The sequence below is a fragment of the Astatotilapia calliptera genome, chromosome 14 (genome assembly GCF_964374335.1).
Source record: "Astatotilapia calliptera chromosome 14, fAstCal68.1, whole genome shotgun sequence".
NCBI lineage: Eukaryota > Metazoa > Chordata > Actinopteri > Cichliformes > Cichlidae > Astatotilapia > Astatotilapia calliptera.
The window spans coordinates 16,975,001-17,036,668 of NC_137435.1; the positions used below are offsets into that span (position 1 = coordinate 16,975,001).

Sequence of the window (61,668 nt, forward strand, 5' to 3'; positions counted from 1 at the left end):
CTCTATCATGTCAAAGAGAGCTGAGGCACCCTGAGGGGGAGGAAGAGGGAGAGAATAGGAGAAACATTAACCAACAGATTAAAATCTAACAACTTAAAGAACTCTCACAGTTGGTCCATAGTGTTACAACGCTGGAAGAGATGTTGTAATGCAGCTTGGAGCAGTTGTAGTTGCCAGGGTAACAATCCCTCAAGGCAGGTGAGAAGTGCTGAGGTGTTTCCAAAGGGCCTCAGGTGTATGTAGAGATACTACAGCTCGAAGGACAAGTTCATATGCTTGTGCAACTGTTTACTGTTGTAAAGCAAAATATTACGATTCAGTAGTATTCAGAATACCTGAGAACTGACTCTTTTTTTCAGATTAGGGCTCCAACGTGTAGTAAAAGAACCACTAAGTCTGAGTCCCATTAAAATGCACTAAAATGATACACTGCGAAACGAGAGCCACTGGACCACTGATTTTGCACTTAAAACCATCTGACAGCTTGCAGAGTTCACAATGATTGGATCTGTCAGACAAGGTTCAGTCCACAAATTCTGACAACTTGCAATTCACCTATGCATGGTACAATCAATGTTCCCTCTAATGTTTCATGTGTCTGAGCGAACACGCAAACTCCCTGAGCGGACCCTTGGACCACTGTGAGCAACAGTAGACGTGTGCACTGTGGTCACGCCAGCACTGAATCCATCCAAGTTACATGGTTAATTAAAATAATCAAATTACAGCATTTACATTTATCTTGTTCATGACCTGTGTAGTATGTTAACACTACTGGAAGTAAAAATAACTTTACACAACAATATATATATATATATATATATATATATATATATATATATACATATATATATATATATATATATATATATATATATATGTATGTATTTGTGTACTGTATGTATATATATAATTTATTTGTTTAATAATTTATTTATTTATCTATTTATTTTTTAGTGGCTGAAACAGGCTTCCATATTCCATGTTGCTTCTCTATCGTTTGCTAATTCCTTAAGATATTAAAACCACAAATGAGAGTCATGTGGCTTGCTTAAAATTTCTTTACTCAGTGTTTCAGTGTTTATACAGTCTCTGTCAGTGTTGTGTTTCTGAGGTAACAAGCAATAGCATTCATATCAAGGTGTTCAAGGGTCCCTTTGCTTTGGTTACTCAATAACAACATGTGCTGGCTTGCTGTGGAAAGGAGGCCTACAGTCGACTCAGTGAAATATGCTGTGACTCACATGTTAAAGTTAAACCTGTTATCAGCAAGACCAAGGGTTGTGGCATAAGTAGGTGGAGCTGGACATTTAAAAAAGCTGATAGGAAAAAGGAACCGTTTTGATGAAAATGAATACACTTTATACATGTATAGAAGTATACATAATAAACAATATTCAATAAACAGATAAAAGGCATTTCCTGTAAAACAACCATTACACATTACAAGAATCGGCTGTTATTCTTGAAATCTACTAACAAATGCATTACAGCAGGCAAAATCAAGCAGGGACATAAAGTTACCCAGCTAACAGAATTATCAAGTTTTATACTCGGACAATATGAAAAACTGTTTGACAGATGTATTTCTTTTTGTATCAATAAGTCTCAGATGTGCAAAGTCACTTTAAATTAAGATAAAAAGGAATTTTAAAGAGCACAGAATCAAAAATGAGTGCTCTAAAGTCTCTAACTTAATAATCCCAATGAATTGCATTCTTTGAAATTTAAGAGCGAGTGTCTTTATTACTTTTCCCACGGAGTTCAGTTCTGCTGCAACAAAAATGGCATATTACCAATCAAAACATCTCAGTCATGTTCTGAAGGTCACCATTTATAATCTTATATAAGTACTAAACATCAGGGTTTTCAAATTTCATACAACTATTGTTCTGCCTTGAATTTAGTGCCCCCTACTGGGCCTTGTAAATTGTTGTTAATATGACATGCACTTTGACCCAGAACAGGAAGTCAGTCATGTTAGTTGGGATAAGCAGATTCACATGTGCTGAAGTGTTCCTGTAGTTATCCGCTGCAATCCTCTTTCTTGTTTATGCCTTCGAGAGCAAGTAAGCACTTGTTGACTTAAGAGTATAGACCCACATTTTAGTAACATTTTGTCAGACCTCCTGCTGACCAAAGGGTCGTAAACGCAGGAAGCTTACATCAAAAGAAACAGATCTTCCAGATAGGATGTATCTGCAATAAAACATTACAGCCCCCCACCAGAACCTCGAGAATCTGGGGGGAAGGACAGTGGAATTTCTTTCATCAGAGTTAAAACACTGTACAAATGGTAAACATAAAAATGACAAACATTTAACAATTTAACTCTAACATTCCCTCCTGTTATGTTATTTTTATGCTCCAAATTATTTCTATGTAGTATATTCTCAGCCATGCACCTCTTGCTTAACATTTTCAGCGCAGGCGTCATTTATACACAGGCTTCTGTCATGTCAGTAATTTCAGTCAATTCATATTGTTATAAAAGTACATAATTAACAAATTTATTATTATTAACCTTTATTTTACCAGGAAAAGTCCCATTGAGATTCAAAACCTCTTTTTCAAGGGAGTCCTGGCCAAGAGGCGACAACATGTTAAAATTACAAAGTTACATACATTTTATAAGTAACAATTACATTTTATAAACATTTTTCTCTGGCTCTCTCAATTTGGACTTAAAAGCATTTAATGAAATAAGATCTGCTATCTTCCAGTCTTTTTGCATCATGTTCCATGTAAAAGGGGCAGCATAAGTAAAAGCCCTCTTTCCCAGTTCAGTTCTGGCAAATGGAACATTGAGCAGAAAAAGATCGCTTGAACGCAGGCTATAAGAAACAGTACTCCTCCATGTGAGCAGATCGCAAATATAGGTGGGCATTTGTCCAAGCAGGGCCTTGTAAATAAAGATGCACCAGTGATCAGACCTCCTGGAGGACAACGAAGGCCATCCCACTCGAGCATACAGATCACAACAATGGGTCAAAGCCCTACAGTTTGTAATAAACCGTAAAGAGGCATGATATACTGAGTCAATCTTATGAAGACACTGGGCGGAAGCATTCATGTACAGCAGATCACCATAATCTAAAACAGATAAAAATGTGGCATTTACAAGACGCTTTTTTGTCTCAAAAGAAAAGAAAAATTTGTTTCGAAAGAAAAATCCTAATTTTAGTTTGAGTTTTGTCACAAGATTGTCTATGTGAGATTTAAAGGTCAGAGAATCATCAATTAAAAAGCCAAGATATTTATACGTATGCACCACTTCTATGAGGTTTCCCTCAAGAGTGGACACCAAAGGGACAGTTTGAGGAAATCTCTTCATGTTTGAAAACAACATTAGCTTTGTCTTTTCAGCATTAAGAACCGATTTCAGCTCCAGAAGTGTGTGCTGAACCACATCAAAAGCTTTCTGCAAAGATTCTATTGCCTTTTCAAGGTTTGAGCCAAAGGAATAAATAACTGTGTCATCAGCATAAAAATGCATACTAGCATTTGACACATTTTGTCCCAAATCATTTATATACATGATGAACAACAGAGGTCCTAAAATTGAACCCTGTGGCACCCCAGTGTGAATATTCAAAAGTTCTGAGCACAGCTTTTCACATTTAATGCATTGAGTCCTGTCACTCAAATAGTTAGTGAACCAGGAGATAGCATGTCTAGACAGTCCCAAAGAAAGAAGCCTATGCTTCATAATGGCGTGATCCACAGTGTTGAAAGCTTTTGACAAGTATGTCATTTATCACTTTTGTGGCAGCCGTAACAGCACTATGCTGTTTTCTAAACCCAGATTGCATTTTTGAGAGAACTTCATTAGAGTACAAGAACTCTTTTAATTGCTCACTGACGAGAGACTCAAGGACTTTTGCCAAGACACACAAGTTTGATATTGGCCTGTAATTAGTCAGAATGGCCGGGTCGCCTCCTTTTAATATTGGCGTAACAAAAGCAGACTTCCAAACAAGTATTTCTTTATTTTGGATTGAAAGATTAAAAAGGATCGTAAGAGGTTGTGCAATGTAATGCTGCTATTTTCAGAAAATAGGGCTCTATTAAGTCTGGCCCTGGGGGTTTCCTATGATCTAAGGCTTTAACCAGGTCTTCCCATTAACACCTGACCTGTCCAGAGGTTCAGTCAATGAGCTCGTCAATATATATCACAATGTCACCAGGAGACCGAGGCCCTGTACAGGCTCTGGGTAAATGCATTGAGGAAATTAATGACTGGTTGTGCCACAATTTTCTCCAGCTAAACAAAAACAAAACTGAAGTAATAGTCTTTGGTGCCAAAGAAAAACGATTACAGGTCACCAGAGAACTTCCATCTATACACCTAAAAACCACAAACCAGGCGAGAAATTTGGGTGTAGTGATGGATGCAGACCTAAACTTAGAAAAACACATTAAAACAATAACAAAATCACACTGTTAAAAAAAACATCCTAAAACAACGGTAATATTCCGGCAGCTGGGGCGCCAAAATACGACCGTAAAATAACAGAAAATAACTGTCCCATAAAAATACGGTTATTTCCAGTAATGAAAATACAATTAGTTGGGCTAATTTGACATGGGATCTCGCCTTTTTCAAGTGCCGCTAAACATTAAATTAGGAACATGTTAATGTGATTAAACAATGAAATCATCTATAAATAGGAAAAAAAAACATCTTACAAAAACGGTAATATTCCGGCAGCTGGGGCGCCAAAATACGACCGTAAAATAACAGAAAATAACTGTCCCATAAAAATACGGTTATTTTCAGTAATGAAAATAGAGTTTGTTGCGCTAATTTGACATGGGATTCTGCCTTTTCCAAGTGCTTTTAGACATTAAATTAGGAAAATTTTTACGTGATCAAACAATGAAATTACCTATAAACAAGGTCACTGAATGTGGAAATATGAATCATAATACGTAAATGTACAGAAATATACAGTTAACAGTTGGTTTAAATAATAATTGATTGCATGCCCTGGGACAGACTGACAGAGGCAAGGCTTCCATATCGCACCATCGGCCATCACTAGTAGGCGGTAGGTGAAGAGTCTTGACCACGGACACAACGACGGAGAGTGTCCGAGCCGGGGCGCGAACCGGCAATCTTCTGATCACAAGGCAAACTGCCAACTCTTGAGCCACGATGGCCCTAACTAGCAATGATAATAATACTTATGTGATGTAACACAAGCTTAAATGGGATCATGTTATATACTTTTCCATAGCATTACATTTGAATTCAACAGTTCAATCTTTCAAATAATGGACAGATATTTGTGAAATCATGATATATTTGTGAATGTATTTTAACAATCTAAATATGCATATGTACAGACAGATACATTTAATAATCATGAAAATTATGTTGTATTACATTACAGTGATTTAACGTTAATTTACATTCAAAATGTGAAGTCAAAGTCTATTTACGTAACTTTAATGATATTCTAGAAGAACAGAACATTACTGTAAAATGCACAGTAAAATACCTTCATATTAGGGTTTTTCCTACTGTCGCAGCCATACCCGCAAGCTTGTTGTTGTTAGTTCACATTCATTGGCCGATGCTTAGCATCATGTTATTTATATTAATTGCAATTCCTACCTCTTCATTTCTTTTTCAAAATATATAATTAGCACAGCGTGTCCGTGCAATGTCTTACATTGTGGCATGCAGAGAAATCTTAACAAAGAAGCTCACAGAGAGAGATTGAGCTTGTTATTTAACCCCAAGCTGGTAGGGGGAGCTCTTTATTAAAACACTTGCGGGTGCTACAATGTGCCTCAAGGTTCAACAACAGCACAATAGAAGTCACTCATGGTACAGCACTCTCTCTACAAAACAACAACTGTCAGTGACTCTGCACCACGGCGTAAACACAACATTCAAGATAACAGTTAAAAGTAACGTAACCATAAACAATAGAACAAGAACATCTAAACAGCAGCACATGTCCCAAGGCATGATGGGAGACATTTCTGGATGTATTTTTACAATCTAAATATGCATATGTACAAAAAATATATTTAAAAAACAAGTAAATTGTGTTTTATTACATTTACAGTGATGTTATGTTATTTTACATTTGACGTGTCAGATCACAGTGTTACTTATGTAAATGTAATGATATTCTAGAAAAAGAGTACACAACTGTAAAATACACAGTAAAATAATTTGACATGACTATTTTTTGGAACAGTGCAGCTTACTATCACATCAAGAATATTTCAAGAATAAAAGATCTGATGTCTCAACAGGACCTGGAAAAACTAGTCCATGCATTCATCTTTAGTAGGCTTGATTACTGTAACAGCATCTTTGCAGGTCTACCTAAAAAGTCAGTCAGACAACTACAGCTCATTCAGAACTCTGCTGCTCGAGTCCTCACTAAGACCAAAAAAGTGGACCACATCAGTCCAGCTCTGAGGTCTTTACACTGGTTGCCTGTCCGCCAGAGGATAGACTTTAAAGTTTTGATGCTGGTCTATAAAGCTCTGAATGGTTTAGGACCAAAATACATCAATGACCTCCTGACCCGGTATGAACCTTCCAGATCCCTCAGGTCATCTGGATCCGGTCTTTTATCAGTTCCCAGAGTCAGAACCAGACACGGAGAAGCTGCATTCAGCTTTTATGGTCCATATATCTGGAACAAACTCCCAGAAAGCCTCAGATCAGCTGAAACAGTCAGTTTATTTAAATCCAGGTTGAAGACTCACCTATTCTCAGCTGCATTTGAATAAAGCACCAAATCCACTTTTAAGCTTAAATTTCAAAACTTATATTTTAACTACTGATTTTATCTACTGTTCTGATTTTATCTACTGTTTTTTTGTTTTTTGTTTTTTTTTAATCAATTTTAAATCATGCTTTTTATTTGTTTTTGTTTTTTAATGTCTCTGTAAAGCACTTTGAATCATCTTGTTGTTGAATTGTGCTATATAAATAAACTTGCCTTGCCTTGTTAATGTTAATTCTGCTATAGGCTCCTTGTATGTTCAAAACGATTACTTGATTCATCAAATGACTCTTCTTTTGCAGAAAATGGATCAGTTGAGCATCACCTACACTAAGAGACAGTATTAAAGACATTATCAGAGGATAAAATATATGTAATTAATACAAAAAAACCAGCATAACACAGCAGTGGTGCTGCAAATAAAATGAGAAAGTCGGTCCATTTCTCCAAAAATGATCACTAATCATCTAGAAAAACTTTTTTTTCAGATTATAGGGTCCGGCATTAATAAGACTAATGTATTTTGTAAGCTAAAAAGTATATCTTTATAAGAATACAAAGCAATTAGACACGGTGGTGTCTTGAGCTCTGTTGGACAATGTTACATTCAGGGGCTGGACAAGTTCAGTGGGCTGACACACTTGTGGACTGAGAGATCAATATAATTTCTTGGTCGAAATGGTTATGGTTATTGCGCACCTACTCTACAAGCACTAATACCAACGTAATAGTTCATGTACGTGTTTTGACTACTCACAGTAAGTCGGGTCTTGACTGGAACAATTTTTGTCCCATGAATTCTGTGGCTCCATCCAGTAGTGGAAATAGAAATTTAAAAAAATGTAACCATAGAAAAAACAAACAAACAAACAAAAAGCAGAAGTATGGCAATATCCAGTCAGTTCACTGAGCAGCTTAAATAATAGGAAAGGAACTGGTCTGACAACTTCCTACAAATTTCACACAAGCTGAACCCAAGACCCAAAGAACTGACAACAGACACATTTCCACAATCACTGCAATGATTGAAATGAAAAACAAACAAACAAAAGCATTCTCATCCCTATGGTAACAGGACTTACCATAAATAGGACATTAAAAAAACAAAAACAAGGAACAAAACCATAACTGATTAAAAAAGAAAGTATTTCAAGTACAGATAGGGGCTGCAGTGACTCAACACTTCGCTGTTTTAACACATGTTTTTTGGGGGTTTTTTTTTTACGTAATTTCTCCTGAATGTTGTAATTTTGGTCTTCTTGGTGGCTGGCTGATGGGACAATAGCACTGTATAACACCACTGTGAGGCTCTGCCTCACATTCTACTTTTAAATACTGTAGGAACCACAAGTAAGCTCACAGTCTAAGAGTAAAGTGCTCTAATGGGATGATAAGATACTATAAGGTCAGCAAGATAAGATAGGGCCTTATTATTTAAATCTGATGAGAAAAAAAACAAAAAAAAACAACAAAAAAAACAAACAAACAAAAAAAAAATCTGATGAGAAAATGTGATGAGAAGGATTTTAAATTTGATTCTGGATTTAATAGGAAGCTAATGAAGAGAACAAAATAAAAGAGAGTTATGCTCATTCTAGTCCCTGTCAGTACTCTTGCTGCAGCATTTTGGATAAACTGAAGGCTGTTGAACAGTAACTCAAAGAGAAGAAAATCAAGTGGAGGCCTGGGGCATCTCCTGCACTGCGAAACCCAGACAGTCTAACCGAAGATCCCAATTCCATTCCTGAATGAACTTGTGTTATTCAGCCCCTCCACCAGCCTGTCAACTTGATGGTGGTAGATGCTGGTCCGAATAGATTTTGTTTCCATTTACGCAACATCTCTAAAATTAGAAATATCCTGTCTCAGAGTGACGCTGAAAAACTAGTTCATGCATTTATTACTTCCAGGCTGGACAACTGCAATTCATTATTATCAGGATGTCCTAACAACCCCCTGAAAATCCTTCAGTTAATCCAAAATGCTGCAGCAAGACTGACAGGGACTAGAAAGAGAGAGCATATTTCTCCTGTTTTGGCTTCCCTTCACTGGCTTCCTGTTAAATCCAGAATTGAATTCAAAATCCTGCTCCTCACATACAAGGTCTTAAATAATCAGGTCCCATCTTATCTTAATGACCTTGTAGTACCATATCACCCTATTAGAGCACTTTGCTCTCGCTCTGCAGGCTTACTTGTTGTTCCTAGAGTATTTAAAAGTAGAATGGGAGGGAGAGCCTTCAGTTTTCAGGCCCCTCTTCTGTGGAACCAGCTTCCAGTTTGGATTCGGGAAACAGACACTATCTCTACTTTTAAGATTAGGCTTAAAACTTTCCTTTTTGCTAAAGCATATAGTTAGGACTGGACCAGGTGACCCCGAATCCTCTCTTAGTTATGCTACAGTAGACGTAGGTTGCTGGGGATTCCGATGATGCATTGATATTTTCCATTCCAGTCAACTTTCTGACTCACTATGTGTTAATAGACCTCTCTGCATTGAATCATATCTGTTATCAGGGGCGATTCTAGGATCAGAGCTTTGGGGGTGCTGACCACCGAGAAAGCTGACCAGCCAGGCAAGAAACTTTACTCGTCAAGATGAGACTTCTTCCCTGTCTCTGTCACTCCCTGCATTCCTAAATGCCTCCAGTTGTCCCGAGTTCCCTCTGACTGTCTCCTTGGTACATTTAAGGTTCAAGGTTCAAGGTTCTTTATTTGTCACATGCATAGTTATACAAGTGTAACACACAGTGAAATGTAGCCTGACACGCTCCTCGACATGTGCAAAAATGGGGGGGGGGGGGGGTGTAGAGGAAGAATCAGAATCAGAATCAGAATACTTTATTCATCCCGAGGGAAATTAGGGGTTACAGCAGGCGGCACGCTAATGGCGCATGCACACTCACAAAGGAACCTTCTGACCAACTTTACACAAACATCACATTGGGCAGACATGTCAGAAGGTAGGCTGATAGGAAAAAAACAACGAAAATACACTACATGAGGTAAGAGGAGGAGAAAAAAAAACTCCACTCAGACTGAGCTCCTAGTGGGAGAACAGTTTGATAAAAGAAAAAACACCTCAGCACAAAAGCACATGACTATCAATACACCATAGAAACACGAGACAAGCAACAGGGGCGGGTATAGGGTAAGAGAGAGCCGGCGTAGACAGCGCATCCGGTCCTGCAGCATCTGTGCTGGTCCAGTTGACTGCTATCTTCCCCGGTAGGGCACAAGCATCGAAGGCGTTGGAAAGGGAGGGGGATGAGTGAGTGCGTATCAGTGTAAGTGTGTGTGTGTGCGTGTCCATAGTTTAGGTGAGACAGTGTCCTTCGGCCTATCAGGCTAAGTAAACAGTCCTCCAGCCAATCCAGGTGTCCTTCATGGGGCGGGAAGAATAGTCATCACACAGTCGTTATCAGGGAGTTGTTTTGGTGGGCTCCAGCCTTGGGCCTGCAGCTGGGGCCGTGGTGTCCAAATGTTGAATATTGTTGATTTCTCCTTTGTGAGCAGCTCGAATTCTAGCACTCCGAGGCTGGTCTCTCGATCTCCCGTTGAAGAGCTGCGAGCCTCCCCATGATGGTATCAAACTTCTGTTCCGTGGTGTTGTCAGTCTTTTGATTCTGAGACCTCACAACTGCAGTGATCCGTTCCGCGATGTTTTCCAACTGTCGCTCAAGGGTCTCATTTTGAGCACGCCTCTCTCTGATGTTTCCCCTCATACGCTCAATGGTGTTGTTTTGAGCCTTCACAGCAGCTGTAAGCGTCTCCAAGGTGTTGACCATATTACGTTCGTTGTGAGAGGTCGCACCTCGTCCCGTCGCTTCGAATCCAGCGGGCAGCCTTGTGGGGGTTTGAACAGCCGGTTCCACTTTCTATATATAAGAACATTATATATATATATATAGATACATATAGTATATACACTGGGTGAATGTGCAGTAGTAGCAGCAAGCAGGTGAATTCTGTACATTAATATGAATAGACATCTGACTATTTTACAGGATAGACAATATAAACATATTTAAAATTAAAGGAATTGAAATGTACATTGTGCCTTGGTTTAGAGTGTCTGTAAGAGAGTCCTGTCTCAGTCAATTATAGATGATGTGAGAGGGCGGGTGTGTGTGTTTAGGGCACGGATGGCTTGGGGATAGAAGCTCCTCTTGAGTCTCTCTGTCCTTGCCCGGAAGATGCGGAACCTTCTACCAGATTGCAGAAGTTGGAACAGTTTGTTGCCAGGATGGGACGGGTCCTTCAGTATCTGCGCTGCTCTAGTCCGGCATCTCCTGGTGTAGGTGTCCTGAAGCGGGGGGAGAGCAATCCTGCAGCAGCGTTCTGCTGTACGGATCACTCTCTGGAGAGCTTTTTGGTCCTTCACACAGCTGTTCCCAAACCACGATGTCATGTTCTGTGTGAGGATGCTCTCCACAGCGCCTGTATAGAAAATCCTGAGGATCTTTGGAGAGACCCTGAACTTCCTCAGTTGTCGTAGGTGATACAGGCGCTGCCTAGCCTTTTTGGTCTGGACCTGACTGTGGGCAGCCCATGTCAGGTCTGAGGAGATGTGGACACCAAGATACTTGAAGGACTGCACCCTCTCCACTGGAGCTCCATTGATGATAATGGGCTTGTAGTCTCTGTGCTGACCCCTTCTGAAGTCCACCACCAGCTCCTTGGTCTTGCTGACGTTCAGCTGGAGGTGGTTGTCCTGGCACCACGATGCCAGATTCTTCATCCATGTAGGCCGCCTCATCGTTGTTGGAGATGGCACCCAACACCACTGTGTCGTCAGCAAACTTCACAATGGTGTTGGAGCCATGGGTGGCCACACAGTCTGAAGTGTAGAGGGAGTAGAGCAGTGGCGAGAGGACACATCCCTGAGGTGCTCCTGTGTTGATGGTGATGCTGTTGGAGAAGCACCTGCCCACCCTCACCACCTGAGTTCTGCCAGTGAGGAAGTCCAACACCCATGCACACAGACGGCTGTTAAGTCCCAGATCCCTCAGCTTTGTGAACAGTCTGCAGGGCACTATTGTGTTAAACGCTGAACTGTAATCAACAAACAGCATTCGCACATAGTTACCCTGTTTCTTGTCCACGTGGCTGAGAGTGGTGTGTAGGACGTGGGCGATGGCATCCTCTGTGGATCTGTTGGATCTGTAGGCGAACTGCAGCGGATCTGTGGTGTCTGGGATGGAGGAGGAGATGATGTTCTTCAGCAGCCTCTCAAACACCTTCATTACTACCGAGGTCAGTGCAACTGGCCGGTAATCGTTCAGGGATGAGGGTTTGCTGTTCTTGGGCACAGGGATGATGGTGGATCTTTTGAAGCATGTGGGGACCACAGACTTCGCCAGGGACTCGTTGAAGATGTAAGTGAACACACCTGCTAGCTGGTCAGCACAGCAGCGCAGCAGACGGCCGGTCATGCCGTCTGGCCCCGCCGCTTTCCTTGTGTTCACTCTCCTCAGTGCCGCTCGGACGTCATGCTCCGCGATGCTGGTCACCGGTCTCTCGCTGATGACGTCACTGTCCTCGGTAGTCAGGCGGTAGATAGCATTAGCCACCTGGCTAACCTCGAAACAGGCGTAGAACCGATTCAGCTCGTTGGTGAATGCAGAGTCGGCGTTGATCGGCGCAGTGTCCCTGGCTTTGTAGTCCGTAATGGTGTGTAGTCCGTGCCACATACTCCGTGTGTCGCCCTGGTGGAAGCGGGACTCCACACGTTCCCGGTACCGGCGTTTGGCATCTCTCACCGCGCGCCGCACGCCGTATGAGGCCGCTTTGTAGGCGCTCATATCGCCAGTGGCGAGACCCGCGTTGTAGGAGGCGGTCCTGGCGTTTACTGCAGTGCGGATCGATCTGTCCATCCACGGTTTCTGGTTTGGGAATGTGGTGACTCTCGCAGTGGGGATAATCTCCTCCGCTAGCATATTGACGAAGCATACTGCTACTTCCGTAAACTCGTTGATGTCGACTGCGCATGCTCTGAACATGTCCCAGTCTACGTCGTTGAGTGCGTCCTGTAGCGTAGCTTCTGATTGGGCAGTCCACCGTTTTACTTCCCTCTTGGTCACGTCTTCCCTCCGTATGCTTTGTTTATACTGGGGAATGAGGAAGATGGCGTTGTGGTCAGACTTCCCAAAAGCCGGGTGTGAGACAGCTTTGTAGCCCTGCTTGTATGGCGTGTAGCAGTGATCCAAAATCCGATCCCCTCTCGTTGGACACGAGACATGCTGGTAAAAGTTTGGCATGACTTTAAACCCCTGTTCCTCCCTGTCCTCGTCGTCTGTTGTATTCGTCTCCGTTATCAGTCATCATAATTTTACCATCTCTGTGCAAGTCTGCAAATTTCTTTATTAAATCATAAGATTCTTAAATTCATCAAGTCTCTCTGTGCCTGGGTTCTCATCACAAAACATGACATCACTGTTTTGTACATTTTAACACAATTTAATCCCCACATTTGTGAAAGAAAAGTAAAACACTTTTTTGAAAAGTCTGTAACAAAACCATCAAATCTGATAAAGGTTATTTAAATGCTGCAAAAGAAGAATGGATTGGAATAAAAAAAAATACATATCCTAACCTTGATTACTGGCGGAGAATAATGAATGATGCTCATAGTGAGTAAAAAGTAAACTGAGTGCATTTTTTGGCCAGAGTATAATATAATACAGATACATAAAAAGTACACTCCAAAAACAGAAGAGTCCTTGAAAGGTACAAATGTACAATATATATATATAAAAACACCCAGCACGCCCCTGCGGGCGGTTTATCCTTCAAGCTCGGGTCCTCTACCAGAGGCCTGGGAGCTTGAGGGTCCTGCGCAGTATCTTAGCTGTTCCCAGGACTGCGCTCTTCTGGACAGAGATCTCCGATGTTATTCCCGGGATCTGCTGGAGCCACTCGCCTAGCTTGGGAGTCACCGCACCTAGTGCTCCGATTACCACGGGGACCACCGTTACCTTCACCCTCCACATCCTCTCGAGCTCTTCTCTGAGCCCTTGGTATTTCTCCAGCTTCTCGTGTTCCTTCTTCCTGATATTGCTGTCATTCGGAACCGCTACATCGATCACTACGGCCGTCTGCTTCTGTTTGTCTACCACCACTATGTCCGGTTGGTTAGCCACCACCATTTTGTCCGTCTGTGTCACGGGGTGAAACGGGACAAGTTATTTAGAGTTTTATTGTGCATGTTTTGCAATGTTTTATCTGTTTTAATATTTTAATATTGTATATTGGGTTTGTTTGTATGAGCTTTATTGCATGTTTTTATCTTATTTAAATTGAACACCTGTCCTGGAAAGACTCCGCCCCTACTTGATAATAAACTGTTCACACCTGCGAGAGACCCCAGAGAGGCCAATAAGAGGGCCTGGCAGACCAAAGGAAGCAGTTCGACCGAGAGGCTTGAGAGACGGCCAGGAGTAAGTGGTGCCAGGCGGCAGCGCCTGCAAGCCGAAGGGGCTGGTGGAGCTGGGCGTCAGGGAGAACGGACAGTACCAGCGCACAGGGCACCAGCGCACAGGGCACCAGTGCAGAGAGTGACAGTACCAGCGGGGAGAGCGGAGACAGCAGCAGCGGAAGGCACGGGACGGCTGTGTGGCTTTGCAGTTTTTAAGAAGCGGCGGGCGGAGTTGAGAGCTCTGCCCACCCGGGGTAAGTCTTTGACTTATCCCCTTTTATTGAATAAAAACTGCCGGAAGAATAGTGACTGCCGCTCCTCCCTTTCTCTAGCATATCAAGACGCGAATGCGGAAAGGAAGGAGAGGACTCCGCTGGGTTTCCCTTTTACTTCGCTGGATTTCTTAACTCCCTGGGACTTTTATGCTGTGGTGGATTCCACTGGACTTTTAATGTTGTGTTTTATTGATTTTTATTGTGTTATCCCTTGGCCAAGGTTGTTTTAATTTATCTTACATTTTTAACTATTTAAATATAATAAATTATATTTTAATTCTACAGTTTTTTAATCGTGTGCTTTCCCTTGGCGGCTCCACTGCTCTGTCCGTTTGGAGGAAGGTTTCCTTCCTTTAAAAAACGACACTGTGGGAATAAAATCAGCCTTCCCGCTCCGTTACATCTGTATCTGGAAGTCCCACAGGATCTTAGCTCGGTCATTCTCCACCACCCTTGGGGGCATCTCCCATTTTGACCTCGGGACTTCCAGGTTATACTCGGCACAGATGTTCCTGTACACTATGCCGGCCACTTGGTTATGGCGTTCCATGTATGCCTTGCCTGCTAGCATCTTGCACCCTGCTGTTATGTGCTGGATTGTCTCTGGGGCATCTTTACACAGCCTGCACCTGGGGTCTTGCCTGGTGTGATAGACCCCAGCCTCTATGGATCTTGTACTCAGAGCTTGTTCTTGTGCTGCCATGATTAGTGCTTCTGTGCTGTCTTTCAGTCCAGCTTTGTCCAGCCACTGGTAGGATTTCTGGATATCAGCCACCTCCTCTATCTGCCGGTGGTACATACCGTGCAGGGGCCTGTCCTTCCATGATGGTTCCTCGTCTCCCTCCTCTTTCTTGGGTTTCTGCTGCCTGAGGTATTCACTGAGCACTCGGTCAGTTGGGGCCATCTTCCCAATGTATTCTTGGATGTTCCTTGTCTCATCCTGGACTGTGGTGCTGACACTCACCCCCTTCCTTCCGCTTAGCGTACAGCCTCAGGGTGCTGGACTTGGGGTGAAACCCTCCATGCATGGTAAGGAGCTTTCTTGTCTTTATGTCAGTGGCTTCTATCTCCTCCTTTGGCCAGCCTATTACCCCAGCAGGGTACCTGATCACGGGCAGGGCGTACGTGTTGATGGCCCGGATCTTGTTCTTACCATTCAGCTGACTCCTCAGGACTTGCCTGACCCTCTGCAGGTACTTGGTGGTTGCAGCCTTTCTAGCGGCCTCTTCATGGTTCCCATTTGCCTGCGGGATCCCCAGGTACTTGTAACTGTCCTCTATGTCTGCAATGTTGCCTTCTGGTAGTTCAATCCCGTCAGTTCTGACTACCTTCCCTCTCTTTGATACCATCCGACTACACTTCTCCAGTCCGAACGACATTCCAATGTCATTGCTGTATAGCCTGGTAGTGTGGATCAGTGAATCGATGTCTCGTTCACTCTTGGCATACAGCTTGATGTCATCCATGTACAGGAGGTGGCTGACAACTGCTCCGTTCCGTAGTCGGTATCCGTAGCCAGTCTTGTTAATGATCTCACTGAGGGGGTTCAGGCCTATGCAGAACAGCAGTGGGGACAGAGCATCTCCTTGGTAGATCCCGCACTTGATGGTGACTTGTGCTATGGGCTTGGAGTTGGCCTCTAGTGTTGTACGCCACATCCTCATTGAGTTCCTGATGAAGGCTCTTAGGGTCCCATTGATCTTGTACAATTCTAGGCATTCCAGTATCCAGCTGTGGGGCATTGAGTCATAGGCCTTCTTGTAATCAATCCAGGCAGTGCACAGGTTGGTCAGTCTGGTCTTGCAGTCTCGGCTGATTGTTCTGTCTACCAGTAGCTGGTGTTTTGCGCCTCTGGTATTCTTGCCAATTCCTTTATGTATGTATGTATCCCAAGATGTGTCCGTCCCAAGATGTATCCCAAGATGTGTCCGTCCCAAGATGTATCCCAAGATGTGTCCGTCCCAAGATGTATCCCAAGATGTGTCCGTCCCAAGATGTATCCCAAGATGTGTCCGTCCCAAGATGTATCCCAAGATGTGTCCGTCCTGTTAAGATTCAATATTGAGGAAGGGTACAAGAGGTGATCGAAGAATAATCACACCGATCCGGCCGGGTGAAGTCAAACGATGATTTTAATGAACACACGTGTGGGAAGACACTCTGTACGCAGACAGCCAGTAGTCCTCGACTTAATCAAAGCATGAACAGATATTTTATAGCATCAGGGTTTGTTTACTGACGCCCCTTCATACGTCACAGATACATTTTATACATAGATCAAATCAAAACCACAATGACCTTTTAACACAGTTTAAAAGAACATCGTCTTCCATCTTCATAACAGGTGCATCCTGTCACTGCCGGATGCTCGCAGCAGTTCTGCGACAAACTGCTCTTGTTCCAACCCCAGCAAAACATGATTAAACTTTCCCCCATAAATGAATCTAACTAAAAGTGTGTGTGTGTCTGCGTCTGTGTGCTAACCACAATTGCACCCTGTTTCACCTCGCGACTAGCTCCTGACCCCTCACCAGACAGAGAGAGAGAAACCACTCTCGTATATGTAATAATCGAACTGAAACTATGGATATGACTTTTACTAAATAAATGTTTTAATCAAGAACCTCTACTAAACATAATAACTGTGTGCATAAGCAGAGAGTTCTGCAAACTCTCTGCAAGCCTGTTTCCTGTCAGCCTGTGACTTTTAGCCTTTCTGAAAGACACACACTGTTCTACCCCTGAATGCAATATAAACTCCAGATTATATTATTAATGCAATGGTAATAATGACAATTATTTAACAATAGCAGTAAAATAATTTCCCTTCTGCACAGTCCCAAGATGTATCCCAAGATGTGTCCGTCCCAAGATGTATCCCAAGATGTGTCCGTCCCAAGATGTATCCCAAGATGTGTCCGTCCCAAGATGTATCCCAAGATGTGTCCGTCCCAAGATGTATCCCAAGATGTGTCCGTCCCAAGATGTATCCCAAGATGTGTCCGTCCCAAGATGTGTCCGTCCCAAGATGTGTCCGTCCCAAGATGTGTCCGTCCCAAGATGTGTCCCAAGATGTGTCCGTCCCAAGATGTGTCCCAAGATGTGTGACTTTTCATGCTTTCTCCCAGGTGGTACACACTGTAAAATCTCTGAGAAACATTGAAAAGGTAAGGGTATGTGTGCTTTTGGAAAACATTTAAAGCGGAACAGAATCTTTGAAACAAGCTAGCTTAAAACATTTGTAGAATATAAACAGAGCATCTGCTTCTCTTTACAGCTCTCACTCCACCAGGGCACTGTTTGGCACTTTCTAATGCACAAATGTGGTGCATGTACTGCAGGAGACATACAGACAACTAGATGGTCCAAAATTTGGCCTACCTATTATTGAATGAGGTTTTAGTAGAGTTGTGGCTGAACCCCAAAAAATATATCATTAATTTTATTCTCCCCAATGATAATGTTATGTTGGAATGTTATTAAAGAGCGTCAAAAAAATGTTTCAATCCAGTTTGTTTTGCAGATTCTGTATAGCAGCTTTAACATAGGGAGAACACAACTTCCAGATTGTATGCTTTTCTTTCCAAGTGCCTTAGACTAGTTTCTGTTTTGCCTGTCACTATTCCTGCCTGTTTTCTTACCTGGTTCTTCCTGACCTTGTACTTTCTCACGTTCCCCTCTTTCCTCTCTCCCTTTTTGGACTGACAGTCATACACAAATAGATTGTATTCAATTAGATGAAAAAATTACATTAATATGAAAAAAATATTATTAAGATCGCTAATAAAAAGTCCTCTCTCAGTGTACTTTCAACCAAAACGCAAGTAACCAAACCACAGGTATATCTAATAAAAGCTATAAATATTGAAACACTGATCCAACATTATTCTTGATTGACGGATCATTTGATCTTACACTTTCACCTGAATGTGGCTCCTTTTTAAAAAAAATACTTCCTTATATCCATTATGAACCTGGCTGTCTCTCTGTACACACACACACACACGCACACACACACACACGCACACACACACACACACACACACACACACACACACACACACACACACACACACACACACACACACACACACACACACACACACCAGGAGTTATAAGGTTAATGGGCATCCAGTTAGCTAGCTAGTTAGTACCTTGGGCACATGGACATATGACAAAATATCTATATTTTTGTTGTTAAACTATTACGTCTCAACAAAGTACTTTTTCTATATTTTTAGTAGTGTGTCACACAGACAACATGCTTTAAAAGTGCTTGCTCATAGAGGGGTCATATGTTTACTTATCCCCCCCAAAAAAACAAAAAAACAAACAAGAAATTAGAGTTCTCCAATGCTGCAGGACTTGTCTAGCGATTTCCCGGAATAATGGCAGTGTAGATGAAGCTTGTGACGTTCACTTTCTTTCCACATCCAGGTGTTCTCTCTCACCAACCGCCAATCAGCCAGGGTGTTTTAAACACGGAAACACACAGATATACAGCAAACGGTGAATAAAGAATAAGGAATGTGTTTTTAGGACAAACGTGTAAACCTGGTATTTGCATTTTTGCTTCGGTGTTTTGTTTTGATTATTTTTAGCCGATTCACTGCTCCAAACAGATGTTGAATGTATTTTGTCTTAAATGCGTTTCGTGATGAATTGCATTATTAGAGTAAAGACGTATGACGCACCTTCTTAGGCAAGTGTGTCAGCATGAACACGACCAAGTAGGCTATACTAGAGCGCACATAACTGCAACTGGAACACAAATTTCTCCTTCGTCATGTGATCTATGTCTATCTTGAGCAACTCTGTCGAGACGGTTGCGTATAGGCGTCAGGTGCAATTCTTGCATCATTTGTCAAGACTTTGGGTAGTTCTCAGGAGATAAAGTATCACCTGAGATATAAAAAGAAAAATATTGCAGTATACCAAAACATGTACCAAGTTGCATGAATTGCTTTTCACAAATACAAAAGCGTTCCGCCAAAAATAAGAATTACATTACTTTTGAATCCAACAATAACAAAAGAAAGACGAGGTTCATAATCTTGTTCATAATCTTCATCTCGGTAGGAGCTAACGATTCAAGGCATGAAAATAGTGCTGGAATTTACGGATCCAGCTTGAGTTCTATTACTCAATTTTACTGGATAAATTGGAAAGATATGGTATTCGAGGGAAAGCTGGTAACTGGTTAAAAAGTTACCTAACAGGTCGGGAACAATATGTTAGCATAGGGCATTACCATTCAGAGAAACTTGGTATTACATGTGGTGTTCCCCAAGGGTCAGTGTTGGGACCAAAACTTTTCAATGTATACATAAATGATATTTTTGATGTTTCTCAAGTACTTAAACTCATACTGTTCGCAGATGACACCAACATATTTTTCAGTAGCGATGATTATACTGATCTTGTAATGACTGTAAACAGGGAGCTAAAATTAATTTAAAAAATGGATGGACATAAATAAATTATCATTAAATATAAATAAAACTAAAGCAATGTTTTTTGGTAATTTAAAATATAATATAGAATTACCAATTATCATTGAAGGTGTACCAATTGATAATGTGAGTGAAAACAAATTTTTGGGAGTTATAATTGATAACAAAATTTCATGGAAACCCCACGTCAGACACATAAAAACCAAAATTTCCAGAAGCCTCGCAGTTTTGAACAAAGTGAAACAATTCCTTGATAAAGATGCACTTCGTACTCTGTACTGTACCCTGGTTCTTCCATATCTTACATATTGTGTGGAAGTGTGGGGAAATACATATAAAAATACAACTAATCCATTAGTCACAGTACAGAAACGAGCACTGCGTATTATTCACAAGGCTGGTTATCTAGATCATACTCACAAATTCTTTCTTCAGGCAAAGTTACTTAAATTCCAGGATCTGGTTAATTACAATACATCCATAATTTTGTATAAAGCTTTTACTAAACTTTTACCGGCAAATTTACAAACTAGATTTGAAATTCGAGAAAAGGTTTATAATGTGAGAGGCTTTGGAGAATTCAAATTACCCAGAACTCGAACAACCCGTAAAGGCTTTTGTGTGTCTGTATGTGGTGTGAAAATCTGGAACAGTCTGAGTTTACAATTGAAACAATGCAAAAATATTCATAGATTTAAATTTCTCTACAAACAGTTGGTCTGGTCACAGTATACTCAATGATGGGTTTTAGTGTGCTCTGTAATGTCTGTCCTCTTACCATTGCTGGTATGGATTCCAAAATAAAAAATAAATAAAATAAAGTGTGCGTATGTATGTACATATATGTACTTGTGTGTGTAGATATATATGTATGTATATGTATGTGTGTTTGTTACTTGTAGTTATTACTGCCTGTTACCTGTGGTAATGCAATTTATAATTTATATATTCTGTATTCAGTTATGAAGGCTCTAATTGTTGGTTGCGAGCTGCCGCTTAGATGCTTGTATCTGCCCGGGGCTGTTGATGGGTCTGTATGCAATGATGGGCGTAGCTGCGGGAAGTTTATTGTTTTTTTTTGTTGATGAGTGAGTATAGGGGTGGGATTTAATAAGTTTTCTTCGTCCCACTCCTTTTTCAGGCAAGTTTTGTTTTTTGTTTTGTGTATTTTATGTTCAATATAGGTATTTGTTGTGCCTGAAAATGAATAAATAAATGAAAAAATGAAATGAATGACGTTGCATCTGAATGGAAATCGGTGTCTACATTCCACATGACAAATGTTTTTTGTAAGTCTTAACCAATGTTGTTGTCACTTTTAGGCAAGCACATTAGTCGTGTGTGCACTCCACCTTCTTGGCACCGGACAGGTGGGTGTGGCTGATATATATAGGCTCATCCGTCTGCACTGCTTCACTTTCAGGGCAATCAGATTCAATTAAAGTGGTCCAAAATGCTCATATTTGGGGTTCTACAATTTGGTATGTTTTTTTTTGTTGTTTTTTTAAATATTTTTTTAATTACAATTGTGGGATATATTTCGAATAATCTAAATCACAATTTTAGAAAATTGAATAATAATGTTTTTCGCTCATTTTTCAGCTTTGGTGGTTTTCGCTTGCGGTAAGTAGGGTTGAATTTTTCTTCTAAAAGCTGATGTGCATGCTACATTTCACATTGCCAGATTTGTTATTATTTTTGATGAAAATTAATTCATTTTTTTCAGTGGACAATTTAACACTTTTGTCGTCAGCTAGACCCCAGATTTATTGCATGCCTTGCGTGTCCACTCATCAATTTTGTTGTTGAAAAATAAAATCTGGCAGTGTGACTGATTCTCTCTTCTAAACGGACTCAGTTCTTATTGATTAAACTACTACTTGAAATATGTGCTTGTTGACAGAGCCCACAGGAGATACTGATGCAGCCTCTAGAAACGACTGTTACCGGTGAGACAGACTTTCCTCACCTTATGTGCGAAGACCTCCAAAGTGAAAGGACACTTTCCAATCTAAGCAGATAATTTATTAAGAATCTACTTGTCAACTCTTGACATCGTGATATTTTTGAGTACAGGGAGATGTTAAAACGTGATCCCTTCAGTCATATTGTAGCTAAGCAGTGCATCTACACGCACACCGATGGTCTAGTCCAGGGGTCTGCAACCTTTAACACCCAAAGAGCCATTTGGACCCGGTTTCCACGGAAAAGAAAACACTGGGAGCCGCAAATACTTTTTGACATCTAAAATGAAGATAACACTGTATATATTGTTTTTTACTTTTATGCTTTGTGTGAACAACTAAGGTGTGTTGCTTTATGTAATTAACGTATTTTGAACTCTTAAAAAAAATATAACAAAAGGAAAGACACCCAGCTGAACAAAAATGATCCATGTAGCAAACAAAAACTGTTGTGAGCCGCCACACACATATCGCCTTTGTGCTTTTGGAGCCTTGACCTGACTTTTAAAAAAATAACTGGGGAAAAAAAAGCACTATGCTGCTAAAAAAAATGAAAAATAGATATTTGCAAAATTCTGCCTAAATATGTATTTTACCTGGTTAATGTGTGTGGCGGGGCGTGGTCTGCAGCGCCGCTGCAACGCACCTGAGCGGCACCCGCAATCACGCGTCGTCGCCTTAAAGTCTGTGCTATCTATGCTGTTGTGTTGTTATGTGTCGGGCTGTGAGCAGAAAAGCGACAGCCGGCTGTATACGTACAGCAACCGTGTGTGAAAAGTGGCCTATAAAGAAACATCGTCTGGTCTGCCGTGATATCTTTATAATGGGACTTCTGCTCCTGAACCTTTGCACACAGCGTCTGCAAATCGGGGCTGTACGAAGTCACTTTCATCTTTACGCAGGACTATAAGCTGTTATATGTGAGGGGTGAGCGGTGTTTGATTTTAACATAGTTCACGGTGGAGAATAGCTGCTGACATAATGTGGATCCGAAGACCCATAATTGGCCTACTTGGGGTTGAAAGTCCCGATAAATGCACGGCGTTTCGGCGGGTATACCGGCTTCCGCGAGTGTGACGCTTATTTTGAGCGATCAAAAAATAATAGAATGTAATTTTATTTTTATATTTCAATATCACAATCTTATAATTTAGAACTACAAGTTAAAAAAAAGAACTAATATAAATAAAATACACTTCAGCTAAATACTTCTAATTTATTTTCCCAAACCACGCGGAGCCGCAGGTTGCCGACCCCTGGTCTAATTAGTAGCGGTTTTTGACACGGGCGGTTGCCACCACGATGCCGGGTGGGCGGGCATCGGCAAAAAAAATAAATTAAATAAAATAAATTAGCTGCCCCGACATCATGCCAGGCACCGATCGGCTTTCTGACGCTCATTTGCTGGGGGTAAGGGCGAGGTGCGCCCGCTGCTTGCGGCACAGGGAGGAGAGGACGGGGCAGCGGTGGATTCTCTGGCTGGCTGGAGCAGCATCTGATAACCAACTCGCAAAATAAAACAAAATTAAAAAAAAAACCCCCAAAAACAACAACAAACACGAAAACACCAGACACATGATGAAATGCTAGGTAAACCTTTGTGAGTGTGTGTGTGTGTGTGTGTGTGTGTGTGTGTGTGTGTGTGTGTGTGTGAGAGAGAGAGAGAGGGAGAGATTCTCTAGCGTTATTTTTGTGCCACTATTCTGAGCTCACGTTAAAAAAAAAAAAAGTGAGCGCATGTAAAGAGCAAGTCTAGACTTGCACCTGCAAATTCTGCAAGCTTGCATTTTGAGGAGAAATTAAAAAGAATTTTATTTGAGCCAAGAAAAGCTAAATTTGAGTGAACAAAATTCATTGCTGCGTGCAAAAAATGTATTTTACTGTCTGATATTATCCATACACACACACACACACACACAATAGCAGCCCCTCTCGCTGAGTATTTGCATTTGCGCTTGCTCGCAATGTGCTGCTTGCTCTCTCAACATTTCTGCCCGTGCGCTTTCAACTCTTTTTGTACACCGTTATATTTGTGCCACAAAACCAGCCAATCACAGACAGGGAGATGTTAAAACGTGATCCCTTCAGTCATATTGTAGCTAAGCAGTGCATCTATTTGCACACCGATGGTCTAGTTGTATGTAGACGTTAACATGTTTTCCATCAGAGGGCAGTATAATAAAGCAAAAATGAGGAAATCTGTACAGATTTGACTGTTCAGATGATGTGATGATTATAGTTAATATATATATGTACTTTTATGTCTGTGAAAATGACTGTCAGTGTTGATATCCTGGGTTTGGTTATCTTCGCTTTTCAGAAAAGACTGTGATGGAACAGTGTATGACATCCAAGAGGCTACTTGCTGTGGAAACAGACTTCACCCAGGTGGAAGTTTGTCTTGTTGTGGAAATGAGCCTTACAATCCTGAAACAGCCACTTGTTGTAAACACAACATCACAGGTAATAATTTATGAACTAGCTACATAACTAAAACTGGAGTTGAATTGTACCAATTTAGACTGAAAGGAAGCACAATAGCACAGTGTTTAGCACTGTTGTCTAGGAGTAAGAAGGTCCAACATCCAACATCTGGCTAGGGCCTTTCTGTGTGGAACTTTAATGTTCTCCAGAGAACATATAAACTGGGTTTTGGTTCCATGTCCTCTCTCCTCTTTCAGCACTTGGTATTTCTCAAGTTTCTCATGTTTCTTCCTGATGTTGTCAACATTTGTTATAGCTACATTTATCTCTGCATGTCCCTGTATATGTATACTATGCTAGTCAGCTGGTTATGGCATTCCAAGATGCTAGCCCTTCCTGCTAGCATCTTGGAACCCCAACCTGGTAGGTTGGGATCTACCACACCAGGTAAGACCCCAGGTGCAGACTTGCAGACTATGCAAAGATGCCTCTGAGCCATCAGCACATAACAACAAGGTGCAAGATGCTAGCAGGCAGGTCGTACGTGGAATGCCATAACCAAGTGGCTGGCATAGTATACAGAAACATTTGTGTTGATTATGGCCTCGAAGTCCTGAGGTCAAATTGGATATGCCTATCCATTTTTATAATTTTTCCCAGTTTTTTTTTGAGTGGACATCAAAGCTCATCCAGCTCATATTTTGTTCTAGGTTTCCAGTGACTCAGTGCTGCTCAACTAAAAATGAAAATACCACACTAGACTGAACTTTTTTGTTCTCTTTAAACTTGTGGACTTTCTGGTACTGATTTTAGACAGTGGTTCTAGTGATTGTGTCTTGTTTTAACAGCCAGTGTTACTCAGGGTCTGAGTGAAAAGGTGTCCAAGTGCTGTGACCTAAAGGTGTACAACCCAATCAATGAAATATGTTGTCAATCAACCATCATATCAAAACGTGGACCAATGGCTGAATGCTGTGGTAACGGTGAGCAGACACACAGTTGGAAAAGAAGACTAAATTAAATTTCTGTGAAATGTACTCCATTCAAACATTTTGAGGATATTGGAGCAGCTTCTCAGTTGAGTTATATTTGAAGTAAAAATTTTAAAAATGACAATGATCTTTTCCACAGATGTTTTTGATAAGGACAAACAGTTGTGTTGTGGTCCAGCTGATAATAAGACAATTCTGGTGAGGAATTCCCGTCACCATGAGTGCTGCGGTCACAGCCAGTATGACACTGAGACTCAGTGCTGCTGTTCAAATGAGGAGAAGTTGGAGATACAATCGAAGGATTCATCCTGCTGTGTCAGGAATTTCAGTCCAGGTCAGCTCAGTACATAATAGCATGTCATTCTTTGCTGAATGGATTTCATGACATTTTTTGTAGTTTGAATCCAACTTTACATATCAGTCTTTAGGTATGTCAAACTGAGGCGTCTGCATGGTTACATTTGCTTAAAAAAATAATCAGCTTTCGATTAGTTTGCTTGTAGCAAATTTCCCTTTTTCCATTTTCCTTTGGATGGTTAAAGGAAGCTTATGCTAATTACTGTGAGTGAAGCCTGTATGTTGACTTTGTCTTTCCCTCTACAGGCCTTTCAAGTGGAAATTGTTTTGTTTTTTGTTTTTTTCAGTAAACTGAAATATAAGCTGAAATTAAGCATATTTCCTTCTTATTTAAAAATCTTGATGCTTTTTGTCCACAGGTGTGGAAAAACAGGTAAGCACACTGTAACAAAAGTATTAATTGCCTTAGATTGGTCAATAAAGAAACGTATTGGTCCTTTCTTAAACAATAATTTTACATCCCATTTTATTTTACAGATCACAGAGCTTCAACCCAACTGGTAGGTTAAAGGAACTTTTTGCAATTATTCTAGGTCTTTGTCAGCCCTTGGCATTTCTCAAGCGTCCTTCTTTCTAATCTTGCTTCTTATAGCTAATTGTATCACCACGGCACTGTTCTCTGCTTTTTCACCTTTGTTATGTCTGGTTGGTAAGCTATCACCAGTTTGCCCATCTGTATCTGGAAGTCTCAAAGACAACACAGAGGCACTAATCATGGCAGTACAGGAACAAGCCCTGAGCAAATGATCCATAGAAGCTGGAGTCTACCACACCAAGCAAGACCCCAGGTGCAGGCTGTGTAAAGATGCCACTGAGACAATCCGCCACATAACAGTAGGGTGCAAGATGCTAGCAGGCAGGGCATACATAGGACGCCATAACCAAGTCACCAGCATAGCATACAGGAACATCTGTGCAGAGTATGGCCTGGAAGTCCTGAGGTCTAAACAGGACATGGGTGGTTGTGAATCACCAAACTAAGAGCCTGTGGGACTTCCAGATACAGACGGACAAACTGGTGATGGCTATGAACCGGACACAGTAGTGGTAGACAAGCAGAGGACCCAAGCTTGAAGAAGGGGTAAGCAGGGGGAAGAGGGGAATTTTTAATTCATGTAATTTACATCCATATCTATATGTTTATATAGTTCTCTCTCTCTCTGTCATGTTCTCCCCTTGCCTGTGTTGGTTTTCTTCGGGTACTCTGGCTTCCTCCCACAGTCCAAAGAAATGCAGTTAGTGGTGTTAGGTTGATTGGTGATTCCAAATTGCCTGTACGAGTAAATGCAAATGGTTGTCTGTCTCTCTGCGTTAGCCCTGCGTCAGGCTGGTGATCTGTCCAGGGTGTAGCTTGCCTCTATGGTAGCTGGGATAGGTTTCAGATATAGGTATATAAGATGTATCACATACCTCTAAAGATAGGTAAAGGGACCATTCCACTTTCCATTTATTCCGGTTTGACTTTATTAAATGAAATCTCTATACATATTTTACACTTGTGTGCCATACATTAGTCTATGCTGTTTACAAAAGAACAAAAAAACAAACAAACTATTAATTGTGTTCGACTTTGTGGTTTTGTTCATGTGATGTGGACAGCTTGTGTGTTTATTTTTGCCCGTCTTTGTACATCCACAGCACTGAACCAAACACACACCTCTGTGGGTCATCATGTTACAATCCAAAGGAAAGTCAGTGCTGTGAGAGAAATCAAAAGCCTCACTGGTTCTGTGCCTCAGGTAACACCGTCTCTGAAGGAAATTGCCATCCCGGGTTTCCTCCGTGGCGTGAGCGATAAGCAGAGTTTTGTCCTTTCCTTCTAAGATTCCTAATTATTTAAAGTAACACTCAGGTATGCCGTTCAGCTGGGTTAGTTACAGCGCCGGGAGCAGCTTGGGAGAACAAGGAAACACAGACTGCTTCAGGTTGCCTTCCCAAATCAACTCAAAGGTTTATTTGATACACAGCAGTTTATATAGATGAAAAAAGGTTCGTGTGTCAGCTTTCCCAGTTCAAACCGGTACAGACCAAATAAGGAAACGTCTTCCTGCCTTGTGAACAAAGAAGTATCCTGTGTGTAGTTTATCAGCTCAGCTACAATTTATGATCATCCCAGCAAAATACACTCCTAGACATAAAATACAGAGTTCTTTCATTAGTGAATTCTGAAACAAACCACCTAGCCTTTAACGAGCCTTTTCCAGGAGATAAGGAAAAGGGAGGATGGGAGTAAAGAAGTGGTCTCATCTCTGTGGTGTTTTCGACCTTGAGGTACCAGCTTGTGAGTCCTACACATTAATTCTTGGGTCACAGAGAAAGAGAAAAACAACTAGTAGATCGGCCTTATTGAGTAACAGTTTTCCTGTATAAAACAATATCCTGTAAATGCTTACCGTGGTATTAAAATACCTAACAGTTCCCCTCTTTTATTATTTTTTAAAAATAATAACTCAAATAGAAAGGAAAAATCACAAATGTAATAACATAATATAAAAAGCAAATCATAAAATGTAATAGTTCACAACCTAATGTTCAATATACACATCAGGAACATCATTGGTAACATCTGGCACATCCTCAGGATCAATTTGTGCTAATTGCAAATACATTGAAGTGGCTGTACTGGTAGCTATATGGGTTATCATTGAAAATGTGGCTTGCAGAAATGTGAACAGGGTTGCACTTTACAATATGAAATAGTAAATAAAAATCCTAAGGTTAATGCAGTAGATATGATTAATAACCTAAATATATAAAGAAGACAGTTCTTCAGTCGTCTCCTGGCCTGGTCCCAGGTTCGAGAGACACAGAATAAGCGTCGTATGATGACAATGGGCATTTCATTTTCTCCATTATCAGGATGAAATGAGTCTGGCTTTATCAGGTTAGACATCATGTGGTACTTTTGGCTTTCTGTTCCTGCTGGATGTTTGAGTACCTTGTTGTTGCTCTTTCAGACGTTGTGTGTTAATCAGTGATTGTGTGTGTGTACATTGGATCCGGGCGCTGGCTCGCCGGAGATGTCATCTACCCGTGTGTGTTTATTTGCTCTAGTTCCGGGCGCTGGCTCGCCGGAGATGTCGTCTGCTTGATCCGACGCCTGAGATGGTCCGATTGGGCTGGTCTTAACCCTGCTGGCATGAATCCACTGAGATTGTCCGTCTGTGAGGATGCTGGTTCTTCGTCACTGCCAGTACAGTCTGGGGGCTGGAACACGCGCGGCCTCCCAGAGAGTCCTTGGTTTTAGTGGCTTCTCCAACATGCATCTCCTTGTCTCCACTGGTGGAACTGTGGAGGGGAAAAGCTGAGAGAGACAAACTTTCTGATAGTTATTATTCAGTTTTTCTACCAGGTTGTGAACATCAGTGGACAATGCAATATACATCACCTTCTACTAGCGGTGCCCCTCTGGAAGCTGACCATGGTCTTGGAAATAGTCTTATTTCAAATGGAAATAATTTGGTTACTTCAGATTGAGTCATTCTAATCTCACACAGGACTTGAGTAAGTAATTTGACACAGGTCATTAAAGTTTTAGCACACTTTTGAATTACTTCTAATGTGAATGAAGATCCTCTATCACTGTTAATCTGGTGAGGTATTCCGAATCTGGGTATTATTTCATTGCTCAACTTTTGACAGACTACTTCTACAGTTTCTTTTGAGGTTGGATAAGCTTCTACTCATTTACTAAATTGATCCACTATTACCAGTAAGTACTTGATGCTTCCTTGTGCTGGCATATGTGTAAAATCAATTTGTAATGTATGAAATGGAAAATCTGGTTGTGGTAAATGCTGATGTTTTGCTTTTGAGCTACCTACATTAGTTCGCGCACATGTTAGACAGGTTGCTAATATGCTTTTTACTGCATGTGATGTTTTCTCAATTACAAATCTTAATTTTATTGCCCCTATTACCCCTCTTTGTCCGACATGACTCACACAGTGAAAATGTCGGGCAAGGACTGGCATCAGGGAATATGGGAGGGCAATCAAACCCTTAAGATTTTTGTATAGGCCATCTCTGTCTTCTAAGGTACAGTCATTATTCTATGCAGAGGCTTGCTCTTGTATGAATTTTAAATCAACATTTGTTCCTAAATAGTCTGGGAGTGTAACAAGTGGCAGCTGTAGGGGCACAGATAATACTTCCTGCGGAGGTGGGAGCTGTGATGCAGCTGCAGCCTTGGCTGTCACGTCTGCTAAGGCATTACCTGTTGCTTCGTCTGTGTCAGCTGTACTGTGTCCTGTCGTTTTTACAACTGCAACGGCCGATGGCAGCTGTATAGCCTGAAAAAGTCTTTGAACAAAATCAGAATTTAGCAATTTATTTTCCATCAGCAGATCTAAATCCTCTCTGTCTCCACAATGTGCCAAAGTCATGCACAACGCCAAATGCATAGCGGCTGTCTGTGTAAATTGTCACATGCTTATCCAAATGTAGCTCACAGGCGCGTATTAAAGCCATGAGCTCTGCTTTTTGTGCTGAGTGAAATGGTAATGAGTGAGCCTCTAGTATGATGTCAGGCACTGTTACCACTGAATAGCCACAAAGAAATGAGTTGTCATTCGGCCTTGAACAGGACCCGTCCACATAAACCGTGGCTGAGTCTGAGATAGGTGTTTGCTCTAAATCTGGACGTGGTGCAGTGGATTCCTGTATACATGTCATGCAGTCATGAACATCAAGCCTGTCTGAGCCATCCTGTCGGTCAGAAGAACACAGAATAGTATCAATAAATGTCATGGCGAATCAGGTGTGCTGCTCGCTTTTATAGTGAGATTTGCATATGTTGTGTAGTTATGTTTGCTAGAATGGTCATGACCTGGTGATTGGTGTGTAGAATAGTGTCATGTGAGAGTGTGAGCTTCTCGCAGTCCCTTATCATGATAGAGCAAGCTGCTACTGCTCTCAGGCAGGCCGGCATTCCCTGGACAATTCAGGCAGCACCTTTGAGTGGCGGAGGTCAGCACTCCCTGTAATGCATTGAAAGAGACAGTCATTTCTGTGGACCACAGTATTCGAGGAGGCTTCTCTTTTTTACAACAGTCACGCAGAATGTGGTCATGAAAAGAACAGTCTGGTATCCACTGTCTGCAATAGTTCACCATGCCTAAGAAGGACGACATGTCCTTCTGTGTAGTGGGACGAGGGACGGAGGTCACAGCTTTGACCCTGTCTGCAGTCATGGAACGTTTTCCGTGAGACAGTGTGAATCCCAAATATTGAACAGAAGTCTGACAGTACTGCATTTTCTTTGCTGATGCTTTGTGGCCAGTCTTTTTGAGGTGCTGGAGAAGCATGTGTGTAGCAGTTTGACATAGTTTTTCACTCTCAGCACAGAGGAGGAGGTCATCCACATGTGGATCAGGGATTCAGCCCTCAGGAGGAGTGAAGCACCAGGGTAGCACGGATCACCATTGAGAAAGCAGCAGGGCTGTCTATCATGCCTTGGGGCAAACGAGTCCAAGTGTACTGCTTATTTCTATGTGTGAATGCAAATAACGGCTGTGTGTCTTCATGAGAAAAAGGAGCGGAGCATAAATCCACCACGGTAAAATGTGTATGCAATGCATGTCAATATGCTGTGAACATCTGAAACGAGAGGTGGCAGAGGAATGTTGACTGCATTAATTTGCCTTAAGTCTTGTATGAAACGCCATACGCCAGGTTTGTTAGGCTTTGGCACAGGATTGACAGGAGTGTGGGCTTTATTGCTCCTGTAGTCAATAAATCTCCTATGATGACATCTAGAGCTGCGGCTTTTTCCGTGGAAAGGGGACATTGCCTGACATATACTCGCTTTTTGTTTTTTAGCTGTGCGTGATAAGGTATGCAGTCAATAAATCCTATATCATTCTCACTTTTTGACCACAATGTCATATTCTGGTATTCAGCTGGCAACGTAAGTGCAGAAATAGTACAGTGGATAGGGTAGGTTAGATCTATGTGACGACATATTTCGTAACCTATGTCTGAGTTATGTAACAAAATCACTGTTTGACCTTCACTTGTGTGAGCAGTTATCATGTTGTTGAACAGTGTGAGAGAAACAAAAGTGTGGCTCCCAGTCATGGGATTACCTGTTAGTGGCGTCTGTACACGTTTTTTTTTGGCACAGTGTGTGACATAGAGTACCGGACAAAAAGGATGTTGAGTTCATTCTCTGCTGAGGGTCCAGCTGACACAGAGGATGTTCCTTCTCCATCATGTCGGTACATAGGGCAGAGAAAACATAAGCTGTTATCAGTGTCAGCAAACATTTCACCCTTTATGTTAAATTAAATACACAAATTCATTTTCGCTTTGGGTGTCTGCGGCTGCTGGAAAACTGAGCTAAATTTGCACCTCTAGCTTGTCCAACAGTGCATAAAGCGTTTTATGAATACTAGGATAGATTCATCAGGCTTCTGTTTACACATAGTTACTGCATTTAAGTCAATTTTGTCTCTGGACATTGTTAGCAGGAATTTCTTTAGATTCTTAAAGAAATCGGCGACTTTGTCATTATTTACCCTCCTTTTGTCCATAGCGGTAACATTTGATGCATCACGTCGCGGCATTCTGCCATATATTTTCTACAGGACTTTTTAAGTAGACTACTTTTCTTATCACAAATGATATTCAACATTTCTACTGACCTGGTTTCTGGCGATAATCGTTCGGGATAAGGCTCCGAAAAGAAATTAGAATGCATTGAACTTCTTAAGTTGTAAACAAAGTCAGTCACATAAGCACTCCCGCATGTTCTGGATACGTGATCACGGACGTCTTCACCGATTCGCGGACGTAGGTTACACGTAACCGGAAATGGGAGTTGTACTGAGCCGTTATTTGAGACTTTATTTTGTATTTTATTAATTTTTGGTTTTACAGGTACTTTAGATTTTTTATCGGACCTGTCTGTGGTCTTTGAATTATTCTGACCCATGTTCAGTGATTTCCAGAGGGGTTTACACGCTAGGAGGATTTAGGTTAGTATTTTCGCTGCGGCACAGCTGAGGTTACTTTAAATTTATTGCTAGCAATTTTTTGTTTGTGTGAGCAACTCTCACTTAGCGAGCAACTTCTCGCTTAACGAGCAACTTCTCGTAAAACAACAGGCAACTTCCTGTGTTCTTTCTGCTTTTAATTTACTGCTTTTAACCCTTGTATGGTAATCGGGTCTGTGAGACCCGTTTTCAGTTTTCTTTCGTTTTTTTTTTTTTTTTTTTTAACAAAATTAAATTTAATTATTTACTAGCTTTCTGTGAGTGAGCAACTTCTCACTTCTTAACGTACGTTTCAAGATAACAGGCAACTCCCTGTGTCACTCTTTGGTGAGCAACTTCTCACTTAACGAGAAGTATTTAAGACAACAGGCAACTTTCTGTGTCACTTTTCTAAGTGAGCAACTTCTCACTTTTTAACGTACGTTTAATTAAACAATTAATTATTATTATTTTTTTAAACAAAATTAAAATATTCAAGACAACAGGCAACTTCCTGTGTCCACCAACACCACACAAGGGTTAATTTACTTTATTCGGGGACTGAGGAAGTCGTCAGTGTATCTCTCTGGATCACTAAGTGAAACTTCGTCAGCATATCCCGTTTCTTTATGGATCAATCACTGAGAGAGGTATAATATGGTCTCTATATAAATATGAAAGACGCATATTTACCTTCTGTCAGGGATCCCACTTCTTGACACCAAAATTGAAGGAAATTGCCATCCCGGGTTTCCTCCGTGGCGTGAGCGATAAGCAGAGTTTTGTCCTTTCCTTCTAAGATTCCTAATTATTTAAAGTAACACTCAGGTATGCCGTTCAGCTGGGTTAGTTACAGCGCCGGGAGCAGCTTGGGAGAACAAGGAAACACAGACTGCTTCAGGTTGCCTTCCCAAATCAACTCAAAGGTTTATTTGATACACAGCAGTTTATATAGATGAAAAAAGGTTCGTGTGTCAGCTTTCCCAGTTCAAACCGGTACAGACCAAATAAGGAAACGTCTTCCTGCCTTGTGAACAAAGAAGTATCCTGTGTGTAGTTTATCAGCTCAGCTACAATTTATGATCATCCCAGCAAAATACACTCCTAGACATAAAATACAGAGTTCTTTCATTAGTGAATTCTGAAACAAACCACCTAGCCTTTAACGAGCCTTTTCCAGGAGATAAGGAAAAGGGAGGATGGGAGTAAAGAAGTGGTCTCATCTCTGTGGTGTTTTCGACCTTGAGGTACCAGCTTGTGAGTCCTACACATTAATTCTTGGGTCACAGAGAAAGAGAAAAACAACTAGTAGATCGGCCTTATTGAGTAACAGTTTTCCTGTATAAAACAATATCCTGTAAATGCTTACCGTGGTATTAAAATACCTAACAGTCTCCATGTTTGTTTTGACATTTATCCACTTTATCTGTTAGTTACTAGTTGATGTGACTTGGCACCACAGGGTGATCTTAACTATACAGCTTCAATAGCAGTTAGAGCTTTTTGGTATCTTGTGTGTATCAGTGTGAAAGCAAAGAACTTCAACAAAATACTAAACTAATAATGTAAATCGAAAATGATATTAAAATAAGAAATGGTGCAATTTTCGCTCATTTTGAAGTCATAAACCTTAAACAGTTCTAAAAGACGGGGACAGGAACACATATACCTTTGTACTCCTTTTTTTGATTTTGCTGTGCCCTACGTGTTTTCCGTCTGTGATGGTTCTCGAGCCAGCTTTGTACTCTTTTACTACCATGTAATCTATTATAAAGAATAACTGGGCATTGTCTAACATGAAAAAAAGACATCTGCATGCCAGCAAGTTCTTCCAAATCCTCGATTTATTTTTCAGTAATAAGAAGGCTTTCATGATGCAAGTTACTCAAGCCCCACACCCTAACAAATGGTTTGATGCTTTAACTCAAAAAAGAGCAGTATTTCATGCCACAAACAGAGTTCAACTAAATGTAAAATATTTGTTGTTATAGGCAGACAATTAGCCAATAACAAACCCTGCTGAAAATAAGGCAAAAAAAAATGTGGGAGGAAGCGACAGTAAAGGCTGTGAATAAAGCCACAGAGACAAATGACTGAACGATTTGACTAAAAAAACAGAATGTTGGGAAGAGTTGTTTCTGTCTGACTTACTTCTCAGGTTGCCCTCAGATAAATCCAGACAGTGAACTAAATTTCTTTATGCTTACCGACAATGAAGCATGTGTCATCATACTTTGAGACGGTTAAGAAGTCTGTCTTGCGAGGATCAACGTCATGGGAAAAGCAGGTGACGCATGAAAGCCTGGCTAATGAATAAAGAGCAAGTGAAATTAAAAGACAGGAGGGGAGAGAGACAAAAAGCAAGTGTGTTTGTTTTTTTTCCTTAACTATGGAAATGACTCATTAGATGAGCAACATCTTTTGGATAAAACTAGCTCCCATAAACTGCAAACTCCAAAAAGGATGTTAGCCCAACAACACATGGCAAACTGCAGCTCGTTTGTTAAAAACATTTCTGGAGATCTGAATGGGTTCATTAACTTTGTTGTACCGCTATAACTTGTTATCTTTATGACATGTTGTTGAACCAGAAAGTCACCCAACTCTTTTTTCACTTATTCCCTCCACTTTACCACAGTTTTACCTCACTCTGATTTTTGCACATTTGGCTTCACATGCCATCAGGGTTCTTTTTTCTGACAGGTAATTCCTCTGTGCGTCGCTTACCCTTTGCAGATGGAGACAATAAACTTATGTCTATTAAAGAGGGTATTGTATTTGAAACTCGAGTAGTAAGTGTGCGAAACAGGGAACGTGTATTTTCTTCTCTCTCTAAGTCATCTTTTCCACATATCATTTATCTCAACATGTTCAGTCTGATAAGTTTTTATTGCAACTCCTCTCTCTTCTTTCCACCTTTCTGACCCTCACATCTCTCTATTTAGGTCTAAGCAAGACGACACCAACTGTGTATAACCCACGCACACAAGTCTGTTGTGATGGATGTGTATCTGCGTGGAAGCCTTGGATAGATCAAGTAATGGACTAATTGCTTTACTTGTTATTCTGGCTGCTTAGCTGGAAGAGTTTTAATTTTAACTTTTTAATGCAAAGGTTAACAATTTTTATCTTTTTAAATTAGCTAATGTATGCACATTCATTTCAGTATTAAATTCTACTAAAAGAACACTTGAATCTGGAGTTTGATCAGAGAGCTCTGAGTTCCACCCTGCTCCTTTTATACAGTAACCAAGGGTATTTACGATCTGATGTCTAAAGGTCATCTAAAGGCATAGGTAGCAGTTACAACTAATGCAAAAGTGTGTGTGTGTGTGTGTGTGTGTGTGTGTAGGATATCACCTATGTGCATTTGAATGTGTAGAGGAAAAGCCTGGTTTTGTCTGCATTGCTTCACACTTAAATTCATTGCCTCTGATTCTTCCAGTGCTGTGGAGAGACGCCGTATGGCTCGGCACAACGTGGAGTTCTGTGTTGTAATAAGACCTTGTACGAGGGCAGAGACGATGGAGAGGAATGTTCAGAGATGGGTATTCCTTACAACCCGGCTAAAGGGACCATGTGTTGTTCTCACTTTCATGGCAGCCCAGGACAACACTGCTGTGGGACAGAAATTTACCAGCCTCATGCTGAGATCTGCTGCAATGGACACAGGTGTGTGTGTGTGTGTGTGTGTGTGTGTGTGTGTTCTTTTTAATGGTTTTAAACACTTGAATTTTTTTTTAAATCACATTCATATTCACTGGTATTATATTTGCTTTTTTTGTTTACTCTTAATATCGCACCCTCTACAGACAAAATTACAACATCATTATGATAAGAGGAGCACCTCAATGTCACCTGTATATATTTCATTTTGTTTAATGTACTGGGATATTTGTAATTAGAGCTATTTGTTATATTTTTGTAACTCTGTCACTTTTTTGTTTTATTTGGTTTAGTTAGTTACTGTTCTTACTGTCATGGAACAACTGTGCCCACATAATCTCCTCTGAGATTAATAAAGTAAATCATTTACAGTGGGGCAAAAAAGTATTTAGTCAGCCACCGATTGTGCAAGTTCCCCCACCTAAAATGATGACAGAAGTCAGTAATTTGCACCAGAGGTACACTTCAACTGTGAGAGACAGAATGTGAAAAAAAAATCCATGAATCCACATGGTAGGATTTGTAAAGAATTTATTCGTAAATCAGGGTGGAAAATAAGTATTTGGTCAATAACAAAAATACAACTCAGTACTTTGTAACATAACCTTTGTTGGCAATAACAGAGGTCAAACGTTTACTATAGGTCTTTAGCAGGTTTGCACACACAGTAGCTGGTATTTTGGCCCATTCCTCCATGCAGATCTTCTCGAGAGCAGTGATGTTTTGGGGCTGTCGCCGAGCAACACGGACTTTCAACTCCCGCCACAGATTTTCTATGGGGTTGAGGTCTGGAGACTGGCTAGGCCACTCCAGGACTTTCAAATGCTTCTTACGGAGCCACTCCTTTGTTGCCCGGGCGGTGTGTTTTGGATCATTGTCATGTTGGAAGACCCACCCTCGTTTCATCTTCAAAGTTCTCACTGATGGAAGGAGGTTTTGGCTCAAAATCTCACGATACATGGCCCCATTCATTCTGTCCTTAACACGGATCAGTCGTCCTGTCCCCTTGGCAGAAAAACAGCCCCATAGCATGATGTTTCCACCCCCATGCTTCACAGTAGGTATGGTGTTCTTGGGATGCAACTCAGTATTCTTCTTCCTCCAAACACGACGAGTTGAGTTTATACCAAAAAGTTCTACTTTGGTTTCATCTGACCACATGACATTCTCCCAATCCTCTGCTGTATCATCCATGTGCTCTCTGGCAAACTTCAGACGGGCCTGGACATGCACTGGCTTCAGCAGCGGAACACGTCTGGCACTGTGGGATTTGATTCCCTGCCGTTGTAGTGTGTTACTGATGGTGACCTTTGTTACTTTGGTCCCAGCTCTCTGCAGGTCATTCACCAGGTCCCCCCGTGTGGTTCTGGGATCTTTGCTCACCGTTCTCATGATCATTGTGACCCCACGGGATGAGATCTTGCGTGGAGCCCCAGATCGAGGGAGATTATCAGTGGTCTTGTATGTCTTCCATTTTCTGATGATTGCTCCCACAGTTGATTTTTTCACACCAGGCTGCTTGCCTATTGTAGATTCACTCTTCCCAGCCTGGTGCAGGTCTACAATACTTTTCCTGGTGTCCTTCGAAAGCTCTTTGGTCTTGGCCATGGCGGAGTTTGGAGTCTGACTGTTTGAGGCTGTGGACAGGTGTCTTTTATACAGATGATGAGTTCAAACAGGTGCCATTCATACAGGTAACGAGTGGGGGACAGAAAAGCTTCTTACAGAAGACGTTACAGGTCTGTGAGAGCCAGAGATTTTCCTTGTTTGAGGTGACCAAATACTTATTTTCCAACCTGATTTACGAATAAAATCTTTACAAATCCTACCATGTGGATTCATGGATTTTTTTTTTCACATTCTGTCTCTCACAGTTGAAGTGTACCTCTGGTGCAAATTACTGACCTATGTCATCATTTTAAGTGGGGGAACTTGCACAATCGGTGGCTGACTAAATACTTTTTTGCCCCACTGTACGAGACAGGCAGAAATTCCAGACATACCGAAGGTCTTTCCCACCTATTTTTCCTTTCAATGCATTGAGTTACTAAAAGAATTTCTCTGCCTCATCACTCTGAGTCTCTGTCTGGGCTTGGTGCTTAAAACCTGTGCATGTGCATGCTTGTCATGACTCCAGTGTTCAATGAATGTACATTCATATTCAGTAACTGCATTTATTGCAACATTCAATGTTTTGTATTGCCATATGGGCTGGAACCAGTGTTAATGTATGAATTATCACACAACTCAGTAGCTATTCATATCCAGGTCTCAGTTGCTGTTTTATGGTAGGCTTTGTAACAGCTGAACTTGCTGAATCTTGGTGGCTCGTAAGATGCAGTAACTATCAGAGCTTGTTTTCACGAACTTTGCTGCCAGTTGTGGCGATACCTAAATACCAAAAGAAGATCATATTTATGTTTATGTCTTTCTTTATTTGTTATGTGTCATATGTCAATGAGAGGAATGTTATAACAAAAAAAAAATAAGTTAATGAACATTGCTCATTGCTTTTTAAAACATAATGCATTGTTTTTCCTTTTTTAATCCCTGGAGAAAATAATCTTATCAATATTTTGCATTACTTTCTAACGTGGCATTAGACCCATGATCATATAATCACTAGTTAAGAATACAAACCTTAAACTACAGAGCCATATAGACGCAGATCCAGCAACTCTGACGATGTTCTGTTTTTTCAGTGCACAAATGAAGACATTATCTTTTATGCTAACATCTAGCAATACACATATAGACTAATGTAATTCGCCCTCTTATGAACATATTTATCACTCTTCTTATTTGATATTAATTTGTCCCTCTGTTTCCCAACCAGGCATCTCAAATCAGAAAACATTTACTGCTGTGGGGTCAAAGCCTACAACATTAAAGACCCACAGATGAAGTGCTGTGCAGGAACACTGTACAATCTGACATCGTTAGACAAGCATGGAGGGGATGCACAATGCTGTGGATCCATTCTGCAAAGGCCACAGGTAAAGTCAGTGACACAAATGACAGCAACAAATCATTTTGTATTTTCTACTATTGTTATGCGCAATTCTGACAGGCTTCATCTTGCTCTTGTGGTCATTTTAAAATGTTGTACAAAACATGATTTAGCTACTATAAAAGCTACTTTTGGCTACTCTCTTATTCACAAGGGATTATCACAGTGACTAGTAAACCTTGGCAGATTTTTATGCCTTTTTGTGTGAAAAAATATGAAGGATAATGTTTAAAGAAAGGAAACTTATAACTGATAGAAAATGATAGGGCAGGAGAAAAACCCTGAGGAAACCAGCAGGTCCACACCACTATGCAATTGAAGTATTATTTACTGAACAGAAGCTTTGTTTGAAGCTTTGTTTAACAGCATGTTAGAATGCATTTGGTCTCCGACTGTCTGTATTGTGCAGAGCTTAAAGACATAGGGAAGGCAAGGTAAGTTTATTTATATAGCACAATTCAACAACAAGGTGATGCTTTACAGAGACATTAAAAAACAAAAACAAATAAAAAGCATGATTTAAAATTGATAGAAAAAACAGTAGATAAAATCAGAACAGTAGATAAAATCAGTAGTTAAAATGTAAGTTTTGAAATTTAAGCTTAAAAGTGTGGATTTGGTGCTTTATTCAAATGCAGCTGAGAATAGGTGAGTCTTCAACCTGGATTTAAATAAACTGAGTGTTTCAGCTGATCTGAGGCTTTCTGGGAGTTTGTTCCAGAAATATCGGAGAAAAATAAAAAATGTAATCCGATCCATTAAATATCACGAAAGCACCTCACAAAACTTGCAACACGCCGTAACTCACCTCAGAACGTTAGCACGTCGGAGCAGTATGCATCACGTGATAGAGCGGCTGTGGCATGCGGGACCTGTTGGTGGTCTGGATAACATGTGGAGCTTCGCTAGCAACCCGGCATTTCATCTCCGACAAAGTTATCCCGAGAGAAGTAAAGCAAGTGTGTAAGTCCATCTCTGAATGTTTGTAAAGCATTCCTGCCTTAAGCTTAACAAGCGACTGCCTCTTCTTGCTGCTACTTCAATCATGAAACTGCTTAACGATCAGCTGATCGGCTTTTCTGTCGCGAGTCCGTGTCTCTTGTTTGCTTTTGGCCCACTTTGCACCAGAAAGAGGAAACCAGCGGCTGAACAACAGCAGCACGTTTAAGCTTGATCAGCTGTTGTTAGAATTTATTTAATATTACTTTCTACACCAGGATCTTTTTCTACGTAGCTGACGCTGGTAGCTGTGCAGGGGCGGATCTAGCAAAGTTTAGCCAGGGGGGCCGATAGGGCATTAACAGGGAAAAGGGGGCACAAAGACATACTTTTCTTTCTTATTCTCATTTAAAATGTCGAGCTTTTAATAAATAATTATCTGACACCCAAAGTTTTAATTTGATGTAAAATGAATAGAAGTCAATTACTGTATATAGTAACTATTAAGTCTAATATACTCTAGTAAGCTATAGTACTTTTTCCTTTGGGAAGGTACCATCTGTGCAGTCTGCAATTTTGTTGAAGAAAGATGTTGAATCTATTTAATATTTCTTGAAAAATAATTGATTTCTGTGCATTTTTTTCACACTGCATCAAATTAAGGTTGATTACGTCGATTAAGCATCATGAGGTGGAGCGTGAGGGGTGGTTCCCTGTTTTTTATTTATTTATTTTTGTTGTTGCTGGGAGTTGGAACCCTATTAGTTAGGTTGCTTAATATTTACGCTAAGTACTCTTTAAAATACCAGAATAGGGAGGATGGTGTAGGTCTAAGTTTATTAGATTGATCAGTGTTGCTGAACTATGAAATTTTTTTTTTTGCATACAGGTATAACAGAATAGCTTTAGTGTAGTTGTTGTTTTAAACTTGAGTATGAACTTATACAAAATGCAGCAAGATATAAAAAACAGTTTTGTTGATTAAAAAACACTATATCGGATTCATATCGGTATCGGCAGATATCCAAATTTATGATATCGGTATCGGACATAAAAAAGTGGTATCGTGCCATCTCTAGTTGAGACATCAGATCTTTTATCCTTGAAATATTCTTGAGGTGATAGTAAGCTGATTTTGTTATTGTCTTAATGTGTTTTTCTAAGTTTAGGTCTGCATCCATCACTACACCCAAATTTCTCGCCTGGTTTGTGGTTTTTAGGTGTATAGATTGGAGTTCTCTGGTGACCTGTAATCGTTTTTCTTTGGCACCAAAAACTATTACTTCAGTTTTGTTTTTGTTTACCTGGAGAAAATTGTGGCACAACCAGTCATTAATTTCCTCAATGCATTTACCAAGAGCCTGTACAGGGCCTCGGTCTCCTGGTGACATTGTGATATATATTTGTGTGTCATCTGCATAGCTGTGATAGTTTATTTTGTTGTTCTTTATAATGTCTGTATTCAGACATATGTCATTAAACACTTTGGTCAGAGCGGTTTCAGTGCTGTGGTTCTGTCTAAAACCTGACTGGAAGGCATCGTAGCAATTATTCTGTTTTAAGAAGTAACTGAGCTGTTGAGAAACTGCTTTTTCAGTGATCTTACTTAAAAATGGGAGATTTGAGATCGGACTGTAGTTGTTCATTTGTGTCTTGTCAAGATTGTCCTTTTTCAGTATAGGTTTGATTACAGCAGTTTTTAGTGGTTCTGGAAACACACCTGACATTAAAGAAAAGTTGACGATCTGTAACAGGTCTGACTCTAAAGTCTTTGAGACCTTTTGAAAAAACTTGTTGGCAGGACATCTAAACAGCAGGAGGAGGAGTTCAGTTAACTTAAGATGTCCTCCAGGTCTTTGCTGTTAATCGGGTGAAACCGTTTGATGGTGTTTAAACAGTTTTTCGGTGGACACAGTACATATCCTGGATCTGCTCTTGATGTACCAATTGCTTGTCTAATCTTTTGGATTTTTTCTGTGAAGGATTTGGCAAAGTCATTGCAGGCCATGGTCGAGTGAAGTTCAGCTGCCACTGACACAGGAGGGTTTGTTAGCCTGTCAACTGTAGAAAATAAGACCCGAGCATTATGACTGTTTTTAGTGATGATGTCAGAGAAGTAGGACCTTCTTGCACTCCTCAGTTGTAAATTATAATTGTGAAGTTTCTCTTTATAGATGTCATAATGAACCTTTGTTTTTCTCCATCTGCGCTCAGCTTTCCTACACTCTCTTTTTTCATTTTTCACCAGTGTGGAGTTTCTCCATGGAGACTTTTTCCTTCCAGAGATAACCTTCACCTTAATGGGAGCAATAGTGTCCATTACATTTAACATTTTAGCATTGAAGCTATTGACGAGCTCGTTGATATACACAGGTGATTTTTTTTAAAGAAAAGAAGGATCTCTAATTTAAATACAGCTTATGTTGCACCATAACTATTATTATTAGGTTTTAAGCAGGTATATACTATAACTCAAGTAAGTCAAGGAAGTTTTTTTTACCATGAATGTGAGATTGTGGACTGCCTGAATTAGCACAATGACTGCAAACTGTTGTGCTTTCATTAACCATAATTGATGATATATCTTCAAATCCAGGACATTTGCTGCTCAAGTGAGGACAAAGAGGTGCTGTACTCTGCCAAGACAGGGTTTAGCTGCTGTGGTCACCTCTACTATAACACCAGCCTGTGGTCATGCTGTGCTGGGAGGCTGAGATCAATCCATGAAGCAGGACAGGATCAGAGAAAGATGATAAAAGGTCTGTTTAGATGTTACACATTCTCTCTTACAAAGTAGGACTTAATTTTATGTCAATTTATCTTGATTGCACAACCTAGAGATCTCACTTTACCAATAATATGTCTATAATGTTCTTTGTTTTTCAGAATCCAGAGTTCTATCTGTGAATAATTTGAATAAAGCTAATCTTTGCAGAGGTATTATAAAAACATATTGGTAAAAAAAAATGATATTTATGAATTGATATGAATTAGTAGTGTAATATATTTGTGTATCTTTCTCCTTAGTGTACATTGGGGCTGTGGAAAGTGTCTCTCTGCAGAGCGTTGTGTTCAGGAATGTTTTGAAGGTCTATGGGATGCAGGCCAAAGTGAAAGCTCTGCCTTTGCCCTACGTCCTGGAAACAAATGATCGCTGTAGCTATCCTAAACTGATTCCTGGGAAGACCTACTTCTTTAACAAAGACAATATTTTCACTGGTTTCATCGATGATTCTTTTCTGCAGCCACTCCATTTCATTATTTCCAAGTGTTCACCTAGGATCACCACTCACCGAAAATTAATCAGTATGCCTTTTGCATACTGAGCACTCACACTAAAGCTGAGTGTATGCTGACACCAGCCCAGCAGCTAGACCCTGAACTTCAAAATGTAACAAAGGCAATAATGAACAGATAGGCTGGTAGCATTATAACCTTCACTTCTAAATGTACATGTTTCTAAAACAGATATATTGTGGGGATTACTTTGTCTTTGAGCTGGTTTTAAATTTTGCTCTCTGTAGCTTAAGATTCAAATCTAATTTTCAATATAAGGACTGTTTTTAATACTTTATGGAATCCTTAAAATGTCAATCCTTTCAGGACTGTGTGAACTCTTTGGGACTTGTATATTGGACAATTGATATGCATGCAGCTTTATGGCCAAATGAAGCCTGTTTCCTCATTGTTGCAAACAAAGCAGATAAATGATCTTGAGTTTATTCTATGTGTTGAATGTGGCTTTGATAGATTTACAGTGGAGCTCTCAATGTAAATCTATCAAACAGTGAACTTTCTTTTTAATATTCTGCTTTTTAAGCAGCCTATTATTCTGTGTTATTCTGTGGTGCATAAAGTAGATATTTGAAGCAATATTGATGCAACAGAGTTCAGTGGGGAGTCAATCTTTCATTGTGTGAATTTATAGATGAAAATTATATCTGTAAAATGAAAATTAAACCAGCTTCATCTCAAAGAATAAATGAATTAACTTCCTATCGTGTTCACTATCTTCTATATTTGTTACTGACTGTAGTCACTTCATGATATAACCACACTTTGACTAGTTGACACAGAAGATAAAGTTAACCTTTCCCAAGACCAGACATTGGCTATATCATATGACTCATTAAACTCATTAAGTTAGGACATTATAAAGGATAACTATTAAAGGTGCCACTAAAAGTCAAAAGATAGCCATATGTTGTAACTTTATTGCAGTTTTTGTTTGATAACAGCATTTTGATTATTTTGTAAGTGATTTAAGTGTTAGTCACATGTTTAGTGAGGGCTGTTAATTATAGATTTAATTTCTGCTAAAAGGGAGCATTTAACAGTTATTTTCATTAGAAACTGCGTTTCCCAGAATCCTTTGTGGTAGATGAAAGTTACTCTGGGTTTTAGCTAGCAAAGAAAGTTTGGGAAGCCATTATATGTTGCTCTGATGTCGAGCAGTTTATTTGTTGTACATTCCCCTTTTTGAAGCCTTATATAAAGACTATCGTTTCTCCAATTGATGTCCGATCCATTTTTTTGGGCTAGTGGATTTGCCACAACACCATAAATAGGAGGATATAGCGGATCAGTATATTTATATGTAAAATTTATATGTAAAATGGTCAATTTAATAGTTGCTCAGCCAGTCCACTCTGATCTAAAGTGGTGAATTGGCTACTGAAAGACCAGCATTACTCTTAGTTACTTATAGCTTGATCCTGCATAGATAGCTTCAGACTAATTTGGCCTACGTCAGGCCCCTAAATTGTACCTAGTTATATTCCAAGTCCATTGGGAGTTGCTGTAACAGGTGTGGTGATTAGATACCTGGCCTGCAAGTATGCTCAGGCCCCAGTTTTTGCCAGAGTAGGTGGACATTCTTGGAGAGAGAGGTAGGACCAGGCGAGTCCTTTCATTCACTAGCTTAATCTGAACCCTGGATCGCCTGCTGGGTAATACTTGTAGATCAGAGATTAGGGCTTTTTAAACAGAGAGCTGATTCCCACTTCCTGTATTGGGGTGCTGGTTCTGACAATCCACAAGATGATCTCCTATGGCAACTACTAAAACAAAGAGGATTAGCAACTACTTTCACATTTTAGTTAGAAATGCATGAAAAGGCAAATTCATTTTTAAACTTTTTGTAATGCAGTTTTCTGGATTTTTTATTTTTTAAATTTTTTTTTGTTATTGTTGTGTCATCTCTGTCAACCTACTATTGAAATAATAGAATGATCATTTCTTGTTAGTGGGCAAACTTTCCTTGACTGTAAGATTTTACGTTCAAAATTACACAAAACCAGACAGAGGAAAAAAAGTCAAAAACATCAACATCCAAGCAAGAAAAAAAAAACACAGCTTAGTCAGTCTAAATCACAGGTGTCGAACTCCAGGCCTCGAGGGCTGGTGTCCTGCAGGTTTTAGATGTAACCTTGATACAAGACAGCTGATTTAAAGGCTAAATTACCTCCTCAACATGTCTTGAAGTTCTCCAGAGGCCTGGTAATGAACTAATGAACTAGGGGTTCGAGCCCCGGCTCGGACAGTCTCGGTCGTTGTGTCCTTGGGCAAGACACTTCACCCGTTGCCTGCTGGTGGTGGTCAGAGGGCCCGGTGGCGCCAGTGTCCGGCAGCCTCGCCTCTGTCAGTGCGCCCCAGGGCAGCTGTGGCTACAATGTAGCTTGCCATCACCAGTGTGTAAATGGGTGGGTGACTGATTGTGTAAAGCGCTTTGGGGTCCTTAGGGACTAGTAAAGCGCTATACAAATACAGGCCATTTACCATTTAATCATTTGATTCAGGTGTGTTGACCCAGGGTGAGATCTAAAAACTGCAGGACACCGACACCAACTCTCAATAGAGTTCATTTATGTATTTCATTTTCTCAGTGTGGGGTTTTGCAGGCCTTAGTATGCAAGACATCAAGGAATTAAAGCAGCGTAGAAGGGAGAGCCTTCAGTTTTCAGGCCCCTCTTCTGTGGAACCAGCTTCCAGTTTGGATTCAGGAGACAGACACTATCTCTACTTTTAAGATTAGGCTTAAAACTTTCCGTTTTGCTAAAGCATATAGTTAGGGCTGGATCAGGTGACCCTTAGTTATGCTGCAATAGGTGGATTCCCATGATGCATTGAGTATTTCCCTTCACTCTCCTTTCTCACTCAGCATGTGTTAATAGACCATTGAATCATACTTGTTATTCATCTCTGTCTCTCTTCCACAGCATGTCCTTATCCTGTCTTCTTTCTCTCACCCCAACCGGTCGTAGCAGATGGCCGCCCCTCCCTGAGCCTGGTTCTGCTGGAGGTTTCTTCCTGGTAAAAGGGAGTTTTTCTTTCCAACTGTCACCAAAGTGCTTGCTCATAGGGGGTCACTTGATTGTTGGACTGCGACTGTTGTTGTGATTTGGCCCTTATAAATAAAATTGAATTGAACTGAATTAAAGAGAGAGAGAGTGTCAGAAGACATGAAGCAAAGGGCCTTAAACTGAAATGAAATCCAGGTTGCTGCATTCAGCCTTGCAGCACATGGGTATTTGCACACTGTGTAATTTTTTTTTTCAATTTTAAACATATTCCTTTTGAGTTTTTTAACACACAGGTCCCAGCCACAGATGACTCCTGTAGTCGATTGTCTCTGAGATATTTCATTTGATTTTTCTCCAAATCCGAAGCTAACTTTACTTGCTGGTACGTTATTTATAAATATGTATTTTCCAAGGAGAAATACACACAGAGCTGTTGTTAAATAAGTGCCAGATTCTTTCTTATCAAAAAAGAGCAGTTTACTACCTTGTTTTGGTTACAGAGCATCTATAGAGCATAATGCTGGAAATCATATTTATTTATATTCAAACTGTGCACATATCCCGTTGTTGTATTGAGAGCCACTATCTCAGGTGCCTAATCTGGGACCATCAGGAGTGTGTGGGAGGGCCATAAAAGGAGAAGGTCCAGATTTAATCTCTTAGGTTTTAGGGGACTCCCAAACTAAAACATAGTTAAACATGTGTCTGTTCTCTTTTGAAATATGAAGTTTTTTTTAGTCTGTGCTAAAATATGTTACTTTATGGAACAACTTGAATTTATCTTCTTTTCTAAAGTGCCAGATCCTCATTCATTTTGATGATAGAAATTTCCAGCTTTTATCTTTAATAGGTTTTTAGTTATCCGCTTAAAAACGTTGCCTTAGAAAAAATGGCCTGAAAGTAGGTTGATGGGCCATTAAAAAGAAAAAAAAAACTGAAATCAAGTCTTTTTCACAGATGGGTTCAAAGTGGGGGTAGTTCCTGTTTGTAGTGCAATAGACAGGCTGACAGATTCCTCCTATTAGTATATGTGAGACAAACATGTGTGTATGAATGAGAGAGAGCAGGATGCAATGGTGAAGATGTAAGGAGCCCTTTATTTATTCCCTTTGTAAAGGGAAACACGGACAGAGCCGACGACTCCAGTAAACGACCATCTCTAAGATATTTCATTTGATCCATGTCCAAGTTAGTTCTCACTTAGCTGGATTTTTTTTTTCCAAAGCTGGAAAGTTATTTGTAAATATGCATCTTCTAAGGAGAAACACAGACAGCTGCGGTCAAATAAGTGCCAGATTCTTCCTTATCACAAAAGAGCAGCACAAATGCCCATCTCTCCTTGTTGTGGTTACAGAGAAAATCAAGCATAATGTACAGGAAGTCTTTTTTTTTTTTTGTGAAATTGCGCTCATGTCCGTTCGGTTCGCAGCCGAGTGGAACGCAGCGGGAATGAGGATCAGCACCTCCAAATCTGAGGCCATGGTTCTCAGCCGGAAAAGGGTGGAGTGCCCACTCCGGGTCGGGGATGAGTTCCTGCCCCAAGTGGAGGAGTTCAAGTATCTCGGGGTCTTGTTCGCGAGTGATGGGAGAAGGGAGCTGGAGATCGACAGACGGATTGGGGCTGCGGCTGCAGTAATGCGGACGCTGCACCGGTCAGTCGTGGTGAAGAGGGAGCTGAGTGTAAAAGCGAAGCTCTCAATTTACCGGTCGATCTACGTCCCTACCCTCACCTATGGCCACGAGCTGTGGGTAGTGACCGAAAGAACGAGATCGCGGATACAAGCGGCGGAAATGAGCTTCCTCCGAAGGGTGGCTGGCCTCTCCCTTAGAGATAGGGTGAGAAGTTCGGCCATCCGGGAGGGGCTCAGAGTAGAGCAGCTGCTGCTCCACATCGAAAGGAGCCAGCTGAGGTGGTTCGGGCATCTGGCAAGGATGCCCCCTGGGCGCCTCCTGGGCGAGGTGTTCCAGGCATGTCCCACCGGGAGGAGGCCCCGGGGCAGACCCAGGACACGCTGGAGAGATTATATCTCTCGGCTGGCCTGGGAACGCCTTGGTATTCCCCCGGACAAGCTGGAGGAGGTGGCTGGGGAGAGGGAGGTCTGGACCTCTTTGCTTAGGCTGCTACCCCCGCGACCCGACCTCGGATAAGCGGATGAAGATGGATGGATGGATGGATGGATGCGCTCATGTCCCTGCTGTTGCTTTGACAGCCACTATCTAAACTGTTTAATCTGGGACCATCAGAGGTGTGTGGGAGGCCCAGAAAAAGAGAAAGTCCAGATACAGTTCAGTAGCTATAAGTCAAGGTAACACATCTCTTTCTTTACCACAGCAGATCAATACACCAATCAGTTTGTCAGTCTCTGTGAAGTAGTCAGACTCGAACGTCAAGGAAGGTGGTAGGTAGTGATGGGACGTTCTGTATCGAGGCTTCGGAGCGTGTGTCGAGTAATGGAGGGGGCGTTTCCGCGAAGCGCGTATCGAGGCTTGCTTCATTTATGGGAGGAGCTGAAAATGATGACGTCCGAAGCCTCGCTGCCCGGCTGTACCACGTGACTGGTTCATGAAGTGGTTCGAACTTTGCCGCGAGATATGACAGCGATATAAACCCCTCAGACTTCATTCAAAAATGTGGGTGTTTGATGGAGAGTTGCGGTTAGTGAGAGTTTGGAGACCGTTTGGAGGTTTATGAGAGTGAGGAGAGAAAGTCAGGAGAGAATGGAGCCAGCTAAGAAGAGGAGGATGTCCTCCCCTGTGTGGGAACATTTTGATCTTATTCCTCCCAACAAGCTATGTAAATTTCTACAGAAGATGTATTTTCATGATACTGATGGTGCAATACAATTTATGTTGAGCTGTCTTGACTTTTGTACAAGGTGAAGTGTTTGCTGTGTGCCAGGGAGCTGGGATATAACAACAACACCTCATCCATGCTTAGGCACTACAGAGCTTTGCATGAGAATAAGGGGGACACCGATCGTGGAGCAAGACCAGGTGAGCCATCAAATGCAATTATAATATAGCATGCAGTAATGTTACTAAATGATATAACAATATTATACAACTGTTATAAGTTACGTGTGTGATATTTATATTTGTGCTTTATCTTTATTGTCTTTCCTCAGGAGAACAATCTCAAATAGATGAAGACCTGGTCAGCATGGTGATTGAGGACTCCCAGCCATTTAGCATTGTGGAGGACAAAGGATTCAAAAGATTTGTTAAATCATTAAATCCTAGCTATGTTCTCCCCACTAAAAAGGTCATCAAAGCAGTGAAAATTTAGTTTTTACAGAATAAAATGTGAACAGGCAGGACTGAGGCTCAAAGCCTCAGTGTGTAGCTGTCCATACCTCAATGTTACAAAAGCACAACCACTGTCCACACCCCAACCACACCTCACCTCACAGTAAATGATCATTTCCATTTTAAGCATTTCCAAATAATCATTTCCCATACTGCCACTATAAATATACACAGTATACTGCCATCACTACAATATACATGTTTTACACACTCCTTTTGTTGTTGACATTTACAGGCTGTGTGCAAAATGCCACACTCTTCAAATTCATGCCAGCTATTATTTTTACGTCCAGTAGGTGTCCTGCTAGAGCAAATGAAGCTTCATGAAGCTTCGCGTTGGGGTGAACCAATTGGATGAAAAGCTTCAGTGCTTCATGGGGCTTCATCTGCCCATCACTAGTGGTAGGGAAGCAGACTATGCAGACATTTTAGGTTTCCAAGGTGAGCAATTTATTTACAGTGAACTTAATTTAATGTATAACTTAACAAAACTTTCCCCAAATCAATTCATTTAACAAAACTCACCATAACATGACTCTGGTGACACAGCTCACCTCTCCTCTCACCTGCATCTGGTAGAGACTGGCTTTAAATAGGGCCATCAATTTCCCTCCAATTGCCCAGCCAGTACCACTCACTCAACTGAGGGATCTAAAACTCTACTCAGGTTATCTAAAAACACAAAACCTCTACACACTTCTAACATGCACATTTACACAACTAAATGGCAGTATTAACAAAAGGAATCCCTTTAAACATTAACACAGACAAAAGGAAGCATCTCTCTGGAAAAAGAAACCCCTCCACATGGTTTGACCTGATGATGTCATGTGTGACATGATCAGGACTTTAAAATGAGGAAATGCCAGGCGGGCGTTTCCCCACACCTGACACTCATGATGACTGAAAAGACAAACAGAGTAAGTATGAACAAATGAGTTAATCTGTAACATAATAAAGTATAAAGAAACATAACTTAGTATTTGTCTTAATTTGCAGAATGTTTGATTTGCCGGCAACAAAACGCTTACACAAACAAACCCGGGATAGTGAGTGAAGCAATGTTACTTGACAAATAGTAGTGATGGGCAGATGAAGCCCCATGAAGCACTGAAGCTTTTCATCCAATTGGTTCACCCCAACGCGAAGCTTCATGAAGCTTCATTTGCTCTAGCAGGACACCTACTGGACGTAAAAATAATAGCTGGCATGAATTTGAAGAGTGTGGCATTTTGCACACAGCCTGTAAATGTCAACAACAAAAGGAGTGTGTAAAACACCTATAGTGTAGTGATGGCATTATACTGTGTATATTTATGCTGGCAGTATGGAAAATGATTATTTGCGGCAAAGTTCGAACCGCTTCATGAACCAGTCACGTGGTACAGCCGGGCAGCGAGGCTTCGGACGTCATCATTTTCAGCTCCTCCCATTAATGAAGCAAGCCTCGATACGCGCTTCGCGGAAACGCCCCCTCCATTACTCGACACACGCTCCGAAGCCTCGATACAGAACGTCCCATCACTAACAAATAGCAAATCATAGCAAATACCTAGAAACAGAATAATGTGTACAATGTGCAAAAAAAGGTAAACACATATGGGACAAATGGAGAGAATTGCAACTGCTTCTCCACTTTGTCACAGTCTCCCATTCCACTTTTCCCCTGACTCATGAAAACCACCAAAATACTTGAACTACATATGCTGGGGCAGCAACACATTCCCAACACATTAGTAGGCACTCCACCCTTGTCCAGCTGACAACCTTAGAGTTGTTTTTGTTGTTGAGACTTATGTTCATTTTCCACTACTTCATACACTGTAGCAATGCCAGTTGGAAGCAACTGAAACGCACACACTACCCTGCTTGGCCTAGAATCTGTGACAAAAAACATCCAGAGAAGTCTAACATCAAAGAGAAATGAGTATAATTTGCTGGTGAAGTGTACTAAACACACACTCCCTATGGTTGTACAAACATCCTGTAGCCAAACACACAAATCTCTCTTTCTGTCTTTCAGTGAATTTCTTAATTTGTTATTTCTAACAAAATCAGGACATGTTTAAAACCTGCAATCTCATGTATCCAGTCAACCAGGGGCCTGTTCCAGAAATGATTGCTTAGTGATCTGAGTCTGGCCCTAAACTTGGTTAGTGTTGACTGAATTACATCTGGTCACGTTTTCTGGAACTGAAAACCATGTTTCCCTGAGTTAGGTCTGTGGGTTGAAAGCTGATGACGTTCTGCACTTTCCATAAAAGCTCTTATTTTGGTCAATTAGCCTGCCTTCAGAGTTAATTTGAAGTTGCTGCTGTTGACTAAAATATTTATTTACTAAAAGTAACTCAAAAATGAAACCGTTATGAAATTGAAAATTGAAATTAGTGCAGTGTTAGCATATCACCCACAAAACTTTGTGCAAATTTGCCTCATTTAGTAAATCTGACCAAGGCTTTGGCTGAGAGAGTGATCCCTGCCGTGTGGATTCACCACACCTTAAAGCAGTTTTAAGGAAGTGGATTTCTGGTCATGGTGACTGTTATGACTTTAAGGCCACTGCACAGTATCCCTGTGTGCAATACCCTTTTACAAATATCTGAATAGCTGTTATACATATTAGGGTGTTTTTGAAGTCTTGCTCTTTGCTTCTAGGTACATAGTATGAATGGTATGATCCATCCATTCAGAGAGAATGGACACACCCATTCAATCAGGTTGTGGTTTGCCAAGATGCATTAATACATGGGTTGATACTGGATGTACTTGAATGTGTTTCATAGAAAGAAGAAGGTCATCATTGTCCTTGACTGAAGCAGCCTGTGGTATAAGAGTACAATCTTGGAGTTCTTGCAGTTTTTATATCTACTTCTGCTCATCTACATTTTTCTGTAGAGGTTTTGGGGCCGTTTAGCAAGTTCAGTATAAGATATCATAGTTTCTGTTTTCTAAATAATGTTAATGACGTCTTTCCAAAAAAAAAAAAAAACACATCAAAGAGGCTGTACAAGAAAATTTTATTGAAGACATCAAAGGCAAAACATATCAGACAGACACATCTCTTCAAAGCAGAACTTCAGGTTGTGAGTTGAGATAATCTTTGGCTTGGCAATCACAGCATTACAAAGGTGCAAACAAGCACTGACTCATTTGGGAACTTAGATAACTTTCCTCCCAGATAAACATGATTACCAAATTTACAACCTCCCCTGCACCACTTTGCTCTGGCCTATAGGGCTAGGCTTTAAAATCAGCAGTAAGTTAGTCTGATAAACACAGTGGCCTGTGGGCTATGTAACTGCATTTTCCTGAGATATCAGAGAACATTTCATTTATATAGCTAGTGCATATAAATGAAAATAAGGAGGTGAGTATTAGAAGGAAAGCCAGGACAGCCCCAGGCAACGATCAGCAGGTAGGTGGCCGTTGCTGACACACAATGGTGTGGGTAATGGGGGCCATATGGGCTATCTGTGAGGCATGATAACGGTAAGAAGTGTCTTTTACAGACAAATAATTTTCTTTTGCTGCCAGTTTCAAGAAAACTTCACTGAAACATGTATCAAGCTGTTTGAAAAAAATAAAAAATGGACTTTTATCGAACTCCAACAAACTCCAATTAGCAGCTTGAGGGCAACATCAAAGGAAAAATACGGAGCAGTACTATACAAAGATAAAAGTGTTCAGCCAACAAGAAGAAAGGAAAGCAAGGTTGCATTAAAAAACAAACAAACAAAAAAAACCCCAAACATAAAACCTTTTGCGTTAGCAGGATCTAACTTTTGGAAATCGTTTTGGGACTATTTCCAAACGGTTTATACTTTGAACTCTGATGATCCAGTTTTAAATCCTTTAAGTTCCACCAGAGTGGACTAGTTAAAGGTGTGCTGGAAATTTGTACCTATAAAAGCCGCTTAATTACTGTATCCTCTAACACAATGTTTCCCAGCCACTGTCCCGCAGCATATAGGTGTGACGTTGAAGATTGTCTGGTTGCACCTGATTAGTACTCAAACAGCGTGAGTGAGGAGCGGAGCAATTACATTCTCTATGACTAGAGGGCAGTACAACTACCTCCTCTAATTAAATGGGTTGCCAACTGCCAGTAAAACAGAAGACGATGAAGAATAAATTACATAGGCCTAATAGTCATCCTGTGAGTGAGAAAACGCAGTGCATAACAGCAATAGATACATATTTGAAAAGAAAAATTTGTCAATCTGACATGCATCCTGGAGAAAATTCCAACCCAGATGAAGACCCTAGCATGAGTAGTGGTCAGAAAAAACAAAAAAGGTATCGGTAGACAAACTGAGCCAGCAACCGCGCCACGTTCCTGGATAGAGCTGAGGAGAGCCCCAGACGTGGGACCACCCAGCAGCCACGGTGCAGACGCCACAGTGGGCTGCAGTGACGAGTCCACAGGCCCAGCCAGTCGCCAGAGCATCCGAGCCCCGGTCCCAAAGGCTCAAGGTCCGAGGGTACCCCTATCCCCTGGAAGGGGCCCAACCGAGCCACCAGTGCCAGGCCCCGCCATCACCTGGTCCCATATTTTCAGTGTGCCTTTGCTATTCCTTTCTTCTTTTGGGGGAATTTCGAAACCCCCCTACTAATGTTGAGATGCAGCATTTTATAGTGATAATGCTGTAAAAAAGGAAAAGGACAATCTATTTGGCAGCATAAGTTATGTGTGAAAGCGACTGATACTTTCATCTGAAAAGACCCAAAATCATTCTTTTTAAATTAAACTGTGTAGAAGTGCATCAACAATCATGTATACCCTGCGTAATTACTAAATAACTCATAGATTTAAAAGCAACTGCAATTTCCTTCAGCATTTAGGAAGCTTATATCAAGCTTAGTAACTCCCACTTTGGAGCTTAACTGAGAGGGCCTGCAGTGGGAGGTAATGCAATCTCCAGAAAGGCTTGTCATCAGTGAGTCACCATGTCTTCACCCACACTGTGCATATGTGAGGGTGTAGTCTCGTAACGTTGGCGGAAAAAACCCACACATACACGTGTTGGTCCAACGTCACAAACATTCGCCTAGTCAATAGAAAGAAAAGTAGAAAGAAATAGTGTACTCGTACAGGGGTGACTCATGGAAATTGGTGAGTACTTGGTGAATATTATAGTCACAGGAAGCACATTTTTTAGAGGAGGTGCATGTACAAAAAGTAATTAGACGTTTGTGTCAGTACAGATTATGGGTGCTAATGATGCTGTTCTCACTGAGTGTTATCACACATGTCCATCAGAGGTCAGTATTGCAGAGGATGAGTGAATATTTCAACTGTAAAATGTTTATATTTAAACATGATATGTGTACTGCAAGTCTATCTTCTTGTGGAAAGGAGCCTTACAATCCTGGAACTTGTTGTAAAATACATTATGAACACAGCATCACAGGTAATGAATTATTAAACTGGCTAATGAAAGAATAACAATAATTTGAATTAGAATTTTGACTTTATGCTTTTGCAAGAAACAGAGCACCTAAATGAGGTGAACATGGAATAACTTAATAATCGGTTTAGTTAATGGTATGAAAAGCCTAAAAATGTTTAAAGCAGTAATTTCAGTGCCTGGTTGTTCAAGTGTTTGGCTATTTTTGAGGCTGCAGTCTGTGGAGCAGTCGAATTGTCCTGCTATAGACTATTTAATACTGCAAGAAATAACTGATAGCTGTATGTATATACATAGTGTATATACTATGTATAGTATATACCTGTTACACTGGTATAAATAATGGTAGCTATATAACTGCTAACAGAATTTCTCAGTGAGTAATGATTAGAAACAGCCAAACACAGAAGATAACAACAAAATATTTATTTGCTTGCTTTTTAAAGCATTTTTAAAATATGAATCATCCATCTACAAGCACTTAAACTAAGTTAGATGTTTCCATTTATTCAAAGCTATTGCAACAGTCCTTATTTTTAGTTCTATGAACATGTGCGGACCACTCACCATGACATTGTGTGCAGTAAGCAGATTGAGGCATTTTTGGAAAAGTGTCGGTGAGGAAATCAGAGATCCGTTTCTTCCAGTCTCCCACTTGTCCCTAGAGTTTATAATGACTTTGATGACTTTGATGTTGTCTGATGAAACCCTATGAAAGACCAGAGATTTACTGACTTTTTCTTTTCCTGCAGTTTTGCCTGAACCCATAATTTGTTCCAGACCTACAAGAAGATTGTTCCCTGCTGACTCACTGCTGCTTAACTATAAGGGAAACACACCAGGATACTTTTAGACTATGCTTCAGGCTTAATTTCCTATGTAATGCACATACAACAAACTTACAACTGTTACACTATGGTGTTGGTATCTGTGTCTTGATTTTACAGTCAGTGTTACACAGGGTCTGAGTGAAAAAATGTTGAGCTGCTGTAACTTGAAGGCATACAATCCGGTCAACATAATATGCTGCCAGTCAATAGTGACACCTGAACCAAAGGCTGAATGGTAAATGGCCTTTATTTGTATAGCGCTTTACTAGTCCCTAAGGACCCCAAAGCGCTTTACACATCCAGTCATCCACCCATTCACACACTGGTGATGGCAAGCTACATTGTAGCCACAGCCACCCTGGGGCGCACTGACAGAGGCGAGGCTGCCGAACATTGTGTTGTGGTAAAGGTGAGCAAACTTGGACAAATGAATGGAAAATGTCATGTTACAACCCAAAAAGGACCCAAAATGCAGGCCGTGACTGATGATACGAGTGACGTTTATTTACAAAGTGGCGGAGTGGCAAAACAGGCAATGAGGGATGACAAATAACTGAAGAAACCTAAACTGGGAAAACTAAATAACAAACCTGAGATCATACAAAACGGTAGTGATGGGACGTTCTGTATCGAGGCTTCGGAGCGTGTGTCGAGTAATGGAGGGGGCGTTTCCGCGAAGCGCGTATCGAGGCTTGCTTCATTTATGGGAGGAGCTGAAAATGATGACGTCCGAAGCCTCGCTGCCCGGCTGTACCACGTGACTGGTTCAGGAAGTTGTTCGAACTTTGCCGCGAGATATGACAGCGATATAAACCCCTCAGACTTCATTCAAAAATGTGGGTGTTTGATGGAGAGTTGCGGTTAGTGAGAGTTTGGAGACCGTTTGGAGGTTTATGAGAGTGAGGAAAGTCAGGAGAGAATGGAGCCAGCTAAGAAGAGGAGGATGTCCTCCCCTGTGTGGGAACATTTTGATCTTATTCCTCCCAACAAGCTATGTAAATTTCTACAGAAGATGTATTTTCATGATACTGATGGTGCAATACAATTTATGTTGAGCTGTCTTGACTTTTGTACAAGGTGAAGTGTTTGCTGTGTGCCAGGGAGCTGGGATATAACAACAACAACACCTCATCCATGCTTAGGCACTACAGAGCTTTGCATGAGAATAAGGGGGACACCGATTGTGGAGCAAGACCAGGTGAGCCATCAAATGCAATGATAATATAGCATGCAGTAATGTTACTAAATGATATAACAATATTATACAACTGTTATAAGTTACGTGTGATATTTATATTTGTGCTTTATCTTTATTGTCTTTCCTCAGGAGAACAATCTCAAATAGATGAAGACCTGGTCAGCATGGTGATTGAGGACTCCCAGCCATTTAGCATTGTGGAGGACAAAGGATTCAAAAGATTTGTTAAATCATTAAATCCTAGCTATGTTCTCCCCACTAAAAAGGTCATCAAAGCAAATTTAGTTTTTACAGAATAAAATGTGAACAGGCAGGACTGAGGCTCAAAGCCTCAGTGTGTAGCTGTCCATACCTCAACGTTACAAACGCACAACTACTGTCCACACCCCAACCACACCTCACCTCACAGTAAATGATCATTTCCATTTCAAGCATTTCCAAATAATAATTTCCCATACTGCCACTATAAATATACACAGTATACTGCCATCACTACAATATACATGTTTTACACACTCCTTTTGTTGTTGACATTTACAGGCTGTGTGCAAAATGCCACACTCTTCAAATTCATGCCAGCTATTATTTTTACGTCCAGTAGGTGTCCTGCTAGAGCAAATGAAGCTTCATGAAGCTTCGCGTTGGGGTGAACCAATTGGATGAAAAGCTTCAGTGCTTCATGAAGCTTCATCTGCCCATCACTACAAAACGGGGTGAGGGGCAGAGAGACGCAGACTAAGGAACAGAACACCATGGAACGCAGACGAGCCGACAACAAGCACAGACCAACACTCACTATATATACACACACACACAAACAAGGAGACCAGGTAATGACATACAGGTGGGAGCACAGCTGATTCTAATACACATAATGACTGGAGGATACAAGCTGAACACAATGACCATAGACACAGACCTTCAGAATAAAACAGGAAATCCCAGGGCACAAGGGCAGGACACAGAATACTAGGCAAGGCAAGGCAAGGCAAGGCAAGTTTATTTGTATAGCACAATTCAACAACAAGGTGAAGCATCAGAATAAACTAGAACAGAAGACAATAATCATATAAAACACAAAACGCTGGGTCAACGACCCAGCACCATGACAGATAGACTGGCCACAGGAATGTGGGTCGTATTCAGTGGTTGAGAGAAGGCGGCAGAAGCACCCAGCAGGACAGTCAAAAACACAACCATCACTGAGATGAGTAACCTGCCATATTAGTGTGCATGTTTTAACTTGCAGTAGATGAATTAGTTTACAATAGGATTACACCACTCTCAAATAAAGGTTAGTTTTAGTACTCAGTTTTTAATTCTTATTTTTTGAGTAACATTCTTTTGGTGTTCTTATGTAAGCTTTATTTAATCATAAATGCCTTTATGTAGCTTTAAACTTGACATACCAATGTGCAATAGCACTCCGAATCTCATTGTATCCTATTCAAAATGACTAGCCCTTCATCTATTCTAGATACCAGCTACTGCGAGTGATACCTACATCTTGACTTTGCTTCTACAGCTCAATCATGTGGAACTAATACTTTCAACAAAGAAACACATCTATGCTGTCAGTTAACTGTTACTGCAAAACCTTCACCAAAGCGCAGATGTTGTGAAAGGGTAAGTAGAGCTAATCAAAAGAAGTATTACATAATAAAGAGCGATAGTTATGGGATTTACTGTATGAAGAATGTAAGAACCCAGGATCCCGCTTTAAAAAGCTCAACTTTCACTTGGATATGATTAAAGTATAGCATATCTGTTTTAGTTTTTAGTATTTGTTTTTGCTTTTTCTACAGCCGTGTTGTATTCTGATGAATGATAAGAAGATCCTGAAGAGGAACTCCACAGATCATGTGTGCTGTCATCATAGCCAGCAGCTAGACTGAGTGCTGCCGTTGGAAGAATGATGGTGCTGAGATACAGCTGAAGAATTCATCTTGCTGTGTAGAAGAATCAGCTGTACTTGAAGGTCAGAAGTGGCCAAATCCAGTTTCATACACATCTTAGAAATGTATTTAAAAGTAAACTCTGGGTATCCTCTGCTTTGAATGATAAGCCACCATTAATAAAAGAATGACTGCTGTGGCACCGGGCAGCACCGGCCCCACTACCGCTAAACAGGTGACAATAGATTTAAAAGCGACAGGACTTAGTACTGTTGAATCTTTGATTTTGTTTATTTTTTGCTTACTTTTACTTGCATCAATTTGAAAGAGTCCATGTATATGCAAAACATTATTTTATTTTACATGCTGGAATATGCAGAAAATAGGTTTAAATGTTAAACAATTTCTTCAAGTCAAAGACAGTTGCATATAAATTAATTTTTGCTTAATGCAATGTGCATAAAATTAAAAGATTAAAACTAATAAAACAATTTTTAAAAGAGACTTTCCATTTGATTCAATTTTATATGATGGATTATGCATAAAAAATAGAATTGGGCTGAAGGGTCTATTGCTTTACTACGTATTCAGGTTGTGTATCATGCTTTAAAAATGTAACTAAGTAACTAATTACTTTTGAAAATAAGTAATCAGTAAAGTAATATGATTACTTTTTGGAGAATTAATTAGTAATCAGTAACTAAGTAATTAGTTAGTTAGTTAGTTTTCAATTAACTTGACCAACACTGCTGCACAGAGTGTGAAAATCTTCTGTTGAAAAGAACATGACACCAAAAATGAAACACTAGGAAGACGTTTTATTGCTGTGTGACTCATTTTGGCTGTAAGTTCCAAGTTCACGAATTTAGCTTTTATCAAAGATTATAACAAAAATGTAGAACTGTCTCATTCTTTTAGCATGACTGAACTTTCAAATGTATTTATTACAAAACCCGGAAAGCATTAGCCAGTGCATTGGCCTAATGACACAATTTGGTTCAATTCCTTCAAAGTGGGAAAACAATTCTTATCAGTAAAGTGCAAAGGATGGGAAAATATGCAGGCTCTCACTGGTTGATTACACACAGGCTATGGTGTTTTGGCAAAGGAATTTTTGCAGCTTCACCCTAACTGATGTGGGTGAGTCATGTTTTCTAGACATAATTCATACTCATATGTTTAAACTATTAAATGTCTTGCTGTAACTCCTCTCTCCCACGGATTCCTTTCCTGTTCCTGCCTGTATGGCCCTCCGGTGTCTCCGTTCCTGAGCGCGATGTGGTCCCAGGTTCTACGTACTGTCTGTGTGGGTTTGGATCCTTGTGTCATTGATCTATCGACTTAGTACTGGACTCCTTCAATACACACAGCTTCTCCGACTCCGCTTTTCCCTGGCTGCTCCACCACCGGCTGCTCTTCATCTCCACACGTCCTGGCTCCTGGCGTCCTGGTTGTTCTCTCCCACAAATTCCTTTCCTATTCCTGCCTGTACAGCCCTCTGGTGTCTACGTTCCTCCCTCAGTGAAAGTACATTCACCGAGGCTCCTGCATGTGGATAACTCCGACCATCCTCTTACCAAAGACCTTTTATCCTGCCTTGATTGCTTTAATTTTAAACAACACATAAACTTCCCTACTCACACCAAGGGCCATACTTGGACCTAGTCTGCTGCTCCAGAGTTACTCCTTCAAACTGCACAGCCAACGAGCTACCAACCTCAGATCATCTGCTTCTCTCCTTTAATGTCCTAATGACTTTCTCCATAATCAAAAACCCCCGCACCATGTCTTTCAGGAATATCAAGAGAATAAATCTTGATATCCTTTCTTCTGCTCTTTCTAGTTGTCTATCTCTCAACAACCTGTCTACTCTAGATGATCTGGTCTCTTATTATAATCATAGCCTTAGTAGTATTTTGAACTCTCTCACTCCACTAAAAACTAGACCTGTATCCTTTTCTCACTCAGCACCTTGGTACACACCTGAACTCTGACTTTGGAAAGCTAAAAGCCGACGACTTGAGTGTCTCCATAAGAAAACCGGCCTTACTATTCATAAGAAAATGTTTAACAATCATGTTCTGTTTTATATAGATTGTATTAACCAAACTAAATCTGCCTATTACTCTACCATTGTTTGTTCAAGCGAGGATTCTACTAAGACACTGTTTTCACTATTCAAGTATTTTCTCAGGCCGTCTGACTTTCTACCCGCTCATCTCTACTCGTCTAACTTCTGTGACTCTCTAAAGCTATTCTTCACTTTAAAAATTTATAAAATACACCAAGACCTGGCTCCTGTGTTCCATGTAGCTCCTCCTTCTCAACCCCACCCCCATTACATTGCCTTTCTGCCTTCCAACTTCCCTCTGTCACTGATATCTCTGATCTCATCCACAAATCAAAGCCTTCTACCTGTCACCTTGACCCCTTTCCTACAGTCTTAGTTAAGGCGTGTCTATCCTCTCTTCCTCTTTCAACGTTGCCGCTCGCCCCAGTTCTGA

The 61,668-nt window shown here is 40.7% G+C and overlaps 1 protein-coding gene across 1 annotated transcript; it reads left to right on the forward strand.

Annotated features, from left to right (window-relative positions):
* Positions 1-19,594: 19,594 nt before the first annotated feature.
* On the forward strand, positions 19,595-44,738 carry LOC113036595 (uncharacterized). The gene is made up of 15 exons (XM_026193007.2): positions 19,595-21,380; positions 21,502-21,522; positions 21,803-21,848; positions 24,184-24,326; positions 25,136-25,270; positions 25,419-25,613; positions 25,996-26,009; positions 26,114-26,136; positions 27,275-27,375; positions 35,556-35,647; positions 36,056-36,282; positions 39,113-39,272; positions 42,822-42,984; positions 43,112-43,162; positions 43,253-44,738. Exons 1-15 carry the CDS (start codon positions 21,353-21,355, stop codon positions 43,549-43,551), a joined length of 1,698 nt encoding a protein of 565 aa, XP_026048792.2. The 5' UTR covers positions 19,595-21,352; the 3' UTR covers positions 43,552-44,738.
* The last annotated feature ends 16,930 nt before the right edge of the window (positions 44,739-61,668 follow it).

Bases quoted from the DNA above. Each gene is read 5' to 3' on its own strand.
- LOC113036595 (XM_026193007.2), top strand. From the start codon at position 21,353: ATGCTCATATTTGGGGTTCTACAATTTG. The intron at 27,376-35,555 runs GTAACACCGTCT...CTCTCTATTTAG, and splicing joins TCACTGGTTCTGTGCCTCAG to GTCTAAGCAAGACGACACCA. The intron at 43,163-43,252 runs GTATTATAAAAA...CTTTCTCCTTAG, and splicing joins TAAAGCTAATCTTTGCAGAG to TGTACATTGGGGCTGTGGAA.